General features: G+C 48.2%; 5 protein-coding genes, 2 long non-coding RNA genes and 1 pseudogene across 11 annotated transcripts; 4 read left to right on the top strand and 4 right to left on the bottom strand.

Moving 5' to 3' along the window:
* Positions 1–15,456: 15,456 nt before the first annotated feature.
* LOC120670021 lies at positions 15,457–17,347 on the bottom strand. Its single transcript, XR_005673004.1, has 3 exons — positions 17,062–17,347; positions 16,828–16,984; positions 15,457–16,029 (listed from the first exon to the last, which is right to left on the bottom strand). It is a non-coding gene; the product is annotated as an uncharacterized LOC120670021 (long non-coding RNA).
* A 1,839-nt stretch (positions 17,348–19,186) lies between these two features.
* On the top strand, positions 19,187–20,396 carry LOC120670020. The gene is made up of 2 exons (XR_005673003.1): positions 19,187–19,437; positions 20,064–20,396. It is a non-coding gene; the product is annotated as an uncharacterized LOC120670020 (long non-coding RNA).
* A 3,768-nt stretch (positions 20,397–24,164) lies between these two features.
* LOC120669010 (probable 1-deoxy-D-xylulose-5-phosphate synthase, chloroplastic) lies at positions 24,165–29,312 on the top strand. 5 transcript variants are annotated; one of them, XM_039948838.1, is made up of 11 exons: positions 24,165–24,508; positions 24,657–24,853; positions 25,001–25,120; positions 25,213–25,377; positions 25,484–25,634; positions 26,075–26,343; positions 26,529–26,808; positions 27,263–27,567; positions 27,685–27,963; positions 28,244–28,528; positions 28,721–29,312. In XM_039948838.1, exons 2-11 carry the CDS (start codon positions 24,692–24,694, stop codon positions 28,868–28,870), a joined length of 2,166 nt encoding a protein of 721 aa, XP_039804772.1. In that variant the 5' UTR covers positions 24,165–24,508; positions 24,657–24,691; the 3' UTR covers positions 28,871–29,312. The 5 variants fall into 5 exon arrangements, with proteins under 5 accessions (XP_039804772.1, XP_039804774.1, XP_039804776.1 ...); XM_039948840.1 differs by having other exon boundaries at positions 24,303–24,508; positions 26,053–26,343; XM_039948842.1 differs by lacking the exons at positions 24,165–24,508; positions 24,657–24,853 and having other exon boundaries at positions 25,001–25,115; positions 25,269–25,377.
* A 786-nt stretch (positions 29,313–30,098) lies between these two features.
* On the bottom strand, positions 30,099–33,567 carry LOC120669012 (protein arginine N-methyltransferase PRMT10). Its single transcript, XM_039948843.1, has 8 exons — positions 33,301–33,567; positions 33,015–33,207; positions 32,584–32,689; positions 32,258–32,447; positions 31,471–31,656; positions 31,300–31,383; positions 30,708–30,890; positions 30,099–30,454 (listed from the first exon to the last, which is right to left on the bottom strand). Exons 1-7 carry the CDS (start codon positions 33,496–33,498, stop codon positions 30,714–30,716), a joined length of 1,134 nt encoding a protein of 377 aa, XP_039804777.1. The 5' UTR covers positions 33,499–33,567; the 3' UTR covers positions 30,099–30,454; positions 30,708–30,713.
* Positions 33,568–34,699: 1,132 nt separating this feature from the next.
* On the top strand, positions 34,700–37,443 carry LOC120670631 (putative cytochrome c oxidase subunit 5b-like). The gene is made up of 6 exons (XM_039950777.1): positions 34,700–34,912; positions 34,987–35,072; positions 35,167–35,217; positions 36,645–36,711; positions 36,882–36,961; positions 37,091–37,443. Exons 1-6 carry the CDS (start codon positions 34,780–34,782, stop codon positions 37,148–37,150), a joined length of 477 nt encoding a protein of 158 aa, XP_039806711.1. The 5' UTR covers positions 34,700–34,779; the 3' UTR covers positions 37,151–37,443.
* Positions 37,444–37,910: 467 nt separating this feature from the next.
* LOC120670630 (probable receptor-like protein kinase At5g20050) lies at positions 37,911–39,837 on the top strand. Its single transcript, XM_039950776.1, has one exon. The coding sequence runs from the start codon at positions 38,175–38,177 to the stop codon at positions 39,543–39,545; it is 1,371 nt and encodes a 456-aa protein (XP_039806710.1). The 5' UTR covers positions 37,911–38,174; the 3' UTR covers positions 39,546–39,837.
* A 16,540-nt stretch (positions 39,838–56,377) lies between these two features.
* LOC120670429 (protein MAIN-LIKE 2-like) lies at positions 56,378–62,050 on the bottom strand. The gene is made up of 6 exons (XM_039950524.1): positions 61,829–62,050; positions 61,365–61,749; positions 60,875–61,288; positions 60,703–60,785; positions 60,145–60,403; positions 56,378–56,455 (listed from the first exon to the last, which is right to left on the bottom strand). Exons 1-6 carry the CDS (start codon positions 61,984–61,986, stop codon positions 56,378–56,380), a joined length of 1,377 nt encoding a protein of 458 aa, XP_039806458.1. The 5' UTR covers positions 61,987–62,050.
* Positions 62,051–66,435: 4,385 nt separating this feature from the next.
* Positions 66,436–66,870, bottom strand: part of LOC120670428 — a 5,542-nt pseudogene continuing 5,107 nt past the window's right edge.

The raw sequence follows: 66,870 nt of genomic DNA, 5'->3' as shown, positions 1-66,870 counted from the left end.
AACTAGAGGAATCTAACAAAATAAGTTTCATAATTTTTGGAGCTATACGCGAATTTCTACACATTTTGGAAGATTGCAGACGTATAAAACCTAAAGAAACCCTAACAAAATCGCTAGCTACACCCGGATCCGGCCACACCCGCCAACCAGAGGCCGACAGGTGGGTCCCACGGGCAGGCGCCCCCGGGCCAAGTCAAGGCAGGCCGGGTGGCCTTGACCCGGGGCGTGTGCGCGCCCACGGGGGCCGGGGCTGGGTCTTAGGCGATGAGAGGAGGGAGGGGTTGGCACGGAACACGAGGATGGCCGACACGTGTCCCGAGGATGGACGCCGGCGGCGGGCGACGCGTGCGGTGCGACGCCGAGCAGAACAGAGATGAGGGAGAGAGAGGCTGACGGTGGGCCCGGCGAGGGAATTTTATTTTCTTTCTTTCTTTTTCCTTGGGCTGTGACAGGTCTAATCATTAGCCAATGCACGACTACACCTGTACTCTGTGTGACAAGTGTCTTGAGCCCACATGTTCACATATACAGTATTACAATTTCTATTTTAAGATGGGAAGTGTCAGAAAACTTTCACCAGGAGATACAAGATCTCCACATAAATGCAATTTCACGCAGACAAAAGGCATTACAAAAATATAATATTAGGACGGTGCACAATCGGCAAACATTCTTTGACAAGCTATTATCGACAAGAAAGATCTGTCAATTTTGACGTCGGAAGGAGAGCACATGCATGAGATGAGTGGCCCGTCGCAACCGGCATGCCGCCCGGCCGAAACACGCCGGAGCGCACGCAAATCCCATGCCGATCATCTCATCTGATTCTGCCGGCGTTCGAGATGACGGGCGGCGCGCTTACTTGAGTACTTGACCCTGACCCCGCGGTGCCAGATGGCCGATGCTGACAGCCCCAGGGGCAGTTTGGGAAGCGGTGGTAGCTTCGCGAAGCAGGGTGGCGCCTCCATTTCTCTTTTCCCTGTTCTGTTCCGTTCCGGGAGGAGAGAGAGAGGGGGGGGGGTGGGGCGAGGTGTATGCCTGGATGGATGGGCTGCCCGCCGTGGCTGGCTGGCCGCGGCAGGTGGGCGTGGCCACGTGCACGGCTCCGGGGCCGGTGGCCGGCCGGCTTTCAGCTTGGGCCCAACGACCTGCACCAAACCGTGCTAGCTACCTCCCCATCACACTCACCTTCTTCCAGCCTTGACGAAGAAAGAAAGGATGATGGAGTCGTGCTCGACCCATCGAGCTGCTGCGTCTCTTTCCGATTTCCCCTTTCCTACGCGCAGCTCTCTACATCGATCGAGCTGGATTGTTGCAGCTGCAAACTGGATGCACTCCCGCGTCATGTCATCGCGGGATCGGGGATCGTCCGGAACAATATGCCCAAAATCGCATGGAAATCTTGCTCACCATTTGATTTTTTTAGATAATTGGAAGAGTTCCGGCTTCATCTACCAAGAGGAAATCAGTCCCCACATTCTTACACGCAGTAGGTCACAACACTACTATTGAACTAGGTTGAGAAAAAATTAGTAAAGTATCACACGGCAATCCATAAACTAAACGGCCAACCATGGGATGTGAAAAAAATGAAGAGCCAATGTCTCCAGTGACCGTAGATCATCATCTTCTTTAAATCGTCATCATATTGTAATTGTGCCCATTTTCGAAGCCAATATGTCCCCTAAAAAAACCTGCATAAAAGTTTTTTATTGGTATTCGACAAAAACTACTTTATTCCTTGTGAGACAAATTGCCGAATAGAAAGGCACGGCCTCTGTTAATAAGTTTGGAACCATTGATGAAATGGCTGGACGAAAAACTCGTGGGCCGGTAGCTCGCTCGACTCGGCTCATTAGTGGCTAGGCTCGGCTCGTTGGAAAATATTAACAAGCCGAGCTAAGGTTTTAGCTCGGTGTTTTATCGAGCTAGCTCGAGCCGGCTCGCGAGCTGACACGAGCCAACGCTCAAATATAAAGACGGCCTAGTTGCGGCCCACGCGGCCATGCCTAGCCCCTCGAAGAAACACTAAGGGGGTGTTTAGTTACCAAAAAAGTTACTCGTCATATCGAATCTTCAGACACATGCATGGAACATTAAATATAGTTGAAAAAATAACTAATTACATAATTTAACTGATTATGATGAGATGAATCTTTTAAGTATAATTAATCCATAATTAGATATTATTTGTCAAATAACAATAAAATATGATATAATATCAAAACCCAAACTTTTTCACCAAATAAACACCCCTAACCCTAAGCCTCCTCTGCTACTCCCAACCCAACACCCATCCCGATTCCCCTGCGCGGCGGCTGCAGCCCCTGGCCAACCCCGTCGCCTTGAGTTAAAAAAAAAAAACCCCGTCGCCTCGCTCCGTCGCCTCACTCCGTCGCTGGCAATCCGCAGGACCCACCTCCAGTCCCAGCAGCTCAACGACGAAGGTCGGCGCCCCTCCGGCAGGCGGGTAGCGATGCAGCCGGCGCCCTGCGCACCTTGCGGTCTGCGCCGCAGGCAGCGCCGCAAATCTGCTCGGTGCGACGGCACCTCCAGCTCGAGGCCCCTCTCCCCGCAGCCATGGAGGAAGATGAGGCATCTCCAAACTATTTTTTCAAACCAGCTCGCAAGCCAAATGAGTCGGCTCGAGTTAGAAAACGAGCCGAGCGTGCTTTTTAGCTCAGATTGTCAAGGCTGCATTTAGTTCTAAAAAAAGTTTGCGCAGTACTCGTCACATCAAATTTTTGAACACATGCATAAGCATTAAATGCAGTTGAAAAAAAATAACTAATTACATAGTCTAACTGATTCGTACAAGATGAATCTAATGATACTAGTTAATCTATAATTAGACATTAATTGTCAAATAACAACGAAATGTACTACAGTAGCCAAATCCAAACTTTTTCACCAACTAAACACCCCCTGACGAGCCAAGCCGTGCCAGCTCGTTACCATAACGAGCCAGCTCAAACAAATTCTCAAAGTTGAGAGGTGGTGCAATTCCATAAACGATGCTGCTCGTCTGCCTCATCATTTGGTTTTCCTTCTTATCTGTTGAGAAGAAAACGAGCGCGGGTTTGGGGAACCATCAAGAGCCGCGCAGGACGGCCGGGCGGACGGACTGAGCCGGTAATGAATTTCATCCGGCGGCAACTCTGTCTGACGACGGCGCCGCCGCGTTGCTTCAAGTTTTATCTGAAGCGACATGCATTGTGATAGAATCGTCAAATTAAAACTCTAATTAAGCGTAATGGCCGTTATTTGAATATATTGGGCGCATTAGCTTAACGGCTTAATTTGGCGATCCTTTCTCAACCCAAGGCCCGATCGAAACAACACCGGTAATCCCACACAAAAACGGACGTAGATGGTACAAGCGCAACAATACTTGAAAATACACAACACGACTTAGAAGGATAAAACAACCTTTACAACCCGAGTTTAAACGCTATAGTTTTACAGACCAGGATCCATTACAAACTTGATAGACAGGCCCTACTACTATTACAACTAGGATTAACACTAAAACAAAACTACACCACACTGCTGTTCAAAGCCTGCCTAACACCACCGGTCAGACCGGTTAGCTTAACCGGTCAGACCGGTCTGCATGCGCCTGCCCAAGAACTACCGGTCAGACCAGTCCATTGGACCGGTCAGACCGGTCACAACAAAACAGAGAGGCTGATCACTCAACCCTCGAGTGTGCAACCCGATAATCCCCTATCCTAAGGGTCTCGCTCCTCGACCTGCCACCCCTCTGCATCCCGGCGGATGAACTTGACGCAACAGGGGCAGAAGTCGACGTCCGGGTGTCCTGTAACAAAAATTGGTGGCAACAAACCCTGAGTATTCTAATACTCAGCAAGGCTTACCCGACCAGTGGGTATAACTTAGCCCACGTATCTAGACATGCAAGGCTTTTGGCAGGTGGTTATGTTTGCAGAAATTGCACTAATAGTAAGTCCTTATTTTCCCTCTTTTAGCTCCAATTTCTATATTCATAAATCCTTAACTATTGTTTGCACCTGCTAAGCCATCATAACAACATGGAGTAATAATCCCTGGTAGACCTTACTACTCATCACTTAAAATCCATATGGCATCACTACGATGTGGTGCTGTGATCAAGGTGCTCATATCCGAGATGTGACGTACGGCGGATCGATCCGATTTAACCTTGCAAGGTGGACCTAACCAACACGGCACGTATTTGCCCCGTCGGACTATACATGCCAACCATTCCCCTCCCCGCCTCGAACTACAGAACCGCCCCACCTGCATATAGTCAGCCAAGCCCTACGAGAGACCACCAAAAGTAAACTTATACATCCCATTTCTCCGCGGCCACTCGACTCGCCCTAAGGGGTGGGTAGAAGTTCTGTACTTTCGAAACAAGGTAGTACTCGGCTTACCGGTTTCGACTACCTCCTACTCCCGGCATGCGGTTAGTACAAATCAAACTCGATCACAGGGCTAGGCAACGAACGGTCCTTAACCGACACGGGCGGGGCTAACCTTTCCCCCGTCCGGTCTCCAATTACTTTTCCTTTCTTACCTGAGTCCATAATCCATATATTCAGAATAATTAAATCCCCTACATCTCGCGAGTGACCCAAATCACTCGACTTCTACCGAATTCTATTAAGCGTAGCATTTCTATCGTCTTCTATATACTAGTATAACCCGAGGAAACCTAGGGATCAAGCAACTAGGGTTCCAAACAAATCCTAAACCTAATGCACAGGTAGTAGTTGAAACATAATCATAGGTGTGACAATTCGAAATAAAAGGACATGCACCGGGGCTTGCCTTGCGTCTGATGCTCCACGCTGGGGTTAGCCGGGCCTTGGGCCGGCTCCTCGCGAACCACCTGCTGTGGGGCTTGCCCCTGGGGCTCCGGTGGCTCCGCAACCACCGCGTATACGACCTCCTCTGCCGTGGTTGCTACACGTATGCAAATGCTTATGACATGAGAATGCATGCATGATTTTATAAACATTACAAGTAATCAATACCCAAATAAATTTCCAACCAATTGTATCAACAACACCTACTTACCCCAGCTCAGCCCAGCCACACCGGTCAGACCGGTATACCCCACCGGTCAGACCGGTCTGGCCTGTGTGCAACTCAAATCCAAAAATCCGGAGTATCTGGACGTATAGCCGGAGTATCCGGACTCCCAAGTCCGGAGAATCCGGACCTATATCCGGTATGTTCAAGTCACCCCAAAATCCGGCGTATCCGGACAAATGGCCGGACAATCCGGGCCCTACCGGTCAGACCGGTACACCCGACCGGTCAGACCGGTCCTACCCAGACCAAACCTAGAATCCACAACGCGGCGAAAATCGTGCACAAATTCTAAAACCCTTCTAGGCACTAGTTCATGGGTTCATATGGATGCTTTTGACCAGAGGAAATCACCTAAAACCTTCTAGAGCGAGAGATCGATCCCACTCCTAGATTTACCTTGAAATGCTCCTTTCTCCACGAAGATCTCGCGGTCCTGCGTCACCCCATAGAGAAGATCGTGGAGGAGATGATCCTTAACCGATTTGAAGCTCTCCCCGCCCTTGGAATCCAATGGAGAGGGAGGATTGGGCTCTAGGGTTTGGGGTGAGAGGGGGAGCACGGGAGAGTGAGGAAGAGGGAGCTGGGCGACGGGGTAACACTGAGAGAGTTGGTGAGGGAGAGAGTGAGGTTTAAATGACATGGGGCCCTTCAACCCGGTTCAGGCTAGTTAGACCGGTCAGACCGGTCTCTCCGACCGGTCAGACCGGTATGGCCCAGGCTGACAGGAAATGTTTTGGTTTGTGCTTTGCCGTGTGAGTTTAAAACTAAACACTTTAATTGACTTAATTACCAAGGGTTAATACCTGGGTGTTACAATCTTACCCCCTAAAAGAAATCTTGTCCCGAGGTTTAATGGAGGTGATAAATTGAGAGTTAAAAATTGGAAATACCTCGGTAGGTTTGTAGCAATTCCGGACATTTATTCCAAATAAAATCCTCTGTCTCCCAAGTGGCTTCCCGCTCGGAGTGATTACTCCACTGAACCTTATAGAATCTGCTGATTTGATTTCGAGTAACTCGAGTCTTAGAATCGACAATTCTCACCGGGTGCTCGGGATACACAAGATCAGGCTCCAATTGTAGCTCGTCTATATCCACAATCTTGGAGGGAACACGAAGGCATTTTCTGAGCTGTGAGACATGGAATATGTTATGCACCGCGGATAATTGTGCAGGGAGTTCCAGACGGTATGCCACTGGCCCACACTGCTCAAGAATGGGGAAAGGCCCAACATAGCGAGGCGCGAGCTTTCCTTTGACCCCAAACTGCTGGACCCCCTTCATTGGAGATACCCGCAAATAAACATGATCCCCCATTTGGAAGGAGATAGCTTGCCGCGTTTTATCCGCATAACTCTTTTGGCGGGTTTGAGCCGCTTTCAAATTTTTCTGTATGAGCAGAACTTGCTCCTCAGCTTCCTGAACTATATCAGGCCCAAAGAAATTTCTCTCCCCAGCTTCCGACCAGTTTAATGGCGTCCTACACCTCCGCCCATATAATGCCTCAAAAGGAGCCATTTTGATACTCTCCTGGTAGCTGTTGTTGTAAGAAAATTCTGCAAGTGGCAGACATTCATCCCACTTTTTACTGTAAGAGAGTACACAGGCTCGCAGCATATCCTCCAGAATTTGATTGATCCTCTCTGTCTGACCGTCCGTCTGAGGATGATAAGCTGAACTACGAATGAGCTGAGTACCGAGGGCCGTGTGTAACTGCTCCCAGAAGCGTGCAACAAACTGGGCACCACGGTCCGAAATAATAGTCCGGGGTACCCCATGCAAGCTAAGAATCCGACTGACATACAGCTCCGCATAGTGCCGTGCCCTATAAATGGTCTTCACCGGTAAGAAATGGGCTGACTTCGTGAGACGGTCCACAATCACCCAAATAGAGTCATACCCCTTTGAGGTCTTGGGAAGCCCAACAATAAAATCCATACTAATATCTTCCCACTTCCACGATGGTATACTCAGGGGCTGCAAGGGACCAGCTGGTCTCAAATGACTCGCCTTCACCCTTCTGCAAATATCACACTCAGATACATATCTGGCAATTTCCCGCTTCATCCTCGTCCACCAAAATCGATGTTTCAAATCTTGGTACATTTTGTTACTGCCTGGATGGATCGAATACCTCGAGAGGTGAGCTTCATCAAGAATCTGCTTTCGTAGCTCCAAATCTTTAGGCACCACCAGGCGATCGTTAAACCATAGTACACCCTCACCATCCTGGCGAAAACATGCAGCCTTAGGATCATTTTCCATGAGCCTCTGCCTGATCTTCTCCATACCCATATTATTTTTCTGTGCATCCACAATCTGATCTCGAAGCGTAGGTGCAAGGGCAAGATTGGCAATAGTACCCTCAGACACCATAATCAGATTCATCTTCTCCATTTCTTGACACAATGTGTCATGCACTGCTGTGGCCGAGGTGCAACTGCAACTGGCTTTGCGACTCAATGCATCGGCCACCACATTTGCCTTGCCTGGATGATAATGGATCTCCAGATCATAATCTTTAATCAACTCCAACCACCGTCTCTGGCGCAAATTCAATTCACTCTGGGTAAAAATATACTTGAGACTCTTGTGGTCTGAGTATATATGCACTGGATTGCCCAGAAGATAATGGCGCCAGATCTTCAATGCATGCACCACTGCTGCTAGTTCCAGATCATGTGTGGCATAATTCTCTTCGTGTCGCTTGAGGGCTCTGGAGGCATAAGCAATCACACGCTGATCCTGCATAAGGACGCAGCCTAGGCCCGTACCTGACGCATTACAACAAGTATTAATGACCGATGAATATTCAGCGAAGATAAACAGGGATGAGAGCGTAGCCAAGACCCGTACCTGATGCATCACAATACACATCAAAAGGCCGGGTAATATCTGGCTGAGCGAGGACAGGGGCAGACGTCAGAAGCTTTCTCAAAGTCTGAAAGGCTTGCTCACATTTGTCGTCCCAACTAAATCTCACCCCTTTCTTGAGTAACTCAGTCATGGGTCTAGAAATTTTTGAGAACTCCGGTACAAACCGACGATAATAGCCCGCCAGCCCAAGGAAACTCCGGATCTCTGAAACAGACTCTGGGGTCTTCCAATTTAGAACATCATGAATCTTGCTAGGATCAACTGAAATCCCCTTGTCTGAGATGATGTGGCCCAGGAACTGAACTTCCTTAAGCCAGAAATCACATTTACTGAATTTGGCATACAGCTTGTGTTCCCGCAGGCGCTGAATCACAATACGGAGATGCTCTGCATGCTCTTCTTCATTCTTAGAAAATATCAGGATGTCATCAATGAAAATCACAACGAATCGATCTAGCTCGGGCATGAACACCGAGTTCATGAGATACATGAAATGAGCGGGGGCATTCGTTAGCCCGAAAGACATGACCAGATATTCAAAAAGTCCGTATCTGGTGGAAAAAGCTGTCTTGGGAATATCCTCAGCTCTAATCTTTATCTGATAATAGCCAGAGCGGAGATCAATCTTGGAAAACACTTTAGCCCCGAATAGCTGATCAAACAGAATGTCGATCCAGGGAAGTGGGTATTTATTCTTGATGGTGACGGCATTTAGAAGTCTATAGTCCACGCACAGCCTGAGGCTCTCATCTTTCTTTTTCACAAAGAGGGCAGGACATCCCCAAGGTGACGTGCTAGGACGGATATAGCCCTTATCCAGCAATTCCTGCAACTGCTTCTTCAATTCTGCCAATTCATTAGGTGGCATTCGATATGGTCTTCGGGAAATTGGTGCCGTTCCTGGTTGCAATTCAATGACAAACTCAACATTACGGTCTGGCGGCATACCAGGCAAGTCATCCGGAAAAACGTCCGGATATTCACATGCCACCGGTATGTCCTCAAGCTTCTTGTTCTCAACATGATTTACCGAATGGGTCGACGGGGCGCTCATGAGTGACAAGGTCATCGAACCATGATCGGGAGAATTTACGTGCACAGATGAAGTAGCAGTGTCAAGGATAACTCCGTGAACTCCCAGCCAATTCATGCCGAGAATAATATCCATCTTCTGGGTTGGCAACACTATGATCTGGGTGGCAAAACCCTCCCCTGTAGCTGCAAGGGAACTTGTCTAACGAGTTGATTAGTAATCAAGTGTCCCCCGGGTGAGTGAATATGATATGGTCTGGATATGCTCTGCACTTCTAACCCCAGTCCGCTTACACATTCTTTGCTAATAAACGTGTGAGATGCCCCAGAATCAAATAATACAGTAACTAGGTGTCCGTTGATAGAGAACGTACCCGTCATCACTGGTGCGCCCGCAGGAATGGCCTCAAGAGTGGTATAGTGCACCTGTCCTGGCTTGAAGTGAGCCACTTGCTGCTTCTGACCCTGCTGACCAGACGGCTGGCCCTGCTTCGGTGGCATTGGGCAGTTCCGTGCAAAGTGACCCGGCTGTCCACAGTTGTAGCACGGGAGCAAATTGGGGCGCACCCCCGGCTGCTGCACCCAGACCTTCTGCTCATTCTGCTGAGGAGCAGGAGGCCCGACTGTCCCCTGTGACTGAATGTACTGAGGGGGCCTGTATCCCCACTAGTGCTGGAAGGGGGCTCGCTGTGGGCCCGACTGCACCAGACGGAACCTCTGGGGAGCACTGCTAGAAGATCCGGCTGTCGGCGCATTCCTCTTCTTTTCTGCCTTGTGAGCTAGATGGGCGTCTTCCTGAATGATAGCCCCATTGACTAGCTCACTGAAAGTGTCAAACTTGATCATGGCCAGGCGATCCTAGAGCTTGCTGCTAAGCCCCTGCCTGAAGCACGCCTGCTTCTTCTCATCGGTGTCTACATGGTACCCAGCATATTGTGCCAGTGTGTTGAAGGCCTGGGAGTACTGTAGTACACTGCTATTGCCCTGTTTCAGGGCCAAGAACTCGGTGAGCTTCCTGCAAATGACCCCTGCAGGGATATGGTGTGCTCTGAATGCGTCCTTGAACTGTGCCCAAGTGAACCGGGTGTCCGCGGGAAACATTACCACATGATTCTCCCACCATGTGCGCGCGGGACCCCTTAGCTGCTGGGCTGCCAATCCTGCCTTGTCCCCACCACTGTACGGGTGCAAGGTGAATTTGGACTCGATAGTCCGAAGCCAGCTGTCTGCCTCCAGTGGTTCATCCGCTTTATGAAAGAGCGGTGGTTGAGTAGCCAGGAACTCTGGATATCCTGGAGCAGGCGGCTGGTGGTGATGTCCAGGCTGCGGCGCTCTGCCTTGCACCACAAGCTCACGGAGGAGTGCCGTCTGCTCGTCGCGCCCAGTGAGCATGGCCGCAATGGCCTGGGCCAACTCAGGAGGATTTGGTGGTTCCCCCATTCTGCATTCAACCATGATCGGGTTAGTTACATTTTTTTTCTTATTACTTAAGAAAAATCTTAACCGCAACTAATATCCGATTCATGGGAGAAATCGCCGAAATTCAATCATTTGAACACAACATAGGGGTCTCTGTCCGGGCTCAACCGGTCAGACCGGTCTGCATGGATCTGCATGGTGTCTACGTAGATCAACCAGTCAGACCGGTCAGACCGGTCCCCAGCAGAGACGAACTTCTACGTCCTAACTGTGCACCAACCCCATAATTCAATTTATTTTCTACAGATTTGGAAACCACGATGCCATGATGCATGGTATAAAACATGAGCTCCTATACCAACTTTCAAATGCAACTAGAATTTTGTATGCCATGATGCATGATGCATGAGCATCGTACGTAAATCCCTCAACCAAAACTAATCATCTATCTTCTACTCGAACATCGACTATATATACACAGGGCTTAGTACGATCAACATCCCTCCCATATTAGTATACCACCCGATCCTAAGTCAGGATTCCATTTTTAATTTGTAATCTCTAAAAATTAGTCATGCTCGTACCATCCCCAGTGCGTTTCGGCTCTGATACCAGCTGTGACAGAACCGCCAAATTAAAACTCTAATTAAGCGTAATGGCCGTCATTTGAACACATCGGGCGCATTAGCTTAACGGCTTAATTTGACGATCCTTTCTCAACCCACGGCCCGATCGAAACAACACCGGTAATCCCACACAAAGGCGGACGTAGATGGTACAAGCGCAACAATACTTGAAAATACACAACACGACTTAGAAGGATAAAACAACCTTTACAACCCGAGTTTAAACGCTATAGTTTTACAAACCAGGATCCATTACAAACTTGATAGACAGGCCCTACTACTATTACAACTAGGATTCACACTAAAACAAAACTACACCACACTGCTGTTCAAAGCCTGCCTAACACCACCGGTCAGACCGGTTAGCTTAACCGGTCAGACCGGCCTGCATGCGCCTGCCCAAGAACTACCGGTCAGACCGGTCACAACAAAACAGAGAGGCCGACCACTCAACCCTCGAGTGTGCAACCCGATAATCCCCTATCCTAAGGGTCTCGCTCCTCGACCTGCCACCCCTCTGCATCCCGGCGGATGAACTTGACGCAACAGGGGCAGAAGTCGACGCCAATTGGTGGCAACAAACCCTGAGTATTCTAATACTCAGCAAGGCTTACCCGACTAGTGGGTATAACTTAGCCCACGTATCTAGACATGCAAGGCTTTTGGCGGGTGATTATTTTTGCAGAAATTGCACTAATAGTAAGTCCTTATTTTCCCTCTTTTAGCTCCAATTTCTATATTCATAAATCCTTAACTATTGTTTGCACCTGCTAAGCCATCATAACAACATGGAGTAATAATCTCTGGTAGACCTTACTACTCATCACTTAAAATCCATATGGCATCACTACGATGTGGTGCTGTGATCAAGGTGCTCATATCCGAGATGTGACGTACGGCGGATCGATCCGATTTAACCTTGCAAGGTGGACCTAACCAACACGGCACGTATTTGCCCCGTCGGACTATACATGCCAACCATTCCCCTCCCCGCCTCGAACTACAGAACCGCCCCACCTGCATATAGTCAGCCAAGCCCTACGAGAGACCACCAAAAGTAAACTTATACATCCCATTTCTCCGCGGCCACTCGACTCGCCCTAAGGGGTGGGTAGAAGTTCTGTACTTTCGAAACAAGGTAGTACTCGGCTTACCGGTTTCGACTACCTCCTACTCCCGGCATGCGGTTAGTACAAATCAAACTCGATCACAGGGCTAGGCAACGAACGGTCCTTAACCGACACGGGCGGGGCTAACCTTTCCCCCGTCCGGTCTCCAATTACTTTTCCTTTCTTACCTGAGTCCATAATCCATATATTCAGAATAATTAAATCCCCTACATCTCGCGAGTGACCCAAATCACTCGACTTCTACCGAATTCTATTAAGCGTAGCATTTCTATCGTCTTCTATATACTAGTATAACCCGAGGAAACCTAGGGATCATGCAACTAGGGTTTCAAACAAATCCTAAACCTAATGCACAGGTAGTAGTTGAAACATAATCATAGGTGTGATAATTCGAAATAAAAGGGCATGCATCGGGGCTTGCCTTGCGTCTGCTGCTCCACGCTGGGGTTAGCCGGGCCTTGGGCCGGCTCCTCGCGAACCACCTGCTGTGGGGCTTGCCCCTGGGGCTCCGGTGGCTCCGCAACCACCGCGTATACGACCTCCTCTGCCGTGGTCGCTACACGTATGCAAATGCTTATGACATGAGAATGCATGCATGATTTTATAAACATTACAAGTAATCAATACCCAAATAAATTTCCAACCAATTGTATCAACAACACCTACTTACCCCAGCTCAGCCCAGCCACACCGGTCAGACTGGTATACCCCACCGGTCAGACCGGTCTGGCCTGTGTGCAACTCAAATCCAAAAATCCGGAGTATCTGGACGTATAGCCGGAGTATCCGGACTCCCAAGTCCGGAGAATCCGGACCTATATCCGGTATGTTCAAGTCACCCCAAAATCCGGCGTATCCGGACAAATGGCCGGACAATCCGGGCCCTACCGGTCAGACCGGTACACCCGACCGGTCAGACCGGTCCTACCCAGACCAAACCTAGAATCCACAACACGGCGAAAATCGTGCACAAATTCTAAAACCCTTCTAGGCACTAGTTCATGGGTTCATATGGATGCTTTTGACCAGAGGAAATCACCTAAAACCTTCTAGAGCGAGAGATCGATCCCACTCCTAGATTTACCTTGAAATGCTCCTTTCTCCACGAAGATCTCGCGGTCCTGCGTCACCCCATAGAGAAGATCGTGGAGGAGACGATCCTTAACCGATTTGAAGCTCTCCCCGCCCTTGGAATCCAATGGAGAGGGAGGATTGGGCTCTAGGGTTTGGGGTGAGAGGGGGAGCACGGGAGAGTGAGGAAGAGGGAGCTGGGCGACGGGGTAACACTGAGAGAGTTGGTGAGGGAGAGAGTGAGGTTTAAATGACGTGGGGCCCTTCAACCCGGTTCAGGCTAGTTAGACCGGTCAGACCGGTCTCTCCGACCGGTCAGACCGGTATGGCCCAGGCTGACAGGAAATGTTTTGGTTTGTGCTTTGCCGTGTGAGTTTAAAACTAAACACTTTAATTGACTTAATTACCGAGGGTTAATACGTGGGTGTTACATGCATGGTCGTTTGAACTTGGAGGCCATGGTGCGTACGTACGGTGGCCAAGTCAAATTTGTCCGGGACATGGGGATTATGAGTCGTTTGAACTTGGAGGCCGCCATGCATGGTGCGTGCCCGTCGAGTTTGAATCCATCCGCATGGCGTACTTGGCCTTGTCGACAAATGCGTTACTTGCTGGCTGTCGCAGTACGTTGTTGCTGCTCCATGAACTAGGGAGAGGACGACCGTCTACGGTGAGGTCGCGTACGTTGGGCTGGCTGGCTGGCCAGCCGGGAATGGAAGGAGGTAAAGCATCCGTGGTCCAAGTAGGAAGGGTAGCTAGCTGGCAAGAACTTGTACGGACCGGCACGGTGTTTTGGTTTGGTCTTGTACGGACCGGTACGGTGTTTTGGTTTGGTCTAAATTGTGGAGTCTAATAATCAATTACTTTCTCCATTCTCATTTAGTTTTTTTGTGTGGGAACATTCACATTTAGTTTATGTTAAATCAAACTAGCTCAACTTTGATCAAATTTTCTTGCACATAAAAATTTAGCATCTGTGACACCAAATTTGTTCAGTGAGTCTACCAAGTACGTAATATATTTTCACAGTGCATATATTTGTTATTGGTATACGTTTTTTTTGTGTAATTTTTGTGAAAGTTGAATACATTTAGCTAAGAACAAATAAAGTAAATGAGTGACATGTAAAACAAAAATAGGAGGAGGAGTACCAGCAGTGCAGTAAATAGTAGTAAGTATGGCTACCTTAATTTGGCTGTCGGAAACGTCAACCAATAGTTCGCACAGGTAGAGGTAGGTAGGTAACCGCAATAATCTGCGGTTAGGTTGATTCCCGGCCGGACCCCGCGCTTGCTTTTTACCGTGCTAGCTGTGCAGCGATCCACAAGTTCGTCAAAGACTGACTTCAAAAAAAAAAAAGTTCGTCAAAGACTTTCGTGCTTCACACGTGGTATGCGTGCGTGTAGTAGCTGTGTAAGAGTACTTGTTTAGTTACTAGCTGCTAGCTCTCCAATTAGCTTAATAATCTCTTGAAGAAAGAAAGAGAGGCACAAATAGTTTTCGTCGCTAAGGAAAAAAAGAGAGAGGACAATCATGGAATCACGAGAAAATCGAAGAGGAATGCTGGAGGCTGGAGCAGCCACCAATGTCGGAACCGGAGCTTCATTGTTGAAGACGACACCTTGCGCAGCTCTAACAACAACGATGCATGCAGCATATGCTGTGCCGAGACGGTACGGTCGATCAACCCAAAGCAGCTTCGTCAGTGTCACTGTCGTCGACGGCCAGGCCCCCGCCTCTCATATTTGCAGACGGCCAGCCCAGGCCATCTCTCTCGCGGGCTGGGTTGTCAAGCGAACGGAGGAAATTACAGCTCCCGCGGCCCACCTGCCTCTGCTGACTTGCATGCAATTCGCGCGGCCCACCCGGCGGCCGTGCGCAGCTGTCATTCATGAATAATATCAACCGCTAATCAGTTAGTTAGTAGTATTTTTTTCACAATAAAACAGCACCAAACACCAGCCACAGCTAGCCGAAGAACCATATCACCGGAGCACTGCCCCGTTCTGCCATACCGTCGGTAGCATCGCTTTCCCATGGTTTCCATGCCATTCTTTTTTTAAAAAAAAAAGGTTCATGGCATTCCATCGGGCGTGGTTCAAACGGAGCCTGCGTCTGCCGGTCAATTGCGGCGTGAGGTCGTGGTGGCATACTGGCATGGCATGCGTCAGTTAGCTCATGTTAATCCGGCATGGATGAAGACAATGCCACGGTGGTAAAAAAAAAAATGGACCCCGTCTCCCGGCCCATGTCGATGCAGACAATGCCGGCTGATGAGGGCACATGTACGTATACAATGACTGGTCACGGTCAGCAACGGAACGCGGATTGCGATGACTAGGACAGGACGATGCCAATAATTCTGGGTCTAGCGAACGAGCTGGAAGCTCTGTGGTGGTGGACGCTGCCAGTGGTCAGGCCACCCGTCGGGGCCTGGTGTCGCACGGCGGTCCAGCTATGTTTGTTTTCAGCCGCTGTTACATCGAATGTTTGGATGTCCTGCGTATTCGATGGAGCTGCTCCTAATTTACAAGAAGCTCTTCAGACTAAGGATGAATTTCTTCTCTGGGAAATCTCGAGCGCCAAAGGGCTTTCTACCTTAAGCCTAGAAGGATTTTTGTAGCTGCTGGTTAGAGGAGTTCTAGTGGTGGTCAGATCCAGCTTCCCTTCTTTGCTTGTAATAGTCTATGTTTCCTTTTTCTGTCGTTACATCCCTTACTTTAGTCCAAGGTAAGGTGATGAATTTGTAATTGGACTTCTTTCCTCTCTTAATACAAAGATGCGCAGCTCTTCTGTGTGTTTGAGAAAAAAAATATCGGATGTCAACTTACAATTGTATAAGTTACAATTAGGATTCAAGATAAATCTATAAGTATAATTAATGTACATTTAACGGATGATTACTGTAGTGATTACTAGTTAAATTATGACTAATTAGTTTTAATAGATTCGTATCATGATTAAGTCGCAACTTGAATTAGATTTGTAGTACATTTCATACTCCTAATTGATATTTAAACGTGCGATGTGATGGGACTTATGACTGAAACTCAAAAAACCAAACCTGACCTCAATTTCAAAGGGGTGCTGGGGTGCGTGCGTGTGTGTACAGTTGTACTCCCTCCATACTTCCACCACGACTGACACATTATCTCCACAAAGACCAACGACCCATCCCGAAGAGAAGTTAACTGACGGGGATGTCTTGAGAAGAAATTCTAGAAATGTGTTCTCGAGGACTATGAAGACAAAAAAAAAAGTCATTTTGGACAATGACACGATCTCAAAGCTTAACTTTAACTTCTTATTTTATAAAAAATATTCATAGCAAAGTGATATATTTATATTATTATGAAAGTATTTTTCAAAACAAATTTATTTATATACCTTTTGTGTTTTGAAACTCAACAACTTCGGCAGCCCATTGGTCAGCGTGGGTGCCCAACTTGACTTCCATGCCGGCAAGTGCTCCCGGCAACTTTCAAATTTAAATAAAATAATTTTGGGTCTAGACCGGTAAGAGTAGTTTAGAGGCCGCCGCTACTAGTCTTCTCTCATCTCTAGGGCGCTAAGGATCGGATTATACTAACCAAGTAGGTTTGGAGCATATCAGAAGAGATCCCCGGATCGTTTATTTTGCGAATTCCTGTAGCTTTCAGCGAGTTCCACAACGCCCCTTTTTTTCTTTGGAGATGATGATGGCTACGCTCATATCTCTCTTGGAGATATCATCTTCATCAGTCAAGTCTGCAGCAAATAGAATATCAGAAGAAAAGCTCCAGGGTTCCAAATAAAAAACAAAACAAGAGGAAGGATTCAGAGACATTTATCCTGGCCTTCTGCCATCAATTCCGAGCAAGCTAACTGCCAACCTAACACGTACGCATTTGCAAGTTGCAGGATACACACGGCACCATTGGTTTTCCATGGCACAAATCAAAATCTACTAGTTTGCAGGGGCGTTGGTCAGGATATGTATAATCAGATCAGATGGCCTGCAAAACTGCACAGCCACAAAGTGCAGGCATATCTGCAGTTGCCCACTGAAAAATTAAGCCTCATGTGATCATGTCCTCGTCCAAGATGCCAAGATATAGAATCCACTTAAAAGTCTTAACCCTCACAAAGCGTCGCATGATCTTGACAAGGACAGTGCCAGTGACATCATAAGTTGATGAGCAAGACTAGAGCCTAGAGGCGAACACACAAAATGTGAACTGAAACTTCTGGCTGCACACGACAAATTAATGCAGCCCTGATCATTCATATCTTCAGCACAAAGAAAGCTCACTGAGGATACAATGATACCGAACCCACTTAACCTTCACAACATAAAGGGACCCATGTTCTTTAACAAGGGACAGAATAAATGAAATGACATCATAGGATGAGCATCCATAGCAGGTTAGGTGAAAAACTGAAGCGATGAGCCGAAAATCCGGGTATACGTAAATGCAAGGGCATCTCTTTCTTTGCTGACTTGGTGATTTACTTAAACTACATCCATCTGCGCCATTATGGGAAAAAACCATCAATCTGTGCCGGACTTTGAGTGTTGTTTTGAACTTTTGCCAGATTAGTCTATATGTATATCTAAAGGATTTATCATTAAACAAATGAATAACCATGGCGTACAACTCTTCGATGCGAAGGAAACTACGTCATGGATGCATGCAGATATAGAGATAGAAAAAACCCACCTCGTCCAGTTTCTTGTCTTCACATGACAGATGCAAGGGTGCTTCCAAGGTGACACACCCCTGGCATTGACAAGTGGTGGCCTCGCCTGCGTTTAATTTGGTCTATAAATACGAACCCATCTGCATCCATTGCTCTGCACAAGGTTGAGGAGAGCCGAAGTAGAAGCAGTAGTGCAGTACTAGCAGCAGAGCTCGGTTAGCAGGAAAGGAGGAGAAGAAGAAGAAGAAGAAAAAGAAAGGGAGCGAGGATGTACAACGCGCCGCCGCCGCAGGACATGTCCTACTACGAGCACTGCCAGAAGCGGCACCAGGATAAGGGCTGTCTCTACGGCTGGTGAGTGAGATGATCTAATTCTTTGATCTCCTCCTCCGTTTGTTCAGTAGTGCTGTCATGGAGTACTAGTGCCCGTTCCGTTTGGTTACCAGGGTTTCAGAGCTAGGGAACTGCAGGGGTTCAGAACCGTAGTTGACCAACAAGCAAGTTGATCGAAGTTTGAATTCAGTAAATCATATGCATATGCATATACGGCACTCTTTATCTTTCTTTCTTTTGGGGTTGGGATTTTTTTTTTGAAGAAACTTTGGGGTTCGGATTCAGTACCTTTTCAAGTTTTCATGTTCAGAGCCACCAGAGAGAGAGAGAGAGATAGATATCTTTCTTCAAAGCATGGTTGGTGCTACCATGTAGTAGAATACAACGAGTACTAGCAATATGCCAGTACACAGCAAGTGTCTGTTACAGTGTTACAACTACACATAGCGGGCATGACCCCCAGCTTCGTAATGGAGAGGCAAGTTGGAAGAAGGATCTTGTTCCTGTGACGCGCATCGATGGCTAGTTGGCGTTGATGTTCTGGGACCACGGGCTTCTACCTTTTTCTGCACCTTTTTCCAGCCTACCGGAAGTTGAGAACTGATTGTCACGTAAGACTGCCTCTTTCGGTCTTTCCAAGAGAAGTCTATGAAAAATATCCCGAGTGAAATAACAAGGCGCCGGAAATAAAGACTAGAACTTTGTCTGTATTCCAGCAGAAATCTAGCCACTTTGTGTGAAATTCATGCTTTGCAAACGGGGTTTTGTCGTAGAAAAAAGATGACACGAATTCAGCAAACCATCGCTGGCAGGTGGGGCACACGGAGTCCTACTGTCAACCACCGTCCCTTTCGCCCGTGTGCTTGTGTCTTTGTGACACCGGTGGGAACAGCGAATAGTAACCGCCGGGCGCACGGTACACCCTGTCTTCGGTTCCTCCCCGGTCTATAAATGCTGTCCTCTCCACCACTCCTTCCAAGTTCCAAGAGAGGAGAAGATCAGGATAGAATCGAAGGAACCCTTGCCCAGTTGCTGCCCCTCCCCTCTCCTTTGTCCATCAGCTGACTAGCTGAGTAGTTCACCACCACCAAGTCAGGCAAGATGTACAACGCTCCATCCGCGCAGGAGATGTCCTACTTCGACCATGTGCAGAGGCGCCATGAGGAGAAGGGCTGCCTCTACGCATGGTAACTCCGATTCAGTTTCAGATATTCAGTTCAGTGTCAGTTACGCGGCCTGAAACTTCAGCTGGCAGATCTTTCACTCTTTATTTGCCCACTTTATTTACTAGTTCATTTTTGGGGTTCAGTTTCCTAGAAGTACTGCAAATATCTGAAGCTTCAAGAGAGCAGCCTTTCTGAACGATTGCTCCATGCCTCCATGATCATGAATATTCGGTCGTCTGTGTTTACCCCCCGAACCATAGAATTAAAACTACTCAATACACGTCTCCGATCCTTTTGCAGTATGATAGCTTGATTTTCTATTGATGACTATCTGCTCTGCATACTCCAGTTTCTTCAAGAACTTGAGCAGTTGCGCTTGTAGATCTGAGGATAACCAAGCTAATCACACACCTCCCGAAGTCAACATACTAGTAGCAAAAGAAAATGATCAAAATTTTCACCATCCAGCATTATCCACTATTATTCAAGTTCTCGGTTGACTTTGTTTATTTGCACGTGAAATCGATGCTCGCTAACATTGTTCTTTGCCAGAAGGCAGGGTATATTTTTTCCCCCTTACTTCTGAAGGTTCCATTGTGCTGAACTAACTCTGCTTCCTCTCATGTGCCTGCTCAACTGTCTCGCAGCATCTTCACGGCGCTGTGCTGCTTCTGCTGCTACGAGACCTGCGAGTGCTGCCTCGACTGCCTCTGCTGCTGCTGCAACTAGGCCGCCGCCTGCTGCTTCAGAAGGCCTGATGGAGATGGAGATGGCCTCTGTCTTTCTTACCTCAAAATCAAGTAGCCTGCTTGGCTGCTTGCTTTAGCCTGGTTGTGAAGAGCATAATAAAGCATGTTGCCCTGTAGTTATTCTGTCAGTATGAACATTTGTGTGTTCTGAACAGGGTTCTGTTAGTACTGTAACCAATGGTTTGAACTGCCGCATCATATTGTCAGTATCCGATTCCGATTCTGAACCCACTGCATTTCTCTAGCGTTAATTTATCATTAGAGTCATCATTGTTTAAAGTAGAGTCATCATTGGCGAATTCAGGCTCAGAGGAATAGGTTCGACTATCACAGTGCCATTTTTCTTGGGTCTGAATTATCATTAGCCGCGTCTGGTGCACCAGGTCTTGCCTACCTGTTGTGACAGGTTCAGCAGGTTAACCTGCCACGCTAATCAGCATGGATTATGCAACTAGTTTCCCAGAAATCAAACGATAAACTTTTTTTGGTGTACTACTTTTGCAGTTGGTGCAACAACCTTCATGGCAAGACAAAACCTCGATTGGGGTCAAAGGTAGATCGACAACAATTTTAAACCACCCTGAGAGTTTTATGGTAGCTTGCACTGAATTACAGTCTACGGAGCAACCGTTTGTTTGCACAAAGCGTCATGGCTGCAACTGCAAGCCCACACTTTATATCTGCTTCCTAGTCTCAAAAGCGGCCTTGCTGCATAGTCGTCCATGGTCTCAACTACAAGGGAATCATTTGAGAATATCGGGGAAGGCTCCTAGGCTTGAACAATGAGCCTCACCTTTATGAATTATGATGGATGTGAGATCATAGCATCCATCACCTATTTCATCACCATGTTTTCTTGACCTGTGCGAGAAGATCTTTTTTATTATTAGTACAATGACGTGAAGGCGGTCTCCCCGCAGATCAAGTTTTTTTCTTCAATGCTGCTAGAAGTTGTGAAGCTTTGTAGTTTTCCATGTCTATAGTCTTAGCCCGGCCCAATCATGGCCCAGCCCAATGTTCATCGTGCTCGGATCGGTACGGTACTCCGTGTCGTGCTTGGGTCGTTATCATAGCACAGCAGGCGACCCGACCCGACTCGGATTTTAGATTCTAGCCCGAAATGACCCGTCAACTTCACTCCACTTCAACCCACGTACGAGGAACTCGGGCATCGGCTCCTCCCAATCCCCCTCCCCACAATCTTATCTCATCCCGTCCCTCGCGCCGCAATGAAAGTGACCAACTAACTCACTTTCGAGGCCGCTCTTTCCCCTTTCTTCTCCTCCCGTCTGCTACAGTTGAGCGAGGCGCGAGGGGAGTTCCCCGTGCTCCCGCCGGCGAGGCCGTTGATCCCCGTCGCCTCTGGTGGCCCTCTGGGCCTCGGATGCGAGGGGGATCTCCGGTTCTCTGCTGGGCGGTGTAGATTAGGTTGTAGTTTAGGTCCTAGGTTATCTAGGGTAGGGTTTCCGGGCGGCGTCGGCGAGGTAGCGGCGGCGGCGCAGCCGTGGAATAAGTCCCTCCGGCCTTGTCTCCGCTTCGCCGGTGTTCGCTTCCGCGCCGGTGAGAGGCCTGTGAGGGAGGGGTCCCTTGATTCGGGGTGGCGACTTGCGGCAGCAGGTTCGTTCTCCGTTCTTGTTGACCTCTTTCTTGGAAGCTGCTCTCCGGCGGTTCGTGCGTCGGTTGAGTTTCGCAGAGGGGAAGCTGTGGGTTCGTTTGCGTCGAGGTGGATGGTTCGGTGCTTCTTTCTTGCTGCTTGTCGGCGCGAAGCACTGATCCATGGCTGCAGAAGCCCGAGGTGCGTCCCCGACCGAGGTTCCTTCATGGAGTTCATCTATTGCGGTTCTTTCCAAAGCTAGTGTGCGATGGGGTTTCTGCTAGCTTCGGTGGTGCTGCTGTCAGCTTCTTCCTCCGGCCATGGCTTCAGCATTGACGGAGGAGGACGACGGTGGTGGTGGTCAGGAGGCGCAGAAGATCCAGTGGACCTCATTGTAATTGTTTTTTTATTAGGGTCTTTTGTGCAAAAAGTTGGGACAACTGTCCCCCTCTGTAACCTTCCAGGGTTCGTGTACCTGCATGGTGCGGATGTGCATTTTCTTTATCGTATAATACAGGTACTTTTATAAAAAAATCTCATCCCGTCCCTCCGTCGGCCGTTCCATATCCTCCATGGCTCCGCCTCCCTCTTTTCCATGTTGGCGACGGACGGTATGAGTATGGTATGGTGGAGTCACTGTGCTTTTCGAGCCGGCCTGACAAAAAAAAATAGCTCGTGGGCTCATACTTGAGCCGACACCGCGGCACTGACGGGCAGCACGGCACGGCCCGTTAACCTGGTCGCGTAAGGCTCTCCGCACTCATCGTTCTCTAAATTCACTCTCTAAACAGAATATTCTATCCTGGTCATCAAGATTCTCTGCTCTATATCTCGTTCTTCCGCACCCATCCACTCTCTATATCTCCTCTCTATATTAACCACCACGCCATGGGCCCCCACATTTCAATTTTTTTCCACTCCCTCCCCATTTTTCTCTCTCCTCCCCATCTCTTCTCCCCGCCGGCCTTCCGCCCCCTTCCCTCCCTCTCCGCCACTGCCACCGCCCCTCCCTCTCCGTCCTCACTCTCCTCCCTGCTACCTCGCCGAGCGGCGGCGGCGGCCCGCGCCCTCCTCCCTCGAGCTCCAGCGGCCGGATTCGGCCTCGGGCTCGCAGGGGCGACCTTCCTCCCTCCCTTCCTCCCTCCGTCGCGCGGTGGCCATGGCGAGGCGGCGGCCCGCGCGCCGCGGCGGCCATGGCGGCGCTCCGAGCCCGCGGGGCTTCCTTCCCCTCCCTCGCGCGCGGGGCCATGGCGGCGGCAGGCGAGCGCGCGTGCGTGCGGGGCCGGTGCGGGGGACGGCCGCTCGCCCCTGCCCTTGAGCGGCAGCCATGGCAGGGCGGCCGGACCCCGAAACGCCCGGCTGCAGGGCAGCTCGGCGGCGGGGCTGCCACGGCGGGGCGGCCGGAATTGCCACGGCGGGGCGGCCGGAGCGGGCGGAATGGCCACCTCGTTGCGCGGAGACGTGCGCGTGGCGGCGAAGGCAGTGCGTGGCAACGAGGGCAGCGCGTGGCCTCGAGCTCGCCGGCCTCCCTCACTCCGGCGGCGCTCGCCCCCCCTCCGCAGGGCCATGGCGGACGGGGAGCTGGCGGCGGGCCTCGCGGCGGCGCCCCCGCCCCTGCTCTCCCTTTTCCCACGGCGGGGCGGCCGACGCGCAGGCACAGTGGGCCCGCCTGCCCTCCGGGCCTCCACCCTCCACGGCGGCCACACGTGGCTCACCTCGCCGCGAGCGGGACGGCGTTGCGGCGGGCGGGTGGGACTCGCGAGAGGTGCGGTGCGCAGGCCAGCGGTGGGGCGCGCGCCGCGGCTGCGAGGCGGGGCGTGGCGCGCGAGCAAGGCGGGGGGCTCGTCGCGCCGTGGCCCCTGCTCCCGCCGCCCCCCTGCCCCCCGGCGCGCGCGGGACGGCCGCCCGCGGCGGTGGCAGAGCTCGGCGCGGCATGGACGCCCGCGCGGCGAGGCAGAGGCGTGGGGCCAGATCCCCTCCCCTGTTCCTCCCTGTGCGGAGCTCCGGCCGGCCCCCTCGGCGGCCTTGACGGATCCGGCCGCCACCGCCGCCTCCCTCCTCCCTTCTTCTCCCTCCTCCCTCGTCCTCCGTCGCCGGCGCGGGGCCTTGGCGGGCCGCGCGGAGAAACAGCCGCCACCTCTGCTCATGGAGCTCGGCGGCCGCGGCGGAGCGCTGCGGCAACGGGCGCGGGAGGAGGATGGGGTGCAACTGCCGGCGACAGGCCCCACACCACGTCGCCGCGTTGCGGACGGCCGCTACCGCGCTAGCTTTGGCGCGCGGGAGCCCCGTCCGCAACGGTAGCGTGTGGGGTAGCGAGTGCCGCTGCAGCACAAAAAAAAAAAAAGGTGCGCTATGCGTGCGCTAAATCCTTACAGCTAAATCCTTACAGAGCAGGGTAGCGAGTCCCACTGCGTACAGCTAAAACTGCAAAAGGCGCCTCAATTTGGCTACAGCTCGCCGCACTACGAAGCCGACGTGGAGGGAATATCATTACAAGACAAGACCAATTAACTAGGACTCAAAAAAGATTAGAAATTTCTGCTTGGATTAGTCTCTCCGTCATCTCGCCGGTACAGCGCGACACTCCGCATCCACCCAAATCGGAGCTAGGGCTGCTGGCCTGCTGCCCCCCACGGAAAGGCTCCAGGAGCCGCCGCATCCGGCCGCATCGCCGCCGGTCCCGCGCGAGGAGAGACGGCGGCGGCGGCGTCTTCTGCCCGTTTGAGGAGCAGGGGAAGCTGGATTTGAGGTAGCCGCGGCCATTTCAGTTTGTGTTTCAGCTAATTGGCAGCTTGTTGGTTTTGGGAGGGGGGAGAAGCTGCTTGCTCGTCAGATTCAGCTGTCTTCCTCCAATTCAGGTTTTTTGCTTTCTTCTTAAATTGGTTGTCAAATCGCAGGATTCGGGGCACCCGCTAACGCGGCCGGCTCCAGCATGGACACGGCGTTTCTGCGTTCTCCGCTTGCTCGCAATCTAGTTTATGACGAGTTTGCCGTGCTTCACTCCCCAAGCTACCGTTTCCATCCTCTGCGGTATTCCAGGTGCAATCCGACAAACTCGACGCCCTGCCAAACGTTGTCTGCTTCGCCATCAAGGGTATGCTCTTTCGAGCGTTGCAATGTGTAAATCGCAGGGACTCTTCAGTTTCGGAGTCGATGCATAGTTCCGGACTTTGTATATGCCGTTACGGACTTGGAGAAAAATTCCCGAGTTTTATGATCTGATAGTGCAACTCTTGTGCAGGGCTTAACTCAGCGAGTGGCCGCATTACCTAATGTTGATGATTTTTTCTGGGAGAAGGATCCTACTCCGATCCTGGACACAATTGATGCGCCCATTCATTTGAAAAATCTATCTAGTAAGGTCGTCAGAGTCATACCTCTTCTGGGCTTCCTTTCTCGTAATATCTATGATTTGAGAAAAAAAAATGACATTTGCATACCTAATAAAAACAGGAGCTCAAGCAGTTAGCTGATGAAGTTCATTCTGAAATATCTTTCATAATGTCCAGAAAATGCCAGCCATGTGGTCCTGGTCGCTCAGTTGTGGAGCTGACAATTGCTATACATTATGTGTTCAATGCACCAATGGATAAGATACTGTGGGATGCTGGTCAGCATGTAAGACATCCCTGTGTTAATGTTTCGAGCTATCAGATATCATTTTTGCTCAAGTTTCTCATCTTCTGTCATTTTCTTTTCCCACAATAATTTCCTCTTTCAACAGGCGTATGCACACAAGATTCTCACAGGAAGGCGCTCTCTCTTTCATACTATTCAACAGAAAAACGGCCTTTCTGGTTTTACATCTCGATTTGAGAGCGAGTATGATCCGTTTGGTGCTGGACATGGATGCAATAGTCTTTCTGCTGGCCTTGGTATTGCCTCTATTTGTTCATCACCGTCTTTGCATGTCAAATTTTGTGTATGTAGTTCAAGAGACATATTCTTTGCATGTGGAATTGACATGTTGCTCAGGAGTTCTTAGTATTTTTCCATTTATATGCTTTCAATTGATGGTCTGTCTGTATGAGAAATTCAACAAAGTTGGATTAGTTTCAAATCCAATTATGTCTGCAGCACTAAGTTTTTTTCAGGATAGATCTTGATATAAATTGTTATGCTTTGTGCTGTCAGTTCCTATTCTTTATTTTTGTGTGAAATTGCATGGAATCCTCACAGTATAAATTGTTTACAGTAGACAGATTAATCATCTAAAACCTAAGCTCTGTTCAGTATTTCCTAAATCTTACTTGTTTTGTACAGTCTTTTAAGGTTTCTTTTCTTTTCCTATAGTTTGAGAGTTACTTCTTATCAGGGATGGCGGTTGCAAGGGATGTAAATGGGAGAAAAAATCGAATAGTGACAGTTATAAGTAATTGGACAACCATGGCTGGCCAGGTGTATGAGGCAATGGGTCATGCTGGTTTCCTCGATTCCAACATGGTAGTTATTCTAAATGATAGCTGTCACTCCTTGCTTCCTAAAGCTGATGGCCAGCCAAAGATGTCAGTCAATGCCTTTTCTAGTGCTGTCAGCAAGATTCAATCCAGCAAAGGATTTAGGAGGTTTAGGGAGGCTGCAAAGGTAAATGTTTATATCCCTTTGGAATGTATTGTGAACACAGCATTGAACCTTTCAGAATGCCTGTAATTTTATAGCTCTGATTTCTCTCTGTCTGAAAAAGTTTTGTCCTTGCTACTTTGAGATTTATGGTGTAGCCTTATGCTATATGAATGTTCCTATTTTGATATTTGAACTTTTCTTCCTAGGGACTCACTAAATGGTTTGGCAAAGGAATGCATGAGTTTGCTGCCAAAGTTGACGAGTATGCTCGTGGTATGATAGGTCCTCATGGAGCAACTCTTTTTGAAGAACTTGGATTATATTATATCGGTCCTATTGATGGGCATAACATTGATGATCTCATCTGTGTATTAAAGGAAGTCGCAACACTAGATTCAACTGGTCCAGTACTGGTACATGTAATTACTGGGACTGAAATTGACACTGGTGGAAATATTAGGAGTGAAATAACTCCAAATGACGAAGGTTTGTGATACAGGTCACAGTCAAAATATGTGTGCTTCTTTAATTTTATTTTGCTAAATTAGGAGGCATGCTTAGTGTTTTTCTTTTATAACTCTCTTGCTCTGTCAATACTGCACTGGGGTTCCTCATGTATGGGAGGAAGAAAGATGGGAAGACAAGGAAATGGAAGTACTCATGCCAAAAAAGTTTCTTAAAAATCACATGTATGCAAGTCATGATTAGCATTTAATTTGGGCTCAATGTCAGCCTCAAATTTTACATGTTCATTTTAGATCTACATTCTAATTAGTACACTAGGAGTGTACTGGTGCTATGTTGATCCTTTTGCATGTTAGCAATTGTGGTATTATCGTCCTTTAAGATTCATTACAAAATGTATGTTCCTTGCATATATAAGCTATATGAATTCGAGGAATCTTTTATGGATTATTAACTTTCTTTTTACTGATAACAGGGCCTCCAAACTCAAGTCATGATCTTCTTAATTTTTTAGAAACTGGACTTTCTAGGACATATAATGATTGCTTTGTAGAAGCATTAACAGCAGAAGCAGAGAATGACAAGCGCATTGTGGTAGTTCATGGTGGCATGGGAATGGATCGATCACTCCGCTTATTCCAGTCCAGATTCCCAGACAGATTTTTTGACCTAGGCATCGCTGAGCAACACGCTGTTACCTTTTCTGCTGGTTTGGCCTGTGGAGGTTTAAAGCCTTTCTGCATAATTCCATCCACATTTCTTCAGCGAGCATATGATCAGGTTCCAGCACATACTACTGCTAAATTAGTATGGGCATAAGCTCTGCTTAGTTAGGTAAATCTGCAAGGCTACTCTACTGTTATTACATCACATTTTATAAATCTCGTATCTATGCAGATAGTTGAAGATGTGGACATGCAAAAGATACCAGTTCGATTTGCTATCACAAATGCTGGTCTGGTGGGGTCTGAGGGCCCAACTAATTCAGGACCATTTGATATAACATTCATGTCCTGCTTGCCAAACATGATTGTCATGTCACCATCTAACGAGGATGAACTTATTGACATGGTGGCAACAGCTGCAATGGTTGAGGACAGACCTATTTGCTTCCGGTATCCTAGGGGTGCCATTGTTGGGACTAGTGGCACCTTAACGTATGGGAATCCACTTCAGGTAGGTTCCTTTCAATTTATTTTGCCATGCCATCATACTCAAGCACATCTGCCGTAATTTATTGCCAGGAAGGATAAATGTTACAAACAGTATACAATTTCTATATATTTCTTACCATTACAAAATATAAAGCAATTCATTGCTTTGAAAAACAAAAGATTGCTTATTTCTGCAAAGTACATGACTTTTCATTTCATCTAAGCTCCATGAATGTTCATCATGAACAATGAACACAAAAATTTGAAATGTATGTTGTAATGGCCGCTGTGCCCTTTTTCAGATTGGTAAAGGAGAGATTCTTGTTGAGGGAAAAGAGATAGCTTTTCTTGGCTATGGTGAGGTGGTCCAGCGATGCTTAATTGCTCGTTCTCTTTTATCAAACTTTGGCATTCAGGCAACAGTTGCAAATGCAAGATTTTGCAAGCCACTTGACCTTGATCTAATCAGAACGCTATGTCAGCAGCATAGTTTTCTTATCACAGTGGAAGAAGGAACAGTTGGCGGCTTTGGATCGCATGTCTCTCAGTTTATTTCACTCGATGGTCTACTTGATGGCCGAATAAAGGTATCTTCTCCTCTTTGCTTTGCTTTTTGTAACTACTCTACCCAGATCGAAACTTGGTCTGTGTTTTGCAATGGAGCCTCCAGACCCAGTCCTCTTGATGTGCTAATCAGTAGTAACTTCAAGGTTAGTGTTCGGTCAATCTGTTGTTTCCGTATGCTAATCTCAAGGTGTTCTTTTCTTTGTAACTTGCAGTGGCGACCCATTGTGCTACCAGACAGGTATATTGAACACGCATCACTCGCTGAGCAACTCGACTTGGCTGGCCTAACTGCTCATCACATAGCTGCAACCGCATTGACCCTCCTAGGGCGTCACCGAGATGCACTTCTGTTGATGAAGTAGAGAAACGGAAACAAGAAGAAAATTTAAAATCAATTCGTACTGTGCAAAAGTTTGACACGAAGAACACTGAACCTGAACCTGTCGTGGGAGGTGGCCAAATGCACTACTCCTACTCCGAAGAGTGACGGTAAAGGCAACATTGTGTTTGCGCTTTGCATACTATAAACCCTATTTTGGGCATCAGGTGAACCCCGCAAAGCATTTACAGGATGATACGTTTGTAATGTCAGAAATGTGCATGTAAATACTAAAATGACGGTGCTATTTTGGTGATTAGGCCCCGTAAAGAATTTACACGTTGATACGCTGTAATGTATTGTGGATGTAAATAGGTGCTGAGGTGCCATGTATCGGTCACTTAATAAGGCATCTGAGTCCATGATGTACCACTTCCACTCTGAATGAAATGATATGACGAATTTGGGGTTGTGAACACTGAAAAGAACAGGTGAACCCAGCAAAATTTTGTGCCAGATTCCAGTAGTACAGCGATCTAATTCGGCAAAATTTCTACAGCCGTTCATCCAACTCCGTATTGATCAATGCTGGCAGTTGCCATAATGCAGGTCGAGATATTACTTGGATATAAGTCGAGAATCTTGCTAGCACCCGTCATTTTCTGATGTCAGCGATTCGGGATAGATAACCTCCAAAAAAAAAGTTACTGATTTGTAATTCCTACAGTTCCTTCAGCTGAAGATCCGTGTCTGATTCCCCGTTTGTACCGTCCAGCACGCGGAGGACTGAAGAGCAGAAGGATGTTGGTCGCAGGGCAAGGAGGCCGAAGCAGAAGCCGCCGTTGTCAACTACCAGTTCGTTGTCGAGCTGAACCTGGTCGTAGATCCTCCCGATCTTGGCGAGAACCGGTCTGGTCTCGTCTTGCATTTTGGACTTTTGGCCATGCGGAACTGGTCCTCGAAGCTTGTCTGCCCGTAGATGCGGGCGTAGCTGCCGCTGCCGGCTGATGATGCGACTGTGACGCCCATGGAGTCCGGCGATGCCGTCGTCGAGGGATCCGTACTTGAAAGGGAAAACACAGCCAAGTAGACAATGCAACGTCTCTACCCCCAAGTTTTATACTAGAGACACAGGTGATCACTGTTCTTCACAAAGACGATGGCAACAGCCCAGTCAGCAGCAGCAATCTGAAGCGAACACAGCCGCAACACTCACCAGTTGTATTGGTGGCTGGACATTGGCCGATGAACAACTGCATCACGCTCTGCCATTATAAATGGATTTATCAAACTTGATCGAATGCAACAAAATTTTGTACACAAAGTTAATAAATACCGTACTGTGGATCAAAATCTGACAACGCAGCAACGAAGCAATGGCTCCACTACTCGAGTAATCGAACAATAAGATATTACCAATACAACAAAATCTCTGGCACTACATCATGCCTCATGGTCTTCTTGTACAAATCATGGCCTTAAGCCCAGTATGAATACCACACATCATACTAGGGATTACAGTTGCTCAGCTTCTGAGCAAAGATTTAAAGGTTCAGCGACAGCGACACCCGGACAATTGGTAATCGGTGCCCGTCTTTCATCGAATGAACCAGGTCTAGTCAGTATTCTGTCAAAGCATAAATCACAAAATGAACAAGGGTTAGGCTGAGCCATGTTAGCAATAGAAAAGCAATGCAGTATGCTTCAAGTGGTGGTACCAGCAACCATATGCCACTACGAGTGAATCAGTGGCAAATTCTCAAATAATAGTGAATGTTGATCTTCATTATCCCCACAATGCATTTGCATATGATACAATAACAAAAACAATAAATTCAACAATCAAAATTCATAAGCAAATTAGAGTTTGCGAACCGAACCTTGCTCTACTCCAAGTACATCTTGGTTGTGATTGCTGGATGCTTCCTGCCAGAGAATTCATGCAATTCATAGGTGAACTCCATATCCATCAGTCGATGATTTTCCTTTGAGCGAACCATCGAGAAGGAAACATTAACATTGTCTCCTTTAGATACTTTCAGAGGTGGAGTCAGCAAGAATACCTTCAAAAGAAAACGGAGACTGATGAATTTTTTCAGGCCAGCAAACTACTTTTAGAATGTCATGCGCTTAAATAATGACACAATCAATAGAAAAGAGTGTTGTTTTGCAAATGCTACTATGTCAAATAAATAAAAAACATTCTTATATAGACTAATATCAGAAAAATAAACATGTATCTTTAAATAAGTTTCTTTCCTTTTTTTGCAAGAGAAGGTTTGCTCCCTGCTCCTGCCTATAATAAAAATTCAAAAAAGAAAACAAAATTTTATTTTCCTTCTATTCACACATTTTCTTTTGTTATGAGTCGTTTTACAAGCTGAAGGAGAAGACATGATTGAAAAGTTCCTAACGATAAGCTAAGCTCATAATTCTAGGAATAATACCCAACAATGATTCCAGAAAACCAACCTGCTGGCCCCAATGAGTCCCCCCCTGCTCATCTGGAGCTGTATTCAACTCAACTTCCTCCACTGCAGGGTTTTGCGTACTACCCTGAAATTATTATAAACATAATGGGCACCTTCCTTGAGTCGTAACACTGTCATAAAATGAAGTGAGCTGAAGTAAATTTTGACATACTCTAAAGTGAACATCAAACCATCCAGCCAGAGCTGATAATCTAGTTCCTTCCAGGCTGATTGGCAACATAACTTGTGCTCTAACTTCTCGAATCTCATCAACAGTGGCTGTTAAGCAATCAATTTCCTTAATAACTGCAGGTTGGCCAATGACTTGGTTTGGATGAAGATTGTTCCATATCGAAGACTGCAGAAGAATACAATCATGTGGGCATTAACTGAGCAGCAAAGGCCCATGAAACATACAGGCTTAGTCATTGACTACTATTGCATGATGATTTCTTAGCAAGAGCTTTTAGGAAAAAATCTAGGGCATGCTTCATAAGATGAAAAAGCTAAATGAAATAACAGAGCTCAAATTTCAATTGAGATAGTAATATAGGCCTCTAACTATGTAAGCAACAGTTAATCAGAAGTATTTCAAGAAAGCGAAAAGGATAATTTTATTCTGAATTGTTATCCCAATTGCTCAGAAGGGCATAACACATTCATTATACTTTCTTAAAAGAAGATACATATCTCGTTGTTTTTGGAGCGTGTGTAGTGTCTGTGTCAGTTTGTGTGTGTGTGTGTGTGTGTGTTGTGTGAGTGAGTGTGGTGTATGGCTATTTTGGCCAAAACTCTCCTCTATTAATGCAATGATATGCAGCTCTCCTGCATATTCGAGAAAAAAAAAAGAAGATACATAATTTGCTAATAAAGATATAAGGTGTTCACAAGCTAAGAAAATCCATGAATTTTACATTCCAAGACTGCAGAATGAACTAGAAGAAATAAGGATAATGTACCTTGAGATAGTATTTTTCGTGTTCTGCACGATATGCTTTTGTCAAAGCATTCATATTGACCCCATAATAAGTTTGAGTGTCCTGAACAAATAGATTCCAATCATCCATAGCAATATCCAAGTCTTCCATCTTTTTGTCACCCAAACCCGTTCTTATGGGCGCTAGCCACATCCTAGCATGACTAGGATACCTGCAAAAAGAATGATCTTACACAAAGTAAATGTGCGTTGTTGGTGCATGAGCAAAAGGATTGAAAAAGGATTTGGTTTTCTATTTAAGAAGAAGCTCGATAGTGTTTGTTAACATAACTTGCAGCATACACTTACATCACACCATCTGGCTTCAACCACCGGTCACGCGCACAAATGACAGAATCAAACATGGATTCTCTCAAAAGAAAGTAGCCCATCCATTCTGATATAATTACATCAACTGCAGTTCCAAACAGCATACAGAAACATAGTCAATACTTTTTTTCCCCCAACACGGGCATAGCCCTGATTTCATTACGTAGAGTAACAAAATTACACGAGTTCAGGATGCAACAGTCAATACTTGACACATGGTAACTACCATATTTCAATTAAAGATTAGAAACTTTCTCTTGATGATATAATAAAGTATGTAGCTCATATGGTTGGAGTGCCTTTCCAATTGCGAGTTTGCGACACAGATTACTTCTTTTTTTTACCGTCGATTCAGAATTGACGAACCACACTACCCTAGTAAGAAGAAGAATCAAGAAATTAAGGCTCACCTTTCTCCGGCAGCTCAACATCTTCCACGGTGCCCTGTATCACCTCGACGATGTCCGCTACGCCGTTGGCACGCGCGAGCTCCCGCGCGTGCTCCGCCATATTAGTCGCCTCGACAGCGTACACCTTCCTGGCCCCGGCCTGCGCGCTCCAGATGGCAAGGATGCCGCTCCCAGTACCCACGTCAAGGACTACCTGACAGTGACAGATCCGCCAAATTCATCAAATCAGACACCCGAATTGCTGGAAAAAAATCGAAATTTTAAGGGGTGTCAAGGGTCTCCTCACCTTTCCCTCGAAGTGGGGAGTGTTGCGGAAGACGGAGGAGTGGTAGGCATCCATGCGGACGCGGTCGCATAGCATCTCCTTCTGGTGGTAGAGGTAACCGTAGGTGCAGAAGTAGTTGGCGAAGTCCACTTCCTTATCCACCGGGTGCGCGCCGGAGGAGCCGGCGGCGGCGGCGGCGCCGTTCGGGAGGGACGCCATGGGTGGAGGCGGGAGAGGGGGTTTTCGCGTGTTTTGGGAGGAGCCGAGGGCTTGTTTGCTAGGGTTTATGGAGTCGAGATTTTTAAAGGGTGTGGTTTGGATGAATTTCAGCCCTCGGATCTTGTCTGATTGTCGGGCTCAGGTTGTCGTGGGCGTGGCTAAATTTGGAAGCTCACTGGCCAGTTGAAATTCAATCTATTTCAGATGAACTTTAAGTTTTGTTCAATTTCATATGGTTGTTTCCATTCACATGTTCTAAAGTGTTGCAAAGTACAGTTACCTAATATTTTTTTTCTTTTACTAGGTAATAAATTAGCTTTCACCATGCCATAATGTTTGGGTACTACTTATCGTGTTCCAATCCTTACAAAAATAATAAAAAAGAGAGAAATATTATCATTTTCATATGGGCAGAGCTATCTACAATTTCCACTAAAAAAATTTAAACTCGACACCTTATATTTTTTTGGGTAGGTGTATAAGATTCCACTAAAACAATAATACGAATTACTTATGTGAAACGTGAAAAGAAGTTAACTGCCTCCTTTTCCTTGTGGGTTAACCTTGCTGGTCAAATCTTTTAACATTTTATTCACTTTAATTTTTCTTAAATATTTAACCCTCTATGTCTAATTTGAATTCCATCAACATCGGTAATGTATAGCTGCTATTCATATGAAAGTAGTCGATATGGCATGATACAATTTTCGTGATGTATGTAGTTAGTATATTTTCAAATCCTATGTTATTCTTTCAAAAACGGATGCATATATTAATCGAGTAATTTAATGTCTACCAGATTACAATTGGTGAATTCGTCGTTCTTTGGCAAAACCACATGCCGTCCAATGTTGGTATTTTGAATTAAGCACAAAACCTCATCATTGACATCAGTCCACTTGTTTGTAGAATATTTTCGTCATTTCCAAGCACAACCATCGATTGCTATATTTTTTTTATCAAAATTAACAATTCTAAGATTTGAGATGCAATTAATTAACAACATGTACGTAGCTCAAATTGAGCGCCAATAATGGCTGTGTTTTGGTCTTTTGGAAGAGTTCGAAATAGCTACCATTTTTTCTGAGGGCAATACTCATTTTTTAGGAATTTTGTATAACCTTCGTTTTGATTTGCAAAATTTTACACCCCAGTGGGGCCCGTATACCGGGGGTCTATGTCATAGGCCGAAAGAAAAAAAACAAGTTGGCCGGAGCCTTTTTCTAGATAGCTAGCCTCTCTCCTTCTCTACCTCCGCTCGCGCTGCCTCCACCGGCCGCCATGTGGAAGCGCGCCACCTGCCTCCTCCTCCGCCACCACCGCTTCGCCCTGGCCCCCCAATCCCCGGCGGTCTCCGCCGCCGCCGCGCCTGGACTCTGCCGGGCGCCGGCGCCCCTCTTCTTCTCCACTCTTGGTAATGACCCTTCCTGTTCCTCAAAAGCTTCAGTCGGTAGCGCCGATTTGATGGGAAGGCCCGTTCTTCTTTAGATGCGGCTGGTAAGAGGACGAGGGTGGAAGACGTGATGCCGATCGCCACGGGGCTCGAGCGCGAGGAGATCGAGGCCGAGCTCCAGGTCTCGCCTGTTGCCGCCGCTTCATTTCTTATAACAGGTTATTTGTTGGTAAAAAAATTAAATTTTGTTGGATATGGGTTGTTTTTCTGTACAGGGAAAGAAGAGATTCGACATGGACGCGCCCGTCGGTCCCTTTGGCACCAAGGTGAGCGCTTTCTGTCTGCATTTCCTTGGCCGCGTGAGCAATTGGGACCACTGAATTAGTATGAGATTGTGACTTGTGAGCGTGTTGAGCGTGTGCTGAAATATCAATCAGTCAATGTGTGGCCATCTGACTTGCGCTTGTGGATGCAACATGTTTATTTAGATTAATTTGTTTGTCCGCGTGAAATGAGATGCTTGTTTGAACATATACTGACATACTGTAGAAACGTTGAAGATACTTATTATATTTTCAGATATTGGGATAAGACCAGACCCGTCACTGGTGGTATTTTGTTCATTCGGGAATTTGTCACAGCTCACATGTATATATGAATGTGTTCTCCACCATACCATTGGTTGTTTTTTCCTTGAGTTATAGAAAACTTATATGGCAGTAGTTATGATGTCAATGATTCATTCTAATGCATAACTCCTGCTTGGGCGATTAAGTTCATGGACATAGTGGTGTTTTTAGTTGTGTTGGCAAGTAAGTTTGTATGCTGAGCCCTAATTCAAGTTCCTCTATGCCAATTTTTATCTTAACTTCTGCTTTGTGTTTCTGGGAATAATAAGTTTCTAGCTTGTGGTCGTTCTTCATGGCATGTGATAGATAGTATCTGCTTACGCACTTTCATCAAAGTTCGTTTTCTTAATATGAGGTTTTATTCTTTTTATTTGTGCTAGCTTTAGTAGATCAATTCCGATAGATGCTAAATCAAAATTTTAGGTTTCTTGTAACATACTAATTTCCATACACTAATTATGGCAAACCTGTTGAATCTTCAATACTTGCAGGCATCTTGATTTTGCTATTTGACCTGTGATATCCTTGTTCTATTTACCATTGTTTATCTTTCTGTTCTTGCTTCACAATTCCATTTTGAGACTTGTGTGAATCTACAGTTTCACTTGGAAAACTCTGCAGCCCAAGGTTACATGTGTTTCTTCAGTGTGTTCCCTGTTCATGTGAGCCTTGCTGTTATGAACTCTAGTTGAACAACCCATGATGTTATCCTGTTTGTTATGATATACTCAAAAATGTCACTCTGATCTTGAAGTTGAATCTGACATTTCTTCGACAGCTTTCCTTTATATTTCTCAGACTCTAAGATAGGTTATCCTGAATTTAGACAACGCGTTGTGTAAATGGAAGATTGGTCTTGTATGACTGAATCTTAGTGTTTTACTATTGCCATGGCTTTGCCTTTTGACTTACATCAGCTGGGAATTTGGTGGGTTTTATCAGCTGACCAACTGATGCTAGGTTCCATTCAGCTTCAGCCTGCTGATGATGCTGATGCACTTTGTAGAGTGCGATATGAATTGTGATTTTGCTTACATGTGTCTTTTTTACCCTTTTTCAGTTAAATTCATTTGATTCTCGTGTGGTTCAGTTGAACTAATATTGCTCTGCTGTTGCCTTCATAGGAAGCTCCTGCTGTGATTCAGTCATACTACAACAAAAGGATTGTTGGTTGCCCTGGTGGTGAAGGAGGTACTGTATTGCTCATGCTAGAATATCCCAAGAGGCTTCCAATTTTAGTCCTCACCTGTATCTTATCAAGATTAAAAATATTCATTTTTCTGGAAAAGTATTTAGAAACATCCATGAACCCTTTACTTATCTAATTGTCTTATACTGCAATTATTATTGGCCTTTTGCAGAAGATGAGCATGATGTGGTGTGGTTTTGGTTGGAGAAAGGCAAACCACATGAATGCACAGTCTGTACTCAATATTTCATGGTATGTTACTGTTGGCATAAGGTCCTTGCATTCCGAGAGCAATTCTTGGCATGGATATACTGTATACCGTGTGATGTATGCTCCCTCACCTTTTTTTTGAGTGACAAGCTTCCATCTTTATCTCCACAGCTTGATGTGATTGGAGGAGGATCCCCTGATGGACATGATGACGATGATCACCACCATTAAGGTTCTGTAGGCTATGGCAATAAAATGGGGGTGCAAATACCATTTTTGTCACAGCGTTGTGAAGCTGTGGAAAACTCAGCATTTGGGCATTATAGAGTTCGGTAGACCATGTCAACCCGATTGCCCCACGGCTTGGAAGCTGGAAACAGGACATGGTTTGTAAGACATAAAAGTCACTTCATTAAATCGGCTATACAAATAACTTAGACAACGCTGTACTTTTGCCATTCAACACATGTTCTGCTGAATCAAAGATTCAAAAAACAGTTATTTGTCTGGATGGTTCGCTTTTACCAAATCTGCTGATGGAAGATCTGTTGTCTGAATATTGCTCATACCTTGGCCTGTTGAAGTGCAGCTGCAGTCTCGAAAGAATTTATCAGATATAAGCAGTGGCTTCAATGAGAGAGTCAAGATAATATTGTTTCTCCTTGATATATTTTTTCCAGATGCCAACGTGGCTGAATCACTGATGTTGCTTAAACGTTGTATCGTTATGGATGAAACATTCAACTTTGGATTTGGTCGAAGTACAGACACGGACACCACACAAATCCACTAGACTGATGTCACTCGAGCCGTTGAATCAGTGGCCTCTTTCCTCAACTTGACCATGCAACTGATGGTTTCTTCACTGCACACGAAATTTAGGACGAAATTGCTATGATGACGGGGTACCATCTGCCCTGCCATTTTATCTAGTTCTTCGTCTGATCAAGTCAGAAGATTGCCGAGTCAAAAAAAAAAAGAAAAAGTCAGAAGATTGCCACCGTTAAGAACTAAACTGAACTCCTCTAGGATTGGTTGAGACATCACTGTCGTTAAATTCGTCAGAGAGCTGCATGTCATCCCTCATCTTCCATGTGTATATTTACCGAGCATCGCGTCAAAACGAGCTCGGACTAGGATAGCGACGACGAACTGCAAGAACGCCTCAACGAAATGCCAAGTCAGAGCGAGTGGTGAACTGGCGAGTGAAGCAGAGCGACGTCGACGCCGGGCGGTGATGGCGTTGGCGTGATCGATGGAGGGCAAGACAGCCAAGATCCTCGCCGGCGCGGCGGCCGCCGTGCTGGTGGCCCTCGAGCTCTCCCTGTTCCTCTGCTTCCGCCTGTCGAGGCCGTTCTACCTCTCGACGGCGGTCATCCTGTCGGTCGTGCTGGCGGGCACTGTGGCGGCGCTGCTGTGCCACGCGCTGAGCCCCCAGGGGCGGGCCGAGCGCATGGCGCGTCGGCCGGTGCTGGACGCCGGCGACGAGGTGTCAGTGCGCGTGGAGTACAGCTTCTTCCGCAAGGTCGCCGGGCTGCCCAGCCGGTTCTCGCTGGAGGCGCTCGCCGCGGCCACGGACGACTTCCAGTGCGTGGTCGGGCGGGGCTCGTCGGGGACGGTGTTCAAGGGCATCCTCGACGACGGCACGGCGGTGGCGGTGAAGCGGATCGACGGGTCGGCGTACGCGGACAAGGAGTTCCGGGCGGAGGTGTCGGCCATCGGCAGCGTACAGCACGTGAGCCTGGTCCGCCTCCTCGGCTTCTGCCTCGTCCGGAACGGCCCGCGCTTCCTCGTGTACGAGTTCATGGAGAACGGGTCTCTGGACAAGTGGATCTTCCCGCAGCCCGGCGGCGGCGGCGGCGGGCGGTGCCTGACGTGGGTGCAGCGGTACCAGGTCGCCGTGGACGTGGCGAAGGCGCTGGCGTACCTGCACCACGACTGCCGCGCCAAGGTGGTGCACCTGGACGTGAAACCGGAGAACATCCTCCTCGACGACCGCCGCCGGGGGATGCTCTCCGACTTCGGGCTGTCGGCGCTGATGGGGAAGGAGCAGAGCCGGGTGGTGACCACGGTGCGCGGCACGACGGGGTACCTGGCGCCGGAGTGGCTGCTGGGCGCCGGCGTGACCGAGAGGTCCGACGTGTACAGCTACGGGATGGTGCTGATGGAGATGCTTGGCGGGCGGCGGAACCTGCAGGCGGAGCCTGGCCCCGGCGGGTCACGGCGGTGGACGTACTTCCCGAAGCTCGTCGCCGACAAGGCGCGGGAGGGGCGCGTGATGGAGGTGCTGGACCGGCGGCTCGCGCCGTCCTCGGTGGACGAGGCGGGGGTGCGGCGGCTGGCGCACGTGGCGCTGTGGTGCGCGCAGGAGAAGGCCGGAGCGCGGCCGACGATGGCGCGCGTGGTGGAGATGCTGGAGGCCAGGAGCGGCGAGGCCGTGGAGCAGCCGCCGCCGTCGGACATGATCGTGCTCGACCTGCTCGCGCTCGACTCCGCGGGGCACGCACACCGCGGCGGCGGCCCGTTCGAGCTGCCCGCCACGCTGCCGCCGGGCTCGGCGGGGACGGTGTCGTCGGTGGCGAGCATGAGCGATTCGTTCGCGCTCTCCTACCTGTCCGGGCGGTAGCGAGCGTTGCTTCGCCGTGTGCGTCATGGCGTAGCGACCAGCCAATCGGCACATCAGACTGTTGAGAGTCCAATAATTGATGCTCCAAAGTCCAAACCAAGGTGCAGATTCTGTGTTCAGTTCAGACGCATCGATGCCTGCCTCTGAAGATTAAGGTGCAGGTCAGCCGGTTAAGTTGAAGCTGGAATACTATCAGGGCTGCATTTAATTTGATTCCGCATCTTCTTTTTATTTCTTTATTATAACATCACATATGATTATTTATTTATTTATTTCTTTTTGTTTTTTTAATGTCACATGAAACATTGGTGGCCACTGGCCATATTAATTTGTTGTTTCACCGTTGAATGGATATGAGGACAAGAAAGTAAAGTAATTGGACATGCATTGGGATGCAGGTGTGCTAGCCTACAGAGTAGCCCTGGGTTCGTGGTTAGAGCAGGTTTAGGGTGTGTTTAGATGCCCCAAAACCCACCCCCAAAATCCAAACTTTCCATCACATCTCCATCACATCAAAACATTAAATATAGCAAATGACTAATGCATGGAGTACTAAATGTAGGTAAATAAAAAAACTAATTACATAGTTTTGATGTACGTTGCGAGACGAATCTTTTGAGCCTAGTTAGGTCATGGTAGGACAATATTTACCACAAACAAACGAAAAGTGCTACAGTGTGCTACAGTGTCCGATGTGACTTTTCGCATCCCCTTTTCCCTCCATCTAACACACAGCCTTAATAGAGTCGCCCACTATTCGCCGACCGCGGGCGACAATGATGGCGGGGCCCGCTGCTACGCAGGCTGTTCAGCCAATGCCAGCAGCCGCAGGTTGTTTTCGCCGGCCCAAGCGGGTATGTAGGGAGTCGTCCGCCTTCTACTCTCTTTATTTCTCTCTCCTCCAAGTAGAATACGAGTCAACCAGTAGTCCATCATATTGGTGGAGAGTGCCTCCGAAACGGACGAACACTACAACAATAGGGGAAAGTGCACACCAATCGAAGAGAACAGCTCTGAAACGGAAACAAGGCTTCGCACAGTTAAACACAACTCTCTCTCTGTATTCAATGTGTCCCATCAATGTACAGGGGTCGGGTATTTATAGGTGACGGTTCACTTACCACCCTCCGTTATTACACTGTAATACCCCCAACAACTATATTCCCGGTATATTCTCGGGGCACAACCGTATTTTTACATCACTCAGTGGATTACATCCAGGCCCCTTTCTGCCCATTGGGCCCATTACAGCCCATCGGGCCCAGGTTAGCACATCATCGTTCGGCGAACATGATCCCTTCGCGGCTTCTGAAGTGCTCGCTCTCCTACGCCTTCCTTTACTGGTCTTCGACTTTGCAAACGGCGCATTGGCCTTCGCCTCGCTTCGCTTGCCTTCGTCTTCGCCTTTGGCGCCTTGGTCTTCGCCTCTCTTCGCTTCGCTTGCCTTCATCTTCGCCTTTGGCGCCTTGGTCTTCGCCTCTCTTCACCCGGCTTCGTCTTCGCCTTTGTCTCCTTGGTCTTCGCCTCTCTTCGCTCGGCTTGCCGAGCCGGCAAAAGACCTTGTCGTGGCATTCAAGTTGTGCGCGGGCCTTCAGTCGATGGCCGAAGGTGGGGCCCTCAACAGTAGCCCCTCGGAGTCGTTGCCCATCCTTGGAGGGGCGATGACTTCGACTTTTTCTCCCGAAGCGCCACCCTTCGGGCTTCGACCGATCACTTCACGGTCCGTCGAGGCATGAGTCTTCTCAATTTACTTATTAAGCAACAGACCAGACATCGAGGCGTATTGATTAAGGCATTGATGAATTACTTGAAATAAATTTGACTTTTTCCTTCGACGCGCCGAACGAGGCGTCCGGTGCGAAATTCCGTCCCTGCCCTTCCATGCGCGCTCACTCCGCGAAAACTCTGGAGGGGCAAAACAGACTCTTCACGTCCCCCCTCCTATATAAGTGAGGTTGCTCGGGCAGGGGGCGGTACGCTTCCATTGCCTCCTTGCCGCGAACTCTCTCGCTTCCTCCAGCCTTTGAGTCTCTTTGTCTTCGACTGGCACTGTTTTAGCTCATTTCCTTTCGCTAGCGCCACGGCGAATTCACCTGATCCTGCAATGGCTCCGAAGAAGACCAAATTCCCGCCTACTACCTTCTTCGGCTAGACGAAGATGACCCTGGCCATGCTGCGAGAAATGGAGAACCAAGGGATACTGACCCCTGGCCTCGGACGGGTTCCCCTGGAGACGGAAACCTATGCGAAGCCAAGAGAAGACGAAGTGGTTGTCTTCAAGGACTTCTTTCCTGCTGGTCTTCGCTTCCCCCTCGACCCCGCTGTTGTCGACATCTTCCTACACCACATGACCCCGAACTCTTTCGCCCGCGTCAACCTTTTCATGTGGTTGTCAAAGACCTGCCGCCTCATCCCAACCCCGGAGAACTTCGCTCGGGTGATGCGGGTGCACTACCAGCCGAAAAGCATCTCCGTTCGTGGCTCTGACGGTGTCTCATCGAAGATGGAGCCCCAGTACGGGTGCTACACCTTCGCCTTTCAACATACTGCTCCCAGCCCCATTGGGGCGTCGAAGAATAAGTGGCCGGGGGACTGGTCTTCGTTCTGGTTTTACCACAAGGTGCCCCTCGACCCGGAGACGAAGCGCCACCCTTTGGTTGTTCAGAAGCTGGGAAATTTGGGCAACACCCTGAAGGTTGACGTGGCTTGCATCCCTGCGAACGAAGCCTTCATCACCGTCCTTCGTGAGGTGTCGAAAGTGCTCAGCATGCGTGACATAATAGAAGAGTTCATCGCATGCGGGTGCTTCCCCCTCAGAGAGGGCTGGATCATTTCGTCCTGGGCTCCTTCGGAGAGGGAAGTTTATGGGCTTCCGATGCCTAACTTTAGCGAACCTTCGGACTTCGAAAAGAACGTAAGTTTTTTTGCAAGGATAATAAGAACTTTTGTCTTCGTTTTCAGAAATAGATGTAGCGGAGGTGGAGACCCGTGTTGACGAGATGCTTGGACCAGTGTACGGCAATGAATATGACTTGCTTCTGTCCAAACTTGCCGGCGCACGAGGCAATCGGGTGTTTTCCTTCTTCAGCATCGAAGCCCCTCAGCGTGCTACCGAAGCTCTTCTCGCTGTTCAGAAAGCGAGGGGAAAAACTGGAGGCACCGGTGGCGTCACTGCCACACTTGAGAAGAAGAAACGAAAAAAGGGGGGCTCTGGCCCTGGCGGAGGGAAACGCTCGAAGCTTCTAGATTTCCTGACTTCCTCGCCCCTTCACAGTGCTGGGGAGTCCAAAGACAACGGGGGAGACGGAAATCCCGTCACCGCTTCTTCGCCTCCCTTTGCCGCTCGTCCTATCGCGGCCGTCGCTCCACCGCCGAAGCCCTCACTGGCTTTAGAGTACATTGCCATGGAGCCAGACAGCGATGACGAACTCGTCCAGGAGATCCAATCAGTCCTGGAGGCCACGGAGCCCCATGCTAAAAACTCTGCCGCAGCCCCTTCGTCTCCGAGTTCATCATCGACGTCTTCGGATTCGTCGTCATCGTCAAGCGGCGAGGACGTGGAGGGGTCCGGTCCTGGTCCCCAGGGACATGTCACTGCCCCAGAGACGGCCCCGACCGTCGCTGTCAGCGAGGGCGGCCGGGTTCCTGCCGCCGGATCTTCCAGCCAAAGGCCCACCTCGACAGAGAGCAGCGGCTACCACGTAAGCACCTCGGACCCTGTTGAGGTGGCTGCCGCTCTAGGGATGCCGGAGGCGAAGCTGATCGGGGGCAACATCGTCGGTAGTCTTCGGTTTTCGAGCAGCGGCCGGGAGAGGGGATTCCTCGCCGAAGCCGGCTCCTCTTTCGGCTTTCCCCTAATGGAGAAGCGCCTGATGTCCACTGGAGTGAGCCAGATTCTTCTAAATGTCGAAGACCTCTCCCTAAAAGTCTTTGTCGCTTTGCGCTGCGCCTCCCGTCAACTCAGGCTTGAAAACAAACAAACTTCGCAGTTGGCGAGAATGGAAGAGCGTGTGATAGCCTTGGAAAAGGAAAAAAATTGCTCTCGAGGAGGCACTCGTTGCTGCATGTGCTGAGGCGAAGAAACAAGCCGAGGCAGCCGAGGCTGCTCGTCGGGACGCACTTGCTGCGGAGGAGGCCAAGGAAAACGCTGAAAAAACTAAAGCTGAAGCCGAAGAGGCCCGGAGGGTTGCCGAAGCTCAACGTGCCCGTGGGAAAGATGTTATTCAGTGATGGCGCACCGCTATCAGCTCCTTTGCAGATTTGGTGCAAACTGACATTCATGGATTGCTTGCGAAGTTCGCTATTGACCCTCCGGAGATATCGCAAGAGGAGAACATCGAAGTGGCGGAGCTCTTCCACTGGATCCGTGCCTCCTTGGCGATGGCCAGATCTGGCGCGGACTTCAAATGCGAGCTGTCCGCTAAGGTTGTGGCACGTACTCTTAGTGCTGCTGTCTGCCGTTTGCTTCCAGCGGAGAGCAGTGCCTCTTCGATGGGCATCGTGAAGGCTCAGCTGCGACTTCTTCGGGACTCATGTTTTGAATGGCCTCCGCTGGACTCCTTGCGCCCCGAAGCCCTTCATGCCATGCCGAAGAATATCGCCAAAAACTTCGCGAAGTACTTCCATGAAAAAGGGCGGCTACTTGTTGATGTTGAGCTGGAGCGCATGAAAGATCAGGTACCACTTTGCGTTTCTCAAAGGTTTACTTTTTGTTACCGTCTTCGCTTATCGACATGCTTGATTTCTCATAGATTCAAGAGAAGGCAGAAATCTTCGCCCGAGGGTTCCTTGGCGAGGTTGAAGCCGGCAACTTGCGCCGCGGTGCTCCCGGTGGCGGCGAAGACGGAGCTTCTGGCCATGGCGAGGGCGAAGATGACTGGGGGGGGGGGCAAGCAGATGATGCGCCGAAGATCGGCGAGGTGTGATGACTAAAGGCCTAGTGATTTTTGTAGTAGTGTAGTATTGAAAACAAAAGTATCACTGTATCTAACGCATTCGATGTCTGCGCAGGACCCTGCGTTGACCCCTGCGCGGATCATCGAAGGTATAATTCTTTGGCGCTTGAACCGCGGGAATTTTTATGTTTCTGGTTAAACTTGGGAGAAGTTCCGTTCCCGTCGCCCTTTGCTTTCATTTGATGAGTTTTGGTCTGACCGAGAACGCGTATATGACTATCGGAACGCCGATACAAAATGTTTCTTCGCGGAATTCCAACGCAATTCCGAAGAACACGCAAAAGTTCTGTCTGAGCGCCGTCTTCGCCGTGAAATAAAACGTCTTTTGGACACCGATAGGCCTTATAAAGCGCCCATGGGCCTTCTAGAGCCGAAGCCGGAGCCTGTCGAAGACATGTTTGCTCCTCATGAATTCATGTATCGTCGCCAAGGGATTTTTGACGAAGGCTCTTCTTAACGATGGGGTGCCCTCGCTTGCAGGGGTTGAATTTGAAGCCTTTCTTCGCCGGACAGTCGAAGAAATAATAGATGTTGCGGTACGCGAAGTCATATCTGACTTGGACCGCCTTATCTTCGACGAAGAAATTTCAGATGTATCTTCGTGATTTAGATTTCGTGGAGTCTTTGACCTAGCGCTTTGGGAAGAAATTTGTATTTTTCTTCGCTTTTGTGCGAAGTGTACACATGCATTTTCTTTGCTTATTATTGCGAAAGTGTAATTTTTCCTGTATTACGAACTGTTCTCTTTTTATATATACAAATGAGTATATTTGTACTCCCATGTTTTATCCTTCGACTGTGCAAACTTGTATTTTCTGAAGCGCCACCCCCCCTTTTGCACGGGCGGGAGGATGAAAGTTATAGACGCCGCAGTCGAGCGTGTGTATGTTTTGCGAAGCGCCACCCCCCTTTTGCTTGACTTATGGGGGGTAGATGAATTTTTACGCAATTTTTCGACTTTGGTTCTTTGCTCATCGACTTTCCTGCTCTGGGATCTCCGCTCATGAAGATTTTGTGTCTTCGACTTTCTGCCTTGGGCTCTTCGTTCGTAAGGACTTTTCTGCCTTAGTCTCTTTGCTCATAAGGGCTTTTATGTCTTCGAATTTCTGCCTTGGGCTCCTCGCTCGCAAGGACTTCTCTGCCTTTGGCTTTTCGCTCATAAGGACTTTTATGTCTTCGAATTTCTGCCTTGGACTCTTCACTCGCAAGGACTTCTCTGCCTTTGGCTTTTCGCTCATAAGGACTTTTATGTCTTCGAATTTTTGCCTTGGGCTCTTCGCTCGCAAGGACTTTTCTATTTAGTTGGAAGTAAAGCTAAGGGTTGCGAAGCCCCTATTCGGGATTGCGTCCCGTGCTTACTTCTTTCAAGCTTCATCGCTTGTTTTATGCGCTGATGACTCCCCTCTTTGCTTGGCGAAGAGGGATAGAAGCTTCGGTGCTTTCACCATATTCCTGTTCTTGAGGTTTTTCTTTTCGGGGACCTTGCTTATATTTCACAAGGGGTTACACAGGGTTCCGTCTCGTTAAAAACCTCACACCTCCGACATTCATAGTGAGTGTGCGAAGGCTTCCCCCGTGAGGAAAAGAGTACGGTCCCTTCGATACATTATGCGAATTTCTTGCAAACAAAAAATAAAAAATTGCGGAAGTAAATAATAAACTGTTGAGCCCCTTCGGTTATTTTCTCCGTGGGCTCTTACATTGTTCCTACACATAGTATTTTTGCAGCATATCTTTATTCCATGAGTATGGGTCTTCGATACCTTCCAGTGTGCGAAGTCTGCAGGCTTCTGGTCTCACAATGGAGGCGACAATGAATGGTCCATCCCACTTGCTATGCATCTTTCCTTTCTGTTTGGCCTTCGGGATTTTGCGAAGTACAAGATCCCCTTCTTGAATCTCCCTGGGCTTCACCTTCTTGTTCTTCCATCTTCGAGTCTCTTCTTGGTATTTGCCGAGGTTGATTGCTGCTTGCATCTTTGCCGCCTCGATTGTGTCGATTGAAGGCTTCATGTCTTCCTCTATATTGTTCGTCCCTTCGGACGTCCTCCAAGATTTTAGCTTGATTTCTTCGGGCGTGACAGCTTCTTCGCCGTACAAGAGCTTGAACGGAGTAAACTTCGTTGTCCTTGACTCTGTCGTATTGTGTGACCAAATTACCCTTGTTAACTCATCTATCCACTTCCCCTTCGGCAACTCGGTGATATTCTTCTTTAAGCCTGCGAAGATAATGCCGTTGGCCCTTTCCACCGCGCCGTTCGTTTGCGTGTGATAGACCGAAGCGAAACATAGCTTCGTCCCAACCTGCGTGGTGAAGTCTCTGAATGTGGTGCAATCAAATTGCTTGCCGTTGTCTACGGTGACTTCCTTTGGTACGCCGAAGCGGCACACAATGTTTTGCCAGAAGAACTTTTGCAATGCTCCGGCTGTGATATCTCTGAGAGCCTTGGCTTAGACCCACTTCGAGAAATATTCTACTGCGACTGCAGCATACTTGTAGTTTCCTGGCGCTGTGGGCAAAGGCCCTACTATGTCGATGCCCCATCGAGCGAGGGGCCACACTGGAGGCAATAACTGCACTTCGTGTGGTGGAAATTTGCTGTAAGGTACATGCCTTTGGCAATTTGAGCATTTTCTGACCACTTCATGCGCGTCTGCAACCGCCAAAGGCCAATAGAAACCTTCGCGAAAAGCTTTGCCTACCAATGCCCTTGTTGCAATGTGCGAAGAACACATGCCTGCGTGAATGTCTTTGAGCAACTGTCGGCCTTCTTCACAAGAGATGCACTTCAGGAAGGGCGCACAGACACCTCCTCGATATAGGTTTCCGTTGATGATTTTGTAGTTGCGAGCACGGAGAGCCATTCTCTTTTCTTCCTTGTCATCTTTAGGGACGAAATGCCCTCGCAGATAGACCATTATGGTTGCCCTCCAGTCTTCGCTGGTTATGGCGTTGATGAATTTTATAGGCTCTTCGGCGCAGTTGACAGAGCTCTGCTTCAATGTTTCAAAGAACACATCTGGTGGCAGAGGATCATGTTGAGCTGCGGCCTTCGCCAGTATATCGGCTTGCTTGTTTTGCGATCTTGGGAAGCTCCATATGCTGAATCCGAGGAAAAACTTCTCCATGCCTCGGACGGCTGCCAGATACTTTGACAGCTCCGGCTTTAGTGCTCTATTGGTTTTATTGATGTGTCCGGTGATTAGCTCTGAGTCGGATCTGATATACAGCCTTCGCGCTCCCAGTGCTCTTGCCTTGCGAAGACCTAGGAGCAGGCCTTCGTATTCTGCAACATTGTTTGTGCACCCTTTGAAGTCTAGCCTCGCTGCATATTTCAATCGTGTGCCCGATGGGGCAGTGAGGATAGCCGAAGCCCCTGCCCCATCTCTCTGGTATGCCCCATCACATTCAAGCTGCCATATTGATTCTAACTTCGGTGTCTCTTGCGAAGGTGAAGCTGGAGTCTAGTCTGCAATGAACTCTGCCAAGACATGTGACTTGATTGCTGTTCTGGGGACGAAGTCAATTGTATACTCTGCTAGTTTTGTAGCCCATTTGCCTATTCTGCCGGAGGCCTCGTTGTTTTCAAACATATCCCGAAGAGGGAACGAAGTTGGAACTTTTATCTTGTGACTCTGGAAGTAGTAGCGAAGTTTTCGCGAAGCCATGACTAATGTGTAAGCAATTTTTTCCATTTCGGAGTAAAGTAGTTTCGAGCCACTCAGGGCTTCGGAGACGAAATAGATGGGGACTTGCTTAAGTTCGCCTTCGATTAATCTCTCTTCGACGAGAGCTGCACTGACTGCGGCACCCGAAGAGGCGATGTATAGCAAGAGCTCTGCCTTCTCAGAAGGGCTGGTCATGACTGCCAGGTTTTCTATAAATGTTTTCAAGGCTTCAAACGCCTTCGCTTGCTCTTCGCCCCATTGCATGTTGCCAGCTCCCTTCAACGCTTTGAAGAAGGGGAGAGACTTTTCTGCCGATCTGGAGATGAATCTATTCAGCGAATCCAATCAACCTGTCAATTTCTGAACTCCTTTCTTTGTGGTTGGCGGCTTCATCCGCCTGATTGCCTCGATCTTCTCAGGGTTCGCCTCTATACCCCTTTCTGTGATCATACAACCCAATAGCTTGCCTCTTCGAACACCAAAAACACATTTTTCAGGGTTTAGCTTTAGTCCATGCTGGCGAAGGTTTGCAAATGTTTCACGAAGATCTTGTATGTGATCTTCTTTTTTCTTGCTTCGAACGACCACAACATCCACATATGCGGAGATGTTTCTGTCTAGCTGGTCCCCGAGCACCTTCTTGATCATTCTATTAAATGTACAGCCTGCGTTGCGGAGGCCTTCTGGCATCCTGATGTAACAGTATGTCCCGAAGGGAGTGGTGAAACTAGTTTTCTCTTCGTCCTCCTTATTCATGAAAATCTGGTGATAGCCGGAGAAACAATCCAACATGCTCAGCATTTCTGAGCCGGCCGCCGCATCGACCAATGTGTCGATGCGAGACAAAGGGTATTCATCCTTCGGACAAGCCTTATTGAGGTTGGTGAAGTCGATGCACATTCTCTATTTCCCATTCTTCTTCGGTACCATGACCACATTTGCTAGCCACTCTGGGTATTGCACCTCACGAATGACACCTGCGTCTAGCAACTTCTGCACCTCACCCTGCGCTGCTTTCTTCCTCTCTTCGGACATTGACCTCTGCCCCTGCTTTATCGGTTTTGCCTTCGGGTTGACTGTAAGCGTATGCTCAATGACTTCTCGACTGACTCCTCGCAGGTCATACGAAGACCATGCGAAGACGTCTTGATTGTTCCTCAGGAACTGTATGAGTCTTGCCTCTTCGTGCTCCTCGAGCTCTTTGCCGATGATCACCATACGATCAGGCACATCTTCGCATAACGGTACCTTCTTTGTATGTTCTACTGGTGAGACCCCTTCGTTTTTATTATCTCTTCGCATGTCTTCGGCAACAAATGTTTTTGTGTCCTCTTCGGACACCTCAATGGCATGCACAGTCTTGTTGGTGCTGTACGTGTTATCTTCGCACCTACGCGCTTCTTCTTGATTGCCGTAGATGGTCACGACTCCCCCTGCCGAAGGTATCTTCATGCATAGATACGGCTGATGGATTACAGCTGCAAACTTCACCAGCGTGTTGCGGCCGAAGATGGCATTGTAGGGATAGTTGATGTCCACCACATCGAAAGTTATTGCTTCTGTTCTTTGCGTTACCCCTCCGTGCTTGCTCTGTGAACCCCATCTTGACGAAGCATTGCCATACCAGAATGACTGCGGAGCTACCATTGTCGACCAAGATCCTTCCGACATCATTCCCTGCGAAGTGTACTGAATTCTTGCCGATGTTGGCTCTGATGACAAGGGGATCATTGTGAGGGTAGTGTTGCAGCCGAAGATCAGCCTGTGTGAAAGTTATGGGGACATGCGACCACGGAGTTCGGAAGCATTTGCCTTCGCTCACATGTGAGACAGTTCTGAAGTATTCTTTGCGTTGCCTCTTCGTCTCATGAACCGGTTCATTGGATCCTCCGGAGATGGCGTTGATGATGTTAACCATGCTGCCGGATGGTCCGTCTCCTGCTCTTTCCGGTATCTGTCCTGACTCGATCTTCGGTGGTGGGGGTAGAGGCGTGGAGCTCCTTGACCATGTGTTGGCGTACTGCGGAGCGGGTAGCATCGGCATTGACTGGTGCAAAGGTGGTGGCATGGATTGTTGCGAAGGCAATGATATTGGAGGTGTGTATGATGAGTTGTAGTTGTAAACTGGATATGATACTGGCCAATTTGGTGTTGTGATCCAGGTGTTTTGTGGAAGAGGAACTGGATGCGGTGGTTGCGAAGTGTAATTTACTGGTTTTGCTGATTGTGCATTTTTGCGTTCGAGCTCTGCCTTCGTTTAAATTGCGATTGGGCATTCATTGGTCCAATGACCTTGGTCCTTCCCATGGAAATAGCAAAATGGTGTTTTTTCCCTTCGGCCCCCCTTTTCTCTTCAGCCTTTCTGGTAGTGGTCTTCGCGATTGTATCTGTCTTCGCGGTTGAACCTGTTATCATGGCTGGTCCTGTCTTCGCGGCTAGATCTATCTTCGCGGCTAGATCTGTCTTCGCGTTGGTCTCTGCCGCCCTTGTTCTTGTGGTGCCTGGTTTCACGTGACTCCTCCTCGGAGACATTATTGACAGTTCTTTGCTTCGACTGGTCGGAATGCCATGGCTTCTGGTGCGACCTCTCGCTGTTTCTTGACTTCCTCTTCTCATTCATTTCTTCAAGCTTTTGCCTCTTCGCACGGTCTGATATGCAATATTCTTGCATAATCTCGAACAATTTGGTAACTGTCTTCGGCCTTCGCCGAGTTAAGTATTCCCCGCATGGGCCGAGGCTGATCCCATTGACCACTGAGTCGATAATGCTCTGGTCAGTGACGTCTGGCCCTCTTGCGCGAAGCTTTATCAAGCTCTGAAGGTACTCCTGTAAAGTCATGCTTCATTGCTTCAAGTTATGGAAGTCGCAGGATGTGACTTCGTCGGGTCTGACGGCTCGAAAACTTGAGCGCAACTGGGAACGAAGCTGGTTCCATGATAAAATGCTTCCTGGGGGTATGTTTGCATACCATCGCTGAGCCAATCCTCGCAGCGCAAGGACTAGTGCCTTCGCCTTGCACGCTGTGCCTCATCCAGCTGCCTCTATGGTGGTTTCGTATTTCTGGAGAAATTCTTCGGGGTCAGACTCACCATCAAACTGAGGTAGTACTGCTGGGTTGAGGCGATGAGGCCATTGCATCTCTTCCAACTCTTCGGACAATGGCGTTCTTCGCGGGTGGACCCTTCGATAATACCCTTCCTCTGGCTCAGACTGGTCGGAGATCTCTTCGACTGGTATAGTCCTTGTTCGGACCCTTGCGTTTCTTGGTGTGTTCGTTGCGACCGTGCCCTTCGACAGTGGCTGCGGCGGCTATGGTGCCTGCATTTTTTCGAGCATCAGTCGTTGTGCTCTGATCTTCTCTTGTAACGCCTTGCAGCAAAGTTCTTCTTCTTGCAGCTTGTTGTACTGCTCTTGCCTTTATGCTTCAGTCAACATTATTTCCTTCCTCTTCGCCCTCGTGATGATCTGAGGCTCCGCAGATTCTTCCTGAAGAGCTTGTATCTTGGCTATTCGCGCCTCTTCAAGGCGAGCATCAACCCTTCGCATTGCAGCGATGTCTTCGGCAGAGATGCCAAGGTCCAGCAGATCGACTTCGTGTTGGCCTTCTACGATGTCTTCGACGGTGATGTCTTCGTTGCCGGTTGCTAGCTCTTGTCCGGGGGCGGCTTCGTCTTGCGGAGTTGTCATTGTTGTCGTGTCTGTCGAAGTGGTAGTAGCGTCTCCCTTCTTCTTCGCCGCCATGTGGTGTGTCGTGGTGTGTCGAACCGACAGGTGGGCGCCAAACTGTTGGTGGAGAGTGCCTCCGGAACGGACGAACACTACAACAGTGAGGGAAAGTGCACACCAATCGAAGAGAACAGCTCCGAAACGGAAACAAGGCTTCGCACAGTTAAGCACAACTCTCTCTCTGTATTCAATGTGTCCCATCAATGTACAGGGGTCGGGTATTTATAGGTGACGGTTCACCTACCACCCTCCGTTATTACACTGTAATACCCCCCAACAACTATATTCCTGGTATATTCTCGGGGCACAACCGTATTTTTACATCACTCAGTGGATTACATCAAGGCCCGTTTTTGCCCATTGGGCCCATTATAGCCCATCGGGCCCAGGTTAGCACATCATCGTTCGGCGAACATGATCCCTTCGCGGCTTCTGAAGTGCTCGCTCTCCTACGCCTTCCTTTGCTGGTCTTCGACTTTGCAAACGGCGCATTGTCCTTCTCCTCGCTTCGCTTGCCTTCGTCTTCGCCTTTGTTGTCTTGGTCTTCGCCTCTCTTCGCTTCGCTTGCCTTCATCTTCGCCTTTGGCGCCTTGGTCTTCGCCTCTCTTCGCTCGGCTTCGTCTTCGCCTTTGGCGCTTTGATCTTCGCCTCTCTTCGCCCGGCTTCGTCTTCGCCTTTGTCTCCTTGGTCTTCGCCTCTCTTCGCTCGGCTTGCCGAGCCGGCAAAAGACCTTGTCGTGGCATTCAAGTTGTGCGCGGGCCTTCGGTCGATGGCCGAAGGTGGCGCCCCCAACACATCATAATACTTGTCCCTAGTTCCCTACGTGCACTTCACTTTCTTGGAGTTGGAGGAGTTTTTTTCCCCTTTTCATGTTTGCATATTTTCCTTTAAAAATCCTACACTGGACTCCGAATTTCAACTCTCAACCTAAAGGCTAAACCTATGTTAATCCTCATTTAACAATGTAAATAGGTTATTTTCTTTACTGTTTTTTTTGTCCAAGCTATACACATGTCGTCTCATCATATTTTTGTAAGGAATGACTACATAACAATCGAGTAAAATTCGTGATTGCATCACTCAATTTCCAAACCAATAGGATGAAGCCACGTGGTATTGCCTGCTAACAAAACTGAGTAACAAGAATACAAAAAATCAATCGAGTAGCTAATCAAACATGCTAGGAAAAAAAAATCGAGTGAAGACCAAAATTGCATCAATCGAATAAAATGTACGTGAGGCCCATGACCCAATAGATAAGCACACACATCAAAGTTGCATGACAGCATGCATCAGTTATTTTCCCTCGTTTCAATATGTCTTTTCATTTATTTCATAAGGCCCACCAGCATTGTTGCACGGTTTAATAAATAGTAAAGCATGACTAGTCATTAGTTGAGAGACTGGAACTTGGATAAACTAGGTTTATTACTAAGATGTGCACATATTGATTCTACACCATGGTTAATTTCGTTTATTCTTTGAGTCTACTGTAGCTAATATTTTGGGTTGAGTCCACCGCCTGAGCACCTAAACATTTAGCAAATAACAAACATTTCACTCTTAAAAGAAGTGACTTGAGAAAAAGCCAGTGAATAAAGTAAACATCACAAGAACATTATGATCTTGCTGTTCATTTAACCTATATATACTTCAAATAAAAAATTAGAATGATATCAACAAAGATGGGGAAAAAAACCTATAACACCCCTAAGGTTCTAACGGTCTTGTCACTACAGTTTAGAAAGGACATTCACACACATAATTCAATATAAAAAGAAAAAAACAATATACTTTGGAAATAGAAAAATTACAACTTCTCCCACATTTGATCTACCAAAAATAAGTAAAAAAATTGCCTGATAAGGAAATTTGTATGTTGCCAAGACATTTGACCACTGACGTGCTATCTTAATGAACAATAGAGCTACAAAGATAAGAGATAGAAGAAAATAAAAAATGAAACATACAATTTTTTTTTTTAAAAATGACACATACAAAACACGTATGCTAGTTGACATGACAACATTCCGTAAAGAAAAAACAGTACAAGACCAATTGAACTTTATATGGGTTTATCGAAAAATAATATGACATAAAAATTTGCCAGACTCCTTCAACCTGGTTGATCTTACTTGAATAACCGTGCACTGATGAAGTGTGCCCACAACAACAATTAAAATACACACTAATATGCTGTAAAAACAGGCTAAAATTTTCACGTCATAAACTAAATCAGCAGCTAGCTGCGAGCCACTTGTGCTCGGTCTTCTCGGTCACATAGCAGGCAGGAGCCCAGGAGTGCTAGGCTCTGTCTAGAAGCACTAGTGGCGGGCCTGGCTCCAGAGCTAGCTATAGATGTCCATTCGGGTCGCCCGGCCCGGCCCGAGCCCAAGCCCGTCCTAGCCCGGTAATTTTCGAGCCGTGCCTGGCCCGGCCCTGTTCCTTAGCAGGCCGTGCCGGTCAGCCCACGGGCTCCGCCGACAGCCCAGGCACGGGCCCACGGGCCTGTTTTGTGCCGGGCCAGCCCGCGGAGCCTGGCCTGCTTCTCGGGTTCGCCCCCCCCCCCCGCGGCCCACGATGGGGGCGCCAGTGCTCGGCCACGGGAGGCGGCGCGGTGGACCGGCAAGGCGCGGCTGCGCGGGTCGTGGGAGGAGGCGCGGCGACGGTAGCGGAGAGGAGGCGCGGGATCGGCGAGCCGACGGCGGCGGAGAGGCGCAGCCACGGTGACGGCGGCCCATGAAGCAGCGCTAGATCTAGGGGCTAGCCTAGCCGGCTAGGGTTGCGCAAAGGGCGGCGTCGAGGATTCGGCGGCCGGCGGGCCGGAGTCGAGGAGGCGGCGGAGTCGAGGAGTCGGGGGAGTCGGCGGAGCGGAGGAGGCGGCGGGGCGGACGACGGAGTCGAGGAGTCGGGTGGGGGGGGTGCTGCGCGAGGGCGGAGCCGCGGAGGGGAGGGGCGTTGCGCGAGGCGGCGACCGACGGGGAGTCGAGTCAGGGGAGTAGAGGAGTCGGACGGTGTCGGGGGAGGGGGCACTAGGGTTTGTAGCTGACTGATTGTGGGTTGGGCTGTGTGCTTCTGTAGGCCATTGGAGTTAGCGGGCCGCTACCGGGCCAGCCTGCTAACTCCGTGCCGGGCCGTGCTTGGCCGGGCCAAATTGGCCGTGCTTCAGGCGGGCTAACGGGCCGCGGACTGCATGGACATCTACAGAGCTAGCTCGCTTGCTGGGCCGGCATGGCAAGGTAGGCAAGCAGCCGACGTACAGAAAATCGATTGATAAAGAAAATCGATAATTACTCGAGTGTTAGTTAGAAATTCCGTTTTTGTAATTGGAAACGACTTGTCTGGTTTCTAGGTTGAGCAAGAATAACTCATTTTCCGACTGCAGCAGCTGAAAAATATAAATAAGATCTTTCCTCTTCTTTTCTTTTGGATCTGTTTGAATTATTGATTATACAAGCTGCTAAAAAAAACTCTAAATGATCCAAACAGAACAACTTATATTACAACATTTTATTAGAAGTGAAATGCATTGCAGTTTCTAAACTTTTGTGGAGTATCATCAAGGTCCTTAGTTTTGAAAATGCAGATTTGAATCTCTAAACTTGTCAAATGCGTCACGCAGGTATTTCTCTAATAGTATTTCTTTCTCTCTTTTGATAATGGATGGCTGCGTAACACCGGAAAATGGGCCGCAAACCCATGTTTTTAGGAGTAAACAAGCCCACATGGTGCCAATGCTCCGATTTTTTTTATTTTTATATTTTTTTGTCGATTTATCAAAAATATATGTGGCTATATTTTTTTTCAAAAATGTCACCCTGCCGCCGGTTGGTTTGGCGGTAAGGAGTTACCGTCGGTTCATCCGGCGGTAAGATCCTTGGCCCACGGCCCATGGAAGATACCGCCGGTTCAAATGGCGGTAGCTCTTTACCGCCAAACCAACCGGCGGTAAGTGCTACCGCCGCGCTGTAGCCCGGCTATAGCCGGCTGCTACAGCCGGGTGTAGCTGGCGGCGCCCTACCGCCGTTTTAAACGGCGGTAGGTGTTCCCATAATTTTTTTATTTTTAATTGTTTTATAAGCTTTCACTGCTATAATTTTTTATTTTTAATTATTTTATAAGCTTTCACTGCTATAAATAATTGTATAATTATTTTAAAGACTACATGAACTGTAATTATTATCTTTACATTTAGAGATATTTCAGAAAATAATAGAGATAGCGGAGATTAGGGAAATATTTTTTAAAAATTTATACAAATTAGATTTAACTCTAATAGTCTGTGAAAATTTTTTGTCATGAGATATTCATGAGTTTCAATTACCATTTCGATGTATTGTCACCTTGCATCAGATTCTTCTGCACCCCCACTATAATTTAAAATATGGGAGTACTTACCGCCGTTTCAAACGGCGATAGACATGCGTGAACCATGCCTATAGACCAAATAGCTCCATCTATAAATAAAACATCGCCCCATCTCATATGAAGTCAGTAGCCATCTCATACGGAGTCTTTAGCCATCCACGCACGGCCACCATGTCTTCCTCTGGTTCTACCTACATTCCGTGGAACAAAATTAGAGAACCTGTACCTCAAGGAGTGCAGGTTCCAATGTGCTTCTGCGGTTCGTTGTGCAAGCTGATGGAGTCCAAAGTTTTGGGCGATGACTTCGGCAGGAGGTTCTTCATGTGTGAGAACTACGAGTTCGATCCGCCAAAGCGCTACGGCAAGGACAAAGTGAAGGTATCACCTCGCACTATCTAGTTTGCGCCTTTGGAGTTGAGTATGTTAATTCTAACTCGGCTTGGAAATAGAGTCCACCACCTCTTTGTGATTTCATACAGTGGCTGGACACGGAGCAATCGACCGAAGCTAAGGAACACGTTGAGCGCCAAGCAAGGTGGGCTGCGGGAAGGTGGCAGCGAATGCTGCAAGAGGAAAAAAATGGAGGAGAAGCGCAAGAAAGATAAAGAAGAGATCGAGAAGAGGTTCGCAGAAGTGGAACGTCGGCAGGCGGAGGAGCGTGAAGCTGATAGGGAGAGGAAGCGAGAGAGGGCCCGCCGTGCGATGGAGGCGGGACCCGAGGCTATTAGGAAGGGGAAGTATCCTCGGTGAACTCAGTAGATGAATATCATGTAATGTTCGAATTTCATATTCCCTAAGGCATGTTAGGTCTAGATGGAGCACGACGTTAGCGTGTTCCATGTACATGCCAGTGCAATTGTTATTGTAATTTCAATGTCAAATTTATCGACATTGTGTAATTTGTACTAGCTGCAACTAAATTATTTAGAAGCATTGCCCTACAAATAAACTTTTCAGACCGACGCGATGACAACTCCATTGGCATATATCGGCCAGTACACACAATAAAAACAATGAAAACAATAACCGTTCAAACATTGAACACAAATTAAATAGTGGTCCACACAATTCAACGCACAGAACACATGACATGGCATGTCAGGACCTGTTGCAAACTACGGTAACGAGGTCCAATACTAAAACTAACATGCCTTAGGTAATTCGAACAAACATTACATTATTTATTCAGACGGAGCAGTACAACATCAATCATTCACGGGCAGTACCGTTATCACGTCCCGCGATGTCTGGTTTTGCACGCTCGCCTTTGCGTAAATCTTCATTCACCTTCTTTAACCACTCCATATATTGCTGATCACGATGAGTGATCCACGTGTCAATCCACTCATGAAAATGACACCAATGAGTATGCGTGTCATCACCAACGTACTTTTACAAGCAAGAAATGATTCAAAGTTAATAAAAATAATAAAAGCATATTTACAAATTAATCTATACCTGTGATGTTGCACCTCTTTTTTGGACTTCCTCGATATTCTTGCAACACCAATACCTCTGGCCAAAAGTCTCGTAATCACGAGATATGTTCGGAACACAACACATTTGGCAATAGCAATCGGGTGGCTCTACACCTTTCGACCATACCTTGCAATCTGTAATACATCTATTGGGATCGTTAGGAGAAGGTCCTAAATTAGCCTCCATTTCCCGACGGAAAGCTGCCCGGGAGAATGAGGAGCTCATAGCTGTTTGGTTGGGCTAATTAAAAAAAGTGGAAATTGAATTGCAAGTCTGTGCTCTCAGGAACCACAAGGTGCTCTTTTATAGACGCAGGGCTGCTTGCATGTCCAATCACTTTGAACACAGATATTACCTCTCACTGCTCCACGGTCGTCCACGGTTCTGCACTCGCAAGCTCCACAGTGCGCACTCATTCCACTAAAAGAAGGAACAACACCTCTCACTGCTCGTACCAACTGTATTCGCACGCTCCACAGCGTTCACTGCTACAACTTTAAACACGGATTATTGCATCGACCTACTCATCGCATCGCCCACTTTAAACTCGTCGTACTGTCACTGCATCGACCTACTCGTGATTTTTGCACTGCCCTGACACATCGCATCGTCCGGAACACTACATGGTACCGGCGTAATCGTCAAAATGTTAATCATAGGAATTACATTATAATACAACGTTAATGAAACCATCAGCAGAAATGCAGTGGCATGGCAAAACCCGTTGCAACTACGGTAAACAGATTTTGATCTAAACTAACATGCCTTAGGTAATTTAAAAAAACCCAACAAATACAACGATGCAACATGTCACTTGGACTAGGTAGTCCTAATAGCTGTACCCCCACGTAGCAAACTGCGTTGAGCCTTCTCCACAGTATCCACCCATTGCAGGTTGCGCAGGCGGTGGTGCCGGAGGGCCAGGGCCCTTGTTCTTGTGACAAGGGCAGTTGCAGTAAGGAATAGTGCATGGTTCATCTTGTGAAGCGGCAGCATTGCTGTTATCATCATCTTCGCCGTCTTTGTTACCCTCGCTTATTTCCTCGTAATGGTTCACCTTGCACTCTAGATCAAATATCTTAATCTGGAGGTACTCGATGAACTCCTGAACAGAATCAATTGGTGCAGGATCGACCCACCTGGTAAACCCACAGTTTTCTGGAGCATCTGAAGACTGCAAAACAAATTTCATGTAAGGTGTCTCAATGAATAAAGAAATAAAACAAGCGAGCATTACCCATGCGTGAGGGCATTTGAAGAAACGCCGACCGCCATCCATCCCGTCGGTGCACATCTGCACTAAGCAGTCCTCACCATGTCTGCATTTTGGCCACGTTTCTCTATGGTTATCGTATTCTCGAAGAGGAGTTTCATTGATAAATTCACTCTTGTGTTGTGGCGGAAACTCAAACACTGGTTCTGGAAAGGAATCGGGTCCAAGAGGCCCCTCCCATATTATGGGGTCTCCCTTTCTTCCCCCTTTTCCTTTGCCAAAACCGTAGTAATTCTTCCCGCTAGACCCACCTCCAGACATTGGGTATACAATGAGCTTTGGTGTTTGAGTGTTGCTGGGAGCTCACAAGCTTGTGAGTATTTATAGGCGCACAAAGGTCTGATACCCGGAGTGTGGAGTGTAAATGCACATGAAAAGCCTACTGTATTCGCACGCTCCACAGCGCTCACTCGTACCACTATATTTGTACCCTCGCACGCTCAACACCGCTCACTGCTCCCACTTTAAACAACGACACGACGTCTCACTGCTCATGACTTCAGCACTTTCACGTTCGACAGCGCTCACTCGTGATTATTGCACTGCCCCGACATATCCAATCGCCCGAAACACTGCACGGCACCGGCCTAATCGTTATAATTTCACTCCACGGACATATACCATCGCCCGAATCATTGCACCAGCCTACTCATCATAATGGTACGTAATAGACACATCGAATCATAGTCTGCATATGCATACATAAGATAGTATGACGGAACAAATTAATTAACAAATGTGCCGGTCGCGGCACGTACGTGGGCCGAACTGCAGAACCCGAAGGTGTCGTCATCGTTTCAGGTGGCGGTGGCGGTGGCGGTGGACCTGACTGTGCCGCGGGTGCAGACCGTCGTGACGATGGACCGGTCACAGGAACCGGCCCCGAACTGCGAGGTGGGAGGAAGGTGTCGTCCTCACGACAGGTCATGGCTCGTCGGAATCGCTTGCACATATCGACGATCTTCTGCAGTGTGCTCTGGTGCTGGGCGGGCGTCATGTCATGGTACTGGCCCATACTCGACGAAGCCTCGGACTCAATCACTCGTATGACATCATACTGTACCGAGGAAGTAGTAACATCATATGCAACTAGTTTTTTGTACTGCAAATTCAATCAGAGAAACGTACCGCTATGGCGAAGTTCTGATCTCGAACTACGGGGTACGTCTCCGACACCCTTGCGGCCTCGATCGGAGCCTCTGGTGGAACGTGCACGACACGTGTGCGCGTCCTCGGCAGGTACCACCGTAGGTAGTCCGCGAACGCCTCGTCGCTGTGCAGCCGATCCTCGAAAACGACGTCGTCGAGGGCCGCAGCCCAAGAGTCGACGTAAGGACGGACCTTGTCGGCCCACCGCGAGCCTGGTGGCTGACCCTGCTGTGTCCACCTATAATAGAAAGCTTGAGCGATTGAATGCTAAATGGTAGGTTAAAAAATGATTAATTATTAACAAAACTATTTATTCGGTACCTGTGGACGTGGGCCTCCACTGAGTGCACAATCGGGACCGGGGTCTGCTGGTAGAGACCGAACTGCCTCATAACCCGGTGAACGTGGTACTCCTCGACGTGGATGTCGTAAAGGATCGGCTTCCTCGTCATCCAGTACTCGTGATCTCGCAGGCATAAAGACGACAGACCGCTCGGTGCCCGGGCGTAAATATCGGCTGCAGTGTACGGAGTCCACCTCACGTCCGTGTCCACAAGAGCGTCAAACTGACCAACGAAGTCGTGGTACGACTTCCTCGTCTGCACGCCGACCCAAGAAGGCTGCACAATGAAAAAAAAGTTAACCGCTAAATCGTACATTTGTGCACGCATGTAACATTAACGTAAAAAATACAAACGATGTAACGTACCCTCCTCAGGCACCACAACGAACCCATCGTAGGTCTGTCGACGTCGTCGTGGTCTGGGGACAGCTGGACGTACGGCTCGAAGTCCATCTCTGGCCTACCGACGGGAAAGCGCTCGTAAGACCAGAGCTGTAACAGTAGAGGACACCCAACAAAAATGGGCTCCTCTGCTGAGACCTTCGTCACGCCTGTGCAAAGACCCCTGTAACTCGCAGCCAAAACAGCAGAACCCCAGCTGAACTGTGGCATCTCGTGAAGTGGAGCGTCAGCTATCGACCTCGCCAAAGGAATGAGCTGTTTGGGGCACGAGTCACCCTGCGAGCTGCAGAACATGACCCAGCCAAACAGCCACAGTAAGTAGGCCTCGAAGTGCCTGGCAACCGTAAAGTCGTCTGCGTCTGCCCTCATGTAGTCCACCTTCAAAATGGTACGAGTCGTCAATGCAAATACGTATCAATATAAGTACGGAAAGAATCAACATTTATGTACTCACACTGAACTGTAGAAGCCACCTCTTTGTCGGTCCGTGTGCCTGGTTCGCAGGCAAGGGCCGGTACGGCAACGCTAGCTCGTTGCGCTGAACCCCGGCGAACCGAGCCAAAAGGTCGTCGCGCCACGAGAGTCCCACGTCCTCTGCACCCACAGCTCGTCCAGCACACGGCAAGCCTAGAAGCATCGCCACGTCCTGAAGAGTAGGGGTCATCTCACCAACCGAGAGGTGAAACGTGTGCGTCTCCGGACGCCAACGGTCGAGAAGTGCCGCGAGGAGGGACATGTCGAACTGGAACCGTGGAGCCCTGTCCCTAGGTCGACGTGCAGGGTCGGCCATATCTCCCTCCACAAGTCGCGCAATCGGGAGAAGACCTGAAGCGCGTAACCTGCATAGCGAAAATGAAAATCAAGTTAGAACAAACGGTTAAGGAAACAACTAAAATATGTGACAAATGTAATCCGTACCTAGGAACCCAGCGACGGTGTATCGGCATCGTCGACATGGGCACACGAGCCCGAAACGTCCCTAAGCTGATGCCACGGACCGCAGACATGTACGACCGGTGGCGCTTGTCGACGAGAGCATCTAGCAACTCAGGGGTAGCTCCTTCCTCGTGCGCCATACCTGTATAATGAGATTTATTACAAATAATTTCAGAACATAAATAACAATATTAAGCATAATAACATTAACGTAAAAAAATAATAAATAAAATTTCAGAACATAAATTAAGTAATACAACAAATTTTTAATAAAATACTAAATAAAACATAACGTAATAAACTTATAAATGATGCACAACAAATTACATATCATATAACTTCAAATTCCAATTACAGCAATAAAGTTGAACATATATTTGGGGCACATATTACAACAAATATTCGTACGCCAAGACGAAATCAGTTTACGACATATTAGTTCGTAATATTACATAATTTAACATCGAACATGATTGAATAGCGAATGACACAAATGACAATCGTCATCGATCACATAAGGCCATCGTTGTTAGGACGGCGGCCACGACGACCCGTTGCCTGCGGTGCCGGATTTGGAGCAGCTTCAGATGGGCCCGCTCCATCTGTGCGGCCACCATAACTCAATGCCGTACAATACTTGTACGTATGACCCGTCTCATGGCACTTCGAGCAGAGGCGGACATCTCGACCAGCCTCCGATCGATCCATGTTATTTCTAATGCGTTTCTTCTTGCGTCGGCCCACCCCTTGAAACATTTCTGGATCTGGATCTGGAATGTAAGTTGCATTGTGTCCAGGATCAGTTATGAAGTCTCCAAGGATGCGAAACCCATATATCTCGTGCCTCCAAGTCATCCAAATAGTTTCCTTCATGAAGTAATTTGAGACATACATACGAGCCTGTAATCCACCAGCTTCAAAACAGGCAGCAATGACATGTGTGCACGGCAGGTGCAGCAGCTTTGGCTTATGACATGAGCAAATACAAGCATCAGGACGGAGAACACACTCCTGCACATGCTTCTCACGCCGGCCCCCATTCGGCCTTTGTCCCTACACATCACCTCGTACCGACGTTCCATAGAGCCAACTGGAGTCACCCGATGTAAACGGGCCTTTTTGAAAGCTTCCTCCATATGCTCCGTAACCTTGTATCCGTAAACTTTACGATTATCAACCATATCTTTCTGTGCCACAGCGTAACGGTCCCTGAAGTACTCGCAAGTGCGATACAAGAAGAACTTCACGATCCCAACAAGTGGCAATGATCTTACCCCACGCAGCACCCAATTGTATACCTCGGCTAGGTTCGTAGTCATTAAACCGTACCTAGCACCTCCTTCATCAAACAGTAAAGCCCATTTCTCTTTTGGTTCGTGCTCAATCCACTCAGAGAATGTCTTAATTGCCTTTCTCCTTTTGCGCCTGACATTCGGACCGTCCAAGCCCACATCTTCAAGCGAGACCTGGTCGTCGTCCTCTGGATTGACAGATCTCTTCGCTAGCTCCGCCGTTTGCTTTTTTGTTAGCTCATCCAATTTTTTCCATAGGAAGTTGAATTTTCTTTCCTGATTCTGGCTGCATAACCGCTTGAATAGCTTCATAAGGATTTTGTTCTTGAACTGGGTATGAAAGTTTGCCCCCATATGCCTCATGCACCACCTACTCTTTAGGTCCGGCCAAAGTGCAGTCCTACTACACTCAGTAGAACCATTCTGTATGTCATCGATTGCTTGTAATATACCCTTGTGCCGATCATGAATCAAACACACGTTCTCTACATCTTTGACAATCATCTGCTTCACCCTCTGCAAAAACCAATACCAAGTATCTCCTGATTCTTTCTCCACAAAGGCAATTGCCAAAGGCAACAATTGTCTGTTACCATCAGCTGCAACAGCTGTGAGGATTGTGCCTTTATACCTTCCTGTCAAAAATGTCCCATCTATACAAATGACTGGCCGGCAGTGCGGAAACGCCTCAATGCAAGCGCCCAAGGCCAAGAACGACCGTTGGAGTACCTGCTTTCCAGACTTCTGGGCACATGGATACGTTTTCAAGTCGTAGTAGCTACCAGGATTTCTAAGACAAATAGTGTGCAGCAATGCCGGTATATTGTGATACGAAGCTTCATACGTCCCCCACCTCATCTGCAGCGCTTTCTGTTTCGCTCTGTAAGCTTTGTTGTAGCTAATTTTATATTTAAACTCCTCCTCAACAGCACAAATGATTGACTTAGGTTCATAACTAGGATTGTCCACGATCAAAGGGTACATGTAGTTAGCTATGAAACCTGCACTGAGGTTGCGGTGCTGTGGTTCTAATTGCTCAAGCAGGCATGTGTGCTCCACAATTTTTTTAACCTCCCAGAAATCCTGCCACTTGCCCATAGAAGCATACACCCTGAAAGGACATTCGCTTCTCACACAACGCACGTCATATGTTCTCGGACTGCTCTTGAGAACTTTGAACTGTCTTTGCAAAGAGAGAGTCGACCAACGTTTTATAGCTTCCTTCATGTTGTCACTGTTAGCATACACCGAACCGATGCATACCTCATTTTGCCTGTACTCCCAAGACACCGCTTCACCTTCATTTACACTTAATTTTGAAAATTCATAACCGGACCAATTGTGTGGGACATGATAATCTTCGTCGTCATCATCATCATCATCCGAGGAGTCATCATTCATTGCATTGTGCTGTTCTTCACCCTCCCTCTGAAACTCTTCAACTATCTCTGGAATGTTTTCCCCTTCATCAGCCTGACCAGTTGCTTGACGAGATTCGTGTGCAGCATGTCTATCATCTTCTAAAATCTCAAGTTCACCATCTTCTTCATGAGATTCATGCATCGTCTCAGTTTCTTCGGAAACTATATCTCCCTGGCCTTCATGATCCCCGCCCGCTTCAGTTCTAAAACTAATCTTCTCGAATGCTTGAACAAACAACACAAGCGGTAAGCCTCGGCTACTACTTATATTGACATAATTCCTCCAGTTTTGCGTCCCTTCAAGCGGCAATAGCTCCCAAAATACTGGTTCCCTTCGACTAACCGCTGCCATGACAGAGATCTCATATTCATCTCGACTAAGACTGAAAGCTTTAAATAGCCAATTGGATATTGAAATCCAAGTCCTCTCTCTAGCTCGGGGTATTTTTTTTGTGATCGAGCTAAACTCTGACAAATCTACCCCTTCAGGACCATATCTAACTTCTCCTGACCCATAGAACACTTGAAAATACAAATCATCTGACATGCCTGTCAATATTTACGACAATAATTACTCTTCCTTAGAATTTAATCAACGCTAAAAAATAATTCTGCTATTTTTGCATATATCTTAATTATTTCTTTACAATTTTTATTACTGACAACAATTTCTATTTTTCTGTAATATAATATTAATTAATACTATTTTTATGCGACAAATTAAAATTCTAATTCTAATCTACACAAAAAACTATTTCTAATTCTAATTCTAATCTACACGCTAAAAACTATTTCTAATTCTAATTCTAATCTACACAAAAAACTATATTAAAAAATACTAATATTTCTAATTCTAATCTACAAACTATTATTAATAAAATTAAAATTTAAAATGTACCTGCGCGTGCCGTCTCGGTGCGGCGGCAGGCGGCCGGGAGAGCGCTGCGAGCGCCCGGCGCGCGTGCGGGAGCCGCGCGGGGGGCGGGCGGGCGGCGGCGCGGGGCAGCGCGCGGGCGGCGGCACGGGGCAGCGCGCGAGCGGGCGGCAGCGCGGGCGGAGCGGGCGGGCGGCGTCGCGGGCGGGCGGTGGCGCTGGCGGCGCGGGCGGAGCGAGCGGGCGGCGGCGCTGGGGGACGCGCGCGGTTTAAAAGGCGGGACCTTACAGCCGGTTGAACCGGCGGTAGGTGCTTACCGCCGTTTCAACCGGCGGTAGGTTCACCTACCGCCGTTTCAACCGGCGGTAAGGTTCGGCCCACCACGGCCCAGCGCGGAACGATCCTACCGCCGGTTCGAACCGGCGGTAACAACCTTCCGCCGGATGAACCGGCGGCTGGGTGACATTTTTGAAAATAAAAAAACAAGACATATATTTTTGATAAATCGAAAAAAATATAAAATTAAAAAAAACTCCAATGCTCCAGCAGCATACGCGGGCCGCTCGTTGAGTGCACTAAGGGTCCGATTGGTTGCCCGTTTTAGAGCTGGCCAGGGCTAGCCAGGGCTGCCAGGCTCGCGGGAAACGCAGAAATCGGCCGTTTCTGTAGAGCTTGGGCATGTTCCGCGGCCGCCGCTGCTCGCCCCGGTGTGCGCGAGCTACTCAAAACTGCAACCAAACAGCTTCTCCAGGCATCCATGCGCTACAGACGCAGGCAAGAAAAAAGCGGGCGTGTTGCCTGGCCAGCGACAGCCTGGCTCTCTGATGCGATGCAGTCCGTGGGCAGAAGGACATGACGCCTAACTAGTACCAACACGGTCCACATGTGGAGTTTCGATGTCCACGGCCAGTATTCGCGCTGTCCAGTAACTGCTAGGTGGTAGTTCACAGATAGATGAATCCGAGCCCACCTTCTCAGTTAGATGCAGAGTTTCTTCCTGCTTCAACAACAATACCTCCAGGTACTTCGTATAGCCTTCAGCTTGTCAGCCACTTGGGTCATGGAAAGCCTTTCTTCCCCTTTCAAGCTCAAGCATCGACTAGCCAGCTCAGTAACCTCTTGGAACAATTCCTTCGTTCCCACGCCCGTTATGCTAGAGTCCAACATACATCCAACTCTATTACCTTTCATTGCTTCCAAGAAAGATGATGCGAGATTTTTCCCTTCACCAGGCCTCTCAAAGTATATTGCTGTCTTCCTTGTGATCAGCTCTAGAATCACAACTCCGAAGCTGTAGACATCACTTTTCTCCGTCAATTTTCTCTCCTGCAGGTATTCAGGGTCTAGGTAACCTAGAGTTCCTTGGACCATTGTCATGAGCTGAACTTCATCCTTAGGAAGGATCCTTGATGCCCCAAAATCGGTCACTTTTGCCAT

The sequence above is a fragment of the Panicum virgatum genome, chromosome 4N (genome assembly GCF_016808335.1).
Source record: "Panicum virgatum strain AP13 chromosome 4N, P.virgatum_v5, whole genome shotgun sequence".
Lineage (NCBI taxonomy): Eukaryota > Viridiplantae > Streptophyta > Magnoliopsida > Poales > Poaceae > Panicum > Panicum virgatum.
Note: the sequence above shows the minus strand (reverse complement) of the source record. Positions and strands in the feature narration are given on the sequence as shown.

Bases quoted from the DNA above. Each gene is read 5' to 3' on its own strand.
- LOC120669010 (XM_039948838.1), top strand. From the start codon at position 24,692: ATGGACACGGCGTTTCTGCGTTCTCCGCTTGCTCGCAATCTAGTTTAT. The intron at 24,854-25,000 runs GTATGCTCTTTC...ACTCTTGTGCAG, and splicing joins TGTCTGCTTCGCCATCAAGG to GGCTTAACTCAGCGAGTGGC. The intron at 27,568-27,684 runs GTTCCAGCACAT...GTATCTATGCAG, and splicing joins TTCAGCGAGCATATGATCAG to ATAGTTGAAGATGTGGACAT.
- LOC120669012 (XM_039948843.1), bottom strand. From the start codon at position 33,498: ATGGCGTCCCTCCCGAACGGCGCCGCCGCCGCCGCCGGCTCCTCCGGC. The intron at 31,384-31,470 runs GTATGTCAAAAT...TAATAATTTCAG, and splicing joins GGTTTGATGTTCACTTTAGA to GGTAGTACGCAAAACCCTGC. The intron at 30,891-31,299 runs GTTGGTTTTCTG...TTTCTTTTGAAG, and splicing joins GGACTCATTGGGGCCAGCAG to GTATTCTTGCTGACTCCACC.
- LOC120670631 (XM_039950777.1), top strand. From the start codon at position 34,780: ATGTGGAAGCGCGCCACCTGCCTCCTCCTCCGCCACCACCGCTTCGCC. The intron at 35,218-36,644 runs GTGAGCGCTTTC...TTGCCTTCATAG, and splicing joins TCGGTCCCTTTGGCACCAAG to GAAGCTCCTGCTGTGATTCA. The intron at 36,962-37,090 runs GTATGTTACTGT...TTATCTCCACAG, and splicing joins TCTGTACTCAATATTTCATG to CTTGATGTGATTGGAGGAGG.
- LOC120670630 (XM_039950776.1), top strand. From the start codon at position 38,175: ATGGAGGGCAAGACAGCCAAGATCCTCGCCGGCGCGGCGGCCGCCGTG.
- LOC120670429 (XM_039950524.1), bottom strand. From the start codon at position 61,986: ATGGCGCACGAGGAAGGAGCTACCCCTGAGTTGCTAGATGCTCTCGTC. The intron at 61,289-61,364 runs GTGAGTACATAA...ACCATTTTGAAG, and splicing joins GGTGGCTTCTACAGTTCAGT to GTGGACTACATGAGGGCAGA. The intron at 60,786-60,874 runs GTACGTTACATC...TTCATTGTGCAG, and splicing joins CGTTGTGGTGCCTGAGGAGG to CCTTCTTGGGTCGGCGTGCA.